Here is a 72089-nt window from a genome sequence, read left to right on the forward strand (position 1 = left end):
ACATTGATTGAAATTGAGAGCACCAATAATGAAATATTGTCACAAGGAGGACATGACTTGTATGATTCCATTAGATTGATTGAAATGGACAGCACCAAGAATGAAATATTGTCACAAGGAGATGACTTGAATGATTCCACTACATTGATTGAAATTGAGAGCACCAATAATGAAATATTGTCACAAGGAGGAGATGACTTGTATGATTCCATTAGATTGATTGAAATGGACAGCACCAATAATGAAATATTGTCACAAGGAGGAGATGACTTGAATGATTCCACTACATTGATTGAAATTGAGAGCACCAATAATGAAATATTGTCACGAGGAGATGACTTGAATGATTCCACTACATTGATTGAAATTGACAGCACCAATAATGAAATATTGTCACAAGGAGGAGATGACTTGAATGATTTTTTTGATCAATCTCTTGATGGCGAATTTATCGAGTGTTTGGAGACCATAGAGTTACAAGAATCATCATTGGAGACTTTTAATGAGGACATTGCTGATGAGGACATGTTACTAGTTCTTTCAAATTTAGAAAATTCTGAAGAATAAATTTATATTTAGAAATCAAAAATTGTTTGAGACATTATTCATTTTTATTTTTAATTTATGAGGTTGTAGCGAAGTGATTGTAGTATAAAATGAGACTTATAGTATAGAGTGCAACATTTTTATGTTACATGGTAAGTTTACTCATATTTACTTCCCTTCTGCCACTATATTATCTCCAATGTGTATTTGACATCTCTTCTTCATCTCCGGCCTCCTTTCTCTCACTGTGTGTCTCCGATGCATCTTATCGCTGCTATTTTGTGTAATTACAGAAGAGAGTAAAATAAAATAGTTCGGAACGTGAAAAGGGGGCAAAGTAGAGTACTCCTCACCCCCTAGGCCTTTTTAGGCGGTCCCAAAAGGATCAGTTTCTGCTTTCCTGAGAGATTATGGTATGAGTTCCATATACCACAATAACTTGCATTACAACATGCAAGATATCTATCTCCTATTACCAACTTTTGGAGATATTCGCGCTAAGCGCGAATATCTCCAAAAAGTAACACCTGCCCTGAGCAGTTCTTAGCCATGTTATCCAATGGGAGGTGGATAACATGGCTAAGAGCATTAGCTCGGTAATGCATGAATATCGCTGAGTTTTTAGCGATATTCATGCATTGCGGCCGTTTATTATCGCATTTGCGATAAACCTTGATAATAGCAAGGTTTATCTTCGATAATTTCTGACGATGCGTAGTGGTAAAAAATTGGTTGGTAAGCATCGTTAGCGATAAATATCGCTTAACTTTGGTAATATGCCCCAACGTCTGTTAACGTTCGATTCGAAGGAAATGAGGAAGTGTTGAAAAACATTGTCTGCGCCATCTTGCCTTTTTTGAAATGCCACACTTTTGTCGTGCACGGCAGCCATTTTAGATGTCTTGACCAGACCCACTCTCTGCACGCTGTCGATTCGTAGCATGGCTCCTCACCCACGCAAGCATCTTCCCTAGGCACTGGTCACCACCGCTCTCTGTCTTATGCATGGGCAATAAACCTCCCCCCATCTGCGCTGCTCTTCCCTGAGAATCACACTCTGTGCCCGCCCGACACCTCCCTTTCGCCCTATTCACTACCGCACCCTCTGACACTCCTCTTTCTCTGTGTCCGATTGTCCAGGCTATCAGCTAGCCCTGCAGATGTAGTTTATGGCCCCAGCTGTAAAGAATCACCCCTCTTCAAAGGAGTTATAGTAGATCAAGGCCCACACCCGATGAGATCCGTCACACCACACGTGTTCCTACTATCTGAAAACCATCCTGTATTGTGATTGGGGAGGGGACCGAGCCTGAAGCGGAAGATTCCAGGAATGACTCTTTGTACATCAAAGTTTTTACAATTATGTGTCACATTAAAAATATATAGCACTCCAACAAAGTAGTAGGAATATAAAACTTTAATAACATATAAATATATACAAGAAAACAAAAACAGTAAAAACATTTAAACAACGAAGAGACCGTGGCAATTTCTTTTGAATTATCCAATAGATTTATTGAAATTGACAGCACCAATAATGAAATATTCTTGTCAGTAGCGGTCTGTTGTGCGAATAGTTCCAAGGCAGCAGAACGAGCTGAAATCTAGATGGCACGAAAGTGATGTCTAGTAAGTTGCCGCCCAGCAAAAAACGGCGTGGGGCGCCGCGGGGGTGAGTGAGTCCAGTAGGCACCACAGCTATTCTTACCGGCATTGCAGAATTACTGCTGGGGACAATGCCTGTGCTGTAGCAGGGTCACAGCAGAAACAAAAAGGATTCTGTTGAAGATGTTGTTGGTTTTCAATTTGAAAACAGTTCTGGTGTCAACTGCTATGCTAATGTAGTGGTTAATGTTTTGTTTTCTCTAGAAAATGTAAAAGAGGGGGAGGCAGTCCAAAGTTCCGTTACAAGGGCAAAGGAAAGGATCGGTGGTTTGAACTATCAGTCAAAAAGGGGAGGGGGTGCAATAATTTTTCCTACCGGGTCACACTGTGCTTTCACCGGAAGTGAGGTCTGCAGGATTCTAGTAATTCAAAGTGAGGCTGGCGCCAGCATGGGAGCGCCGACGTCCCGCAGATACAGTTTCGTCACTCCACGGGCGATCATGGCAGTCATTCCCCATCGGGGGTCGGAGACTCCCGCGGCTCCTCTAGAATCTTCAAGGTCGTGGAGGACTACGGTGGTGGAGTCAACCAGTGACCGGGCCATTTCTTTATGCTGGGCCCGCTCTTGCCAGGTCGACCGCCATTTTGAGAGTTCGGCAGCTACCGGCGATCGCGGGGTCACATGAGCGGACGGGCTCCACCCTGCCGGGCGAGACGTTGCAGCATGGCCACAGTGGAAGAACCCTTTTCCGGGCGCCTGGAGCGCTGAGGGTGCAGCTGGGAAGCCTCCACCTGGGGAGGCGGGAGAGGCCTGTTCGCACCGTCTCTCCCTCCCAGTGCACCCCACGGCGTCTCGCTTGAGATTTGTTATGGCCGGACCAGGCGATGAGGACGAGGGGGGGGGGGGTCGGAGGCATGTGCAAGACATCCCCCCCAGTGTTGTCGCAGCCATTATAAAAGAAAGAAGTGTCCCGTCCGTCTTCGGGCCGGGCTTCCGGTGGATGTCGGCCGGACGCCCCTGGCTCTGGCCCCATGAACGGGTTTCTTGGTTTATCGGCTGCAGCCGGATCCCGTCGGCCTCGGCCCCCCGACCGTTGGTGGCCGGACCGGAAGAGCATGTGGCGGGACTACCTGCAACTCTCAAGGGCCACCGCGGCCAGACTGGGAGAGAGAGGGGAGGGTCGAGGAGACATTCCCCCCCCCTGCAACTGTTCAGCGTTGTAAAGGCAATCCCCTGGCCGGGTCCCGCTGGCCTCGGCCTCTCCTCCGGCTACACCCTACGTTAGGATCTCCTGGCCGAGGCGTGGCAGCAGGACCTGCCTTATATGGGCTGCTCCCGGCTGGGCGTAGCCGGAACCCTGCCCCACCTTGGAAGTTTCCAGAGTGGGGGCGGATGTTCTACTGACTTGCATTTTCCCTAGTCTATTGATTTTTTTGGCGTGGCAGGCGGTGGGACAGCGAGGGGTGATTTGGTTTCTCTTACTGTTTTTCTGGTCTCTCACCACTGGCATATTTTAACGTTTTCTTGTTTCTAGGACATTAATAGGTTTTATCATTACGTTATGTTATCGTTTCTTTGTTCGTTGTTTAATAAAAGTTCATGTTCATCAGTGGCCTACTGATTTTCGTTTTCCTATTTTTTTCTTTCCAGGTTGTTTCATGGTAAAGTTTCTGTTAACAGGATACAGTGATCACTTCGTTATTATTGCATATGTCCTTTTCACTAGGGGTGCTCTCTGGTCGGGCCAGATGACGTATCTCTAGTAAATGGTCCGGGTGAAAAAGGTGCATCAATCAGTGGGGAGTAGATAGGCATGACAGATTACAACGGGGGAGAAAGGTCCGCATTACGTACCCTTTCACTACTTGCAAAGATTTTCCTACGTTTATTTGCAAACAGGGAATACCTCCAAAAAGAACTAATTCCCAAACAGTCAATGTTCGGACAATCAATCAATCAATGAGGAATGAAATAGGTACGACGTGTTAAAGGCTTGCGTTACCTACCCTTCACTATCTGCAAAGGGAGAGAGAATATTCCTATTCTTCCTCGTTTGCAGGTAGAGAAGATCCTTAAGAGAATTAACTTCGAACAATTCAATGCTCGATTGAAACAATCAACAAGGGGTACTGTGAACACAAATGAACGCCGCTTATGTACATACGCATTGCTATTTTCAACAGGTTGTTCCTAATGTTTCTATTTTAGCGAGGTCAAAAAGAGATCCCATTAGTGGCCTACTGATTTTGTTCGATTCCTTTTGTTTTTTTACACGATTTTTCGCTATCTGCAAAGACTAAACAGAGTATTGCGACTCTGTGCTTGTTTGTAAATAGAGAATGAACCAAAGAGAACAATCAATCAAATGGAGAGAGAAGCAGGCACGACGGATTACAAAGGGGGCAAAGGGCTGCGTTAACTACCCTTCACTATCTGCAAAGAGAGAGTACTCCTAATAGAAATGAGGGGTGGGGGGCAGCATTCAAAGCAGATCAGTGTGCATAAACACGAAAATGTTTTTACTTACCACGTACTTGACATTCGACAGCTTATGATATTTGCTATTAAAAAACCATTGAAATTCACTGAAAAAACCATAGGTTATAGACCATATATAGTTAGGAATTAGCATTTACAAAACCTTGAAAATTCACTGAAAAAACCATAGGTTATACACCATATATAGTTAGGAATTAGCATTTAAAAAACCTTATTTTACTCACACAAAACCATTGAAATTCCATATATAGTTAGTTGCACTAACTATATATCGCGCACCCGCAATCCACTGCTGATCATGTCACATATTACATCATTCATGACATGGTCAGTGACATCACTGATGACATCACTGATGACATCTCAAATGACATCACTGATGAGATCACTGATGACATCATCCAGTGACTGTGTGTTTCTGTAAAGTTTAAATATGTTTTACATATTAAAGAATGAGTAGATGTATAAGTGTCTGGACGAAGGATTTAGTAGGTGCATGACTGAATGTATGAGTGAGTGATTAAATGTGTCTCACTGAGTGCATGGGTTAGTGACTAAACTGTCTTAATTTGTGCATCATTATGTCTGTTGTTCTGTAAACTGCTGCATGTGTTGATCAGTAGCTATATGATTAACTATATGGGTTATTGATTGATTGTCCAAGTATTTGTATAGGAGACTGAGTGTGTGTGTGGCTGGCTGGGAGGTGTGTGACTCTGTGCAGATCAATGTGTACTTGTATCAATGATTGTATAAGAAAGTAAGTATGTGTTAGTATATGTTTGAAAATGTAAGGTGCTCTATGTTTAACTGTATAGACAAGAAAATGGAAGTGTGATTGATTCTTTACAGGACTGACTAGGTGTGTGAGTAACTCCATGGATGAGTGGCAGAGTGTAAGTGTCTGTATAGGTGTATGAGTGCATATGATAGTGTTGTAAAGATGAGTGATTGTATGTATGAATGATTGTATGGGTGAATGAGTGAATGTGTGTGTAGACGTAGGAATCAGTGAGTACGTATGTAGTAACTAGTATTGGTGTGTCAATGGTTTCAAAAATTATACTCTGTATTTAACACTGGGTGAAACAGAGGTTATATTAAAACGTGAGGAGATGCATTGTATTGTCACATGAATGATATCATCAGTGATGTGGTCATTGATGTCAAATGAGATGTCATCAGTGATCTCATCAGTGATGTCATTTGAGATGTCATCAGTGATGTCATCAGTGATGTCACTGACCATGTCATGAATGATGTAATATGTGACATGATCCGCAGTGGATTGCGGGTGCGCGATATATAGTTAGTGCAACTAACTATATATGGAATTTCAATGGTTTTGTGTGAGTAAAATAAGGTTTTTTAAATGCTAATTCCTAACTATATATGGTGTATAACCTATGGTTTTTTCAGTGAATTTTCAAGGTTTTGTAAATGCTAATTCCTAACTATATATGGTCTATAACCTATGGTTTTTTCAGTGAATATATATATATATATATATATATATATATATATTCACTGAAAAAACCATAGGTTATAGACCATATATAGTTAGGAATTAGCATTTAAAAAACCTTATTTTACTCACACAAAACCATTGAAATTCCATATATAGTTAGTTGCACTAACTATATATCGCGCACCTGCAATCCACTGCTGATGATGTCACATATTACATCATTCATGACATGGTCAGTGACATCACTGATGACATCACTGATGACATCTCAAATGACATCACTGATGACATCACTGATGACATCATCCATTGACTGTGTGTTTCTGTAAAGTTTAAATATGTTTTACATATTGAAGAATGAGTAGATGTATAAGTGTCTGGATGAAGGATTTAGTAGGTGCGTGACTGACTGTATGAGTGAGTGATTAAATGTGTCTCACTGAGTGCATGGGTTAGTGACTAAACTGTCTTAATTTGTGCATCATTACGTCTGTGGTTCTGTAAACTGCTGCATGTGTTGATCAGTAGCTATATGAGTAACTATATGGGTTATTGATTGATTGTCCAAGTATTTGTATGGGAGACTGAGTGTGTGTGTGGCTGGCTGGGAGATGTGTGACTCTGTGCAGATCAATGTGTACTTGTATCAATGATTGTATAAGAGAGTAAGTATGTGTTAGTATATGTTTGAAAATGTAAGGTACTCTATGTTTAACTGTATAGATTAGAAAATGGAAGTGTGATTGATTCTTTACAGGACTGACTAGGTGTGTGAGTAACTCCATGGATGAGTGGCAGAGTGTGAGTGTCTGTATAGGTGTATGAGTGCATATGATAGTGTTCTAATGATGAGTGATTGTATGTATAAATGATTGTATGGGTGAATGAGTGAATGTGTGTGTAGACATAGGAATCAGTGAGTGCGTATGTAGTAACTAGTATTGGTGTGTCAATGGTTTAAAAAATTATATTCTGTATTTAACACTGGGTGTAACAGAGGTTATATTAAAGTGTGAGGAGATGCATTGTATTGTCACATGAATGATATCATCAGTGATGTGACCATTGATGTCAAATGAGATGTCATCAGTGATGTCATTTGAGATGTCATCAGTGATGTCATCTGTGATGTCATTTGAGATGTTATCAGTGATGTCATTTGAGATGTCATCAGTGATGTCATCAGTGATGTCATTTGAGATGTCATCAGTGATGTCATCAGTGATGTCACTGACCATGTCATGAATGATGTAATATGTGACATCATCAGCAGTGGATTGCAGGTGCGCGATATATAGTTAGTGCAACTAACTATATATGGAATTTCAATGGTTTTGTGTGAGTAAAATAAGGTTTTTTAAATGCTAATTCCTAACTATATATGGTCTATAACCTATGGTTTTTTCAGTGAATTTTCAAGGTTTTGTAAATGCTAATTCCTAACTATATATGGTCTATAACCTATGGTTTTTTCAGTGAATTTCATTGGTTTTTTAAAAGCTAATATCTATAGCTGTAAAATGTATTCTTCTTTAAATCCAAAAATATATTTTATATGTTTATTAATAATTTTTTTTAATATTTTTTTTGTTTCGCTCCCGGTCCGCGAACCGGGAAGCTTCCCGTTAGCTCAATTCGATTCCGCGATCCGGTCCGCGAACCGGTAACAAATCAACATAGTTACGGTATCGCGTTGCCGCGTAATGCGTCTTATGACGTACGGCGTTAGCGCACCCGGAAGTGCCCCGGGGCGCGGACCGAGGCGCGAAACGCAACTCCCCGGAAGCGATCCGCGGCGCGAAAGCGCGACGTATCGCGTTGCCGCGAAATGCGTCTTGTGACGTACTGCGTTAGCGCACCCGGAAGTGTCCCCGGGCGCGGACCGAGGCGCGAAGCGCAGCGAACCGGAAGCTAACCGGGGAGCGTTCCGCAGCGCGTAACATGAAAGTTAGAGTCATGTGACTTGTTAATAAAGCTTTTCATTGGTTCATTTCACTTTTAGTTTCATAATTATGGAAGGCTAGGTCAGGTGACCTAAAAATAACACTTTTCATTGGTTGAGAAGTATTGTTTTTTCCAAATGATGAAAACCCCTCCTTCTTTCCTCACTCTGACTTTCATCATTGTGAGAGGAAGACCTTTATTAATACTTGAGAAATGACTTCAGTACTTGCTTCAGCTGGTGCACCCCCACCACCACCTCCACCTCCTCATGGGAAGAGAGGACCACCTCCCCAGGTGATCACCAACACAGAGGAGGAAGAGGAAGACCTAGAGGAAGAGGAGAGAGAAGAACCACAGTTCTTGGAAGAGGTGCCCCGGGTTTCCCATAGGAAAGCCAGTTTCATCTGGCAGTTTTATTCAATCCCTCCAGGGCAAAAGAAAGTGAATGCGAGGTATGTGACCTGCCTCATCTGCAAAGAGAAATTATCAAGAGGGACTGATAAAAAGTATAGCTATGGGAACTATACCATGCATCGGCACATGACCAGGAAGCATCCACTTAATTACAGCCGGGCGGAAATACGGGATATGGAACAAAACCCAACAGCAACTCCTGTGGCCAGGTCAACATCGTCAATATCATTGACACCAGCAGAGGCACGGGAAACTGTGCCAAACATCCAAGAGAATTTTGGGCACATGAAACATACTTGTATGCACTGTGGTGCGTTGATATCATGTGGTAACATGAGTATTAATGCCATCAACCTGGCTTATGACAATCATAATTGCCCTAACCGCCCCCAGTAATTTTTTTTTGCTCCTGTTGAGCCCTTTTCAACGCCTGTTTTTTGTTGTTCCCCCCCCCCAAAAAAACCCAAAAAAAATATAAAATCGTTCAAAAAATACAAAAAAAAACAAAAAATGTTCAAAAAATACAAAAAAAATATAAAACAACAAAAATATAAAAAAAAAAGTTCTTTTCAGAACTACCTTCCCTTTCCAAAAAAATTGCTAGAATGTTTAGCACTCTGGCAAGCTCTATTTCTTTTGGTTCGCTTCCGGTTTAGCTTCCCGGTACGCGTACCGGGAGCTAACCAAAAAAAAAACTTTTTAAAAAAAAAGAGTAAGTATAAGGAAAGTAAACAGAGAGTGATGTTTCAAGAAAGACAGCTATAGGGAGTAAAGAAGAGATACTATTTAATAGATCTATTTACCAAAGAACAGACAGAAGATGGTATAATTGTGAAAAACAAAATAGATAACGAATTGAAAGAAAAACAAGCATTGGCATAGCCAATAGGTATCGACTTTTGGACCTTCTAAGTCTTTAGTTATGCAGCATAATATCCTTGGTGCAGCAACATCAACTGTTGCATGGCTAAACACGTATAAGGTCCCAAAGGCAAGACCTATTGTCTATGCCAATGCTTGTTTCTTAAGTAGAATTGCAATACGTATGGCTCTTCCATGTAAAAAAATCTTATCTTGTGCTCTAAAGATTGCTAAAGTCTCGACAGAGAACAGGCTAGATTGTAAGTAGGGTAAATTGCGCTTGGTGATCTGTTTGAGGGAGCGTCTGCTTTGCCTGGTGTCTTTGGAGAGCAATTTTGATTGTTATACTGGACAATATAGCCCTAATGTAAATAACATAGGGGCATATTATCAACATAGGCAATAAAAGTTTTGCAGCTTTTATAGGCAGAAATGTGTCGCTAAAGCTGCTTTTGCGGCAGAAAACTGCCGCTAAAGCCGCTTTTGCACCAGTTTTCTGCCAATAAAAAGAGCAATAATTTTATTGGCTGCATTCATAATATGACCCTTAGTGTGCTTCAACTACACAGAGAAAGCATTATGAACAAATAGTGATACAGTGATCAGTCTAAGACACTAAGAGTAATAGAGACGGAGTGAGTGAACAAGAGTGAGGAACTATGAGAAGAGAGGGACTGAGAAAAAAAGTGGAAGGAGTTGAGTAAGTAGGTAATAGAGAAAGGAATGAGGGAAGTAGCAAAGGCAGGAAACTGAGGATTAAAGAAATGAAGCAGTGGAACTAATAGTAGTTCAATGTGATAGAAATGTAACGAAAAGAGTACAAAATACTTACCTTATAATTGTCGTTAAATTCCTCACTTTTTATTTTTATACTTTCAATCTGTGAAAGAGAGAACAAACATTTGAAAAATATAAAAACATGTATTGAAAAATTACAAAAGACAAGGGCAAAGATTGAAGGACAAACAGTTTTTCAATAACTTTGACACTTACAGAAGCTACACAGTCCTAAAGATATACATTTTAAAGTAACACTATCTTGATGGAGATGAAGTGAGACCTATCTTAAAACATGGTGCATCTTTTGCATTGCTGTTGTCTCAGAAAAGTGTCGCAAGACACTAAAATTTAAAATAATTGCTTCAGGATGCCAATAAGATGTCTACTATCCAGAGTTTTGTTTCAGGTGAGGCCTACTCAGGGTTGCAGATGAAATTTCGAGTTGTTGAAGAGAATAGAAGACATAATACATGTGAAGGTCTACCAATGAAGTGAGTCATGTCCACTGCAATGTTCAACAAAGTCCAAACCTCCTATGTTTCCCTGGACAGACCTAAACTTGATCTGCACAATGTGATTCGTAATGATAGGAAACACAGGTGATGTAATTGAAATACATGCAATTTATTTTGCTCATTTCACAATCACATCACTTCTGTTTCCTTTGCTTAGGTATCTCATTGTGCAGATGTAGTCTAGCATATCAAAGAATACGCAGAAGTGCAGCACTGCATGCAACAACTTTGACACTTACAGAAGCCTCACCTTCTCCATGCCTTCTACACAGTTCTACATATACATCATAAATGGAAACATTACAGAATTAATTATACATGTTAAATGGTTTATTTTTGCTGTTCTCAGAATGTATCAAAATTCACTAAAAACAGTGACTTGAAGGTATTCATCATGTAACAGCGGGGAAAAAAAAACACAATCAAAATGATTGTGTTTAAAAAACCCATACAAGATCAGAAATCAAAAATCAGAACTCCTTAAAGTTAACTTACTTTCCATGACGTCCAAGGATGTCCTATGAATAGCTTATACTCTTTTGTGCTGTTATTACTTTCAGCCCACCAGTTTCTGAAAGAAAATCTCCATCGTTTTTAAAAACATGTTACATACAATAAATGACTTCTTGCTCTCTACCACAAGATTCCACAAGGCCAAATTTTGTCAGAGCCATGTATAACTCTTGGATTTCTTGTTAGCCAATCCCATCATTTGGTATTCCCGCAACTTTCAGAATTAAAATGTTGAAGATCATTTTCACAATCCTGGAATAGTAATATCTTCCCCTTCTTGCTCAGTCATGTTCTACATTTCGTATGACACTGATACTGCTTAATATGAAGCAGACTTACACTACCTCTATGAGTACTACAATTATTTAATTCTCTACATCACTTTTAATCACAAAGTAATGTAAAACAGTATACAGCATTGCAGACTTACATTCCCTCTACTCCATGTTTTGATTGGCTGCTTTAATTAGCTTATGAAAAGAAACAGTTTTTCTGAACTCATTTAAACTGCACATACATGTCCATGATGTCCAATCCTATGATTAGAAGTTATGTCTCTGAACTACACTTATCCTCAAGGCCAAATTGTGTAGGAGCCATTAGAACTTCTTGAAATTCCACAGATCATATCCCGAGAATATTTTCCTAAAATTTTGGTTTTAAAAACACCAGGTAAGAGTTTTTAAGGTCATACGGCAATTTTTTTTTGAAAATTACAACAGAATCATTACAGAATGACCAGCCATTTCTAGACTTTAAATAAGCTGTGTAATGTCCTGATGATATTGAAGGGCCGTCATGATATATAATTGCTGTAGTTACAAAAGTCCTTCCTGATATTGACAACTGCGAAGCTACAAAATTTTTTATTAAAGTTGTCAATTTTGTTCCATCAGGCCTACATCGTTGGAACATTAAAATGATGTACTGGCCATATGTTCGTATAAATAATGTGGACATCATTTCAGATTTACATTGGCTACACTCCATGTTGTGATTAGCTCCTTTTACTAGCTTATTAAAGGAGACTGATTTACTGTCTGGCAAAGTTAAATATACAAATCTTTCTGAGTCTACACTAGTAGTACTTGATACCATACAGTTCTCGCAGTCATGCTGCCATTGATAAGAAAGCCCAAACAGCTGATCTACATCTACACCTTCAGCATGTAATACATGAAGCATATACATTAAAAACTCCTGACAATCTTGCTGAATATTTTGAGAGAATTGTGTTTGGCCTGAACATCTATCTAACAGATTTCTAATTTCAGACACACTTTCTATGTTTCTTCTATCAGTGGTACATTTCTCTAACACAGAATTTAACAAACTGCAAAATCTTTGATCAGAATTGACCACAATCTCTTCTTTTACATTTTTTAGAGAAAACAAAACATTAATTACTACATTAGCATAGCAGTTGACACCAGAACTGTTTTCAAACTGAAAACCAACAACATCTTCAACAGAATCCTCTTTGTTTCTGCTTGTAATTTTAGGTTCATTCACTTTTTGTCTTTTTGCTACAACCTCTCCAGTATTGTTCTCATTTCTTCGTTTCCGGCCTACCAGACGTTTCTCAAACAAAGGAAACTGAGGCAAATGTGGCGCATACTCTCTTCTTAACCTATTGTATTCCTTAACACAATCTAGATCTGCACAAATGTTTCTGACATCACAGTCAATCAAGTACAATCCCGATAAAGTTCTAACTCGTGACAATGCCACATATGCCATACCCTCCTTGAACACAGAACTGCCAATATTCACCAATGCAGTGTCTACACTTAAACCTTGCGATTTATGAATTGTCACCGCATATGCCAAGCAAACAGGGAACTGCTTACGGCGAACATATAAGTCTTTTACAAGCAAAAATCTAGCAGAACAACGAGCAATTAGCTGTACTTCCTCAATGCCATCAAATTTAATTTTTAAAAATTCAATTCCATCTCTATTTCTGTATTTCACAAAATCAACAACATTACCCATTGATCCATTTACCAGACCTCTTTCAACATGTAAATTCCTTCTTAAAATTATACGGCAGTTCAAGCACACATTCAGAGTCTTTTCAAAACCTGCAGTTTTAGATATACTCTTCTCTAATGAATCCAATTTTGTTTTCAGATTCTCAGACAAAATAATTGTTGATCCCATATGCTCTACTCTATCAATAGCTTCCACTTTCACAATCTCTTGCTTTTCTAAATGCAACATTTTGTTGTTAAATTTTGCACATTCTGCAAGAGTTGGCATCAAACATATTCCAGATTTCTTATCAGTAATTTTCTGAAAAATATTCTCAGGCACAACATCTTGTTCTGGATATAAATTTGTCAGTAATCGTGCATGTAAAGCTTCTTTCCCATGCTCGGTCACTTTTCCAATTCTAACATCTTGTAGAATAGTCTTGTAAACTTCATCCTTTGCCTGACGCATATTTTCATGCAGTTCAGCATAATTGAAGTTTAACCATATATTGACGTTGCCAATGCTGCCTAGGCACTTCCTGGTATCTTCATGCGTGAGCATTTTGAACACAGGTTGCCCTTTCACTGGTGTCAGCTGCAGAAGATCTCCAAAAACAATGATGTGTTTGCCACCGAATAACACATCATACTCTGTTTTGAGAACTTCTTGCATCCTCAAATGCACAAAGGCAAGCATGACATTGGAAACCATGCTTACTTCGTCAATGATAAGAAGTTTCATTTTCCTCAAGATTCTTGAAACTTCAAAACAAGCATCTCCAGATAGCTTGTGATATTCTAATTTGTTGTCATGCTCCACTGGCAGCATCAGTAAACGATGTAAAGTAATCCCTTTAATATTATGTGCTGCCAGTCCAGTTGGAGCAGTGACAACACAAGACAGTGATGACTCTGTCCTTTCCTGCAAATAGCATGAAATTGCTTTAATGAGGAAACTTTTTCCAGTTCCCGCTTCTCCACTAACGTACAGTCGGACAGGCTTCAACGACGTACATGAGCACTCTTTCTTATCATGACTTAATCCATGATCAATTTGCATGGTAACTTCGTCATATATTTTCCTCTGCTCAACGTTGAGTTGCCTTTCCAACTCTTCTAAGTTAACCGCATCCTCTTGAGCATGTGCCATGGCTCTTTCCACCTCATTCATAGCAGTGGCAGCTTCATTTTCAATAAGAGGTCCTCCTAGTGGATCCTGACTCAATGAAGCAGAACTCTGACTGTCCTGAGAACTGTCTCTGGCAATCTCGGCTGCAATCGTTGCTTCCTGCTCAATTTCCGCATTCAACATTTCTACATATTTGGGAAAAGCAGGACATTCTATGGTCTCCTTGGCGGCATTGAAAGAGTCTTCGTAACAGAGGAAATCTCCAAGCAGTTCCTCTTCTGCACGCCAAGGCTTGAAAAGTTGCAAAAGTGCTAAATAGAAAAACTCCTTTTTTTCAGGAGATTCGCCACTCAATTTTCGATGGTTTATCAAGTGGCATTTTCTTTGCTTGACCAGACATCCCTCACTTCCTATTACAGCATACACTCCTTTCTCAGTATCTTCTTTGATGTTCCTCTTGAACATGTAATTTTGCAGAACCTCATACAGACAAACATTCTCTAGGTGACTGCTTCGATTTGGATAATATGTATCCAACATGTTTGTCTTCAAAATGTCGGTACTGTTTGGCTCCTTTTCCGCCAAATACTCAATTTCCCGCACAGGTTTGAGAACTCGATTACGCGTTGCAGCAAGACCAAGACTCGCCCAAACGATACTCCTGGACTTGGCATAGAGACTTGCTGAAGACAACCGGTCAGAACATTCGTACGCTCCGATTTCTCGATGCGACAACATCTTCAGACTGAAACTGTACAACTTCTTGCTGAGGCTCTTTTCATGGGAAATGTCCTCCCACATATCCTTCAATTCTGTCTTCTCTTTTTTGGTGATATACGACGTCACATACCGAGCCACAGCCATACAGTTATCAGCCACAAACTGTATATCCATGTTAGCATTCCACATGGACAAAATCACCGGGTTGTAGTCGTTGATATACTTGGACTCTTCGTTCCTCTTCAAATTGTAAGTGTTTTTAGGTGATTTCTTCATCACATTATGTCGCAGCGAAGACATCAAACTGTTTACTCTTCCTTTAGAAATCACCGGTCGTGGGAAGCCGAAACGACATTTGGTGTAGAACTTGTCTTTGTTTCGGAATTTACGACGGCAGTACTTTCCACATCGATGGCTTTGGAAACGCAGAACTTTTTCTCTTAGGCTTTTCTTCTCCTTTGCGTTTGGAACAGCACACGTAGAATACTGTTGGATGAAACTCATCACTGAGTCTTCTGGATCCGTTCCAAATTTAGGTGCATCCTTGATCCACAGCAACATATGTATATGAGGAGCTCCTCTTGCTTGGTACTCCTTTCTCCAGAAGAAATCCAACACCTCTCCAAGAGGTGGATTCTTCTTATTCATGATGAAAGACATCATAGCTTCAAATCTATGATTGAAGTACCTACATACATTGACTGGATCCAAAGAGCACAGTTCTCCGGGTGTCTTGAATTCGATGTTTTCTACGTTAGCATTTGCCTCTCGTAGAAATTGAAGTAAGTCTTCCCAGCCATACTCGGCACAACTCAGAGTGAGGAACCATGTGGGAGTACCTAAGTTCCTCAGCATACATTTTAAATCACCATGACGACGGTACCAGTACTCATTAGTACCACGCTGACACGCCATGAGATTAATCAGGTGAGATTCCAAAATACTATCTTGGACATTCACTTTATCCATAAAATCACTTGCTGAGATGTTTTGCATGTGTATACCACTTTTCAAGATGTGGTTCACTGCATATGACAGTCCAGACAGATCACTTTCAAACAGGAGATGAAACAAATAAGGAATGCATTGTCGAAACCTAGCATCTCCTGCATACAATCGCAAAGTCCGGTATTCAGAAGCAGGAATTTGATGAGGTCGCTCATCATATCTTCCTCCCTGACCTGTTGGAAAAAGCTGTGGGAAACACCGAGCTTCCAAACTTTCCTCCCAAACACTAATGGGACTCCCTTTGGCTTGTTTCATTTGAAACAACTCAATAGCATTCCCCATGACTTCCTTTGAATGCAAAGGATGAACACTATAATGTTCATATATTTCCTCACTAGTAGAGGGTTCTACTTTCTCAATTTGACCAGCACACAAATCGCTATCCTCTTCCTCACTTACTTCCTCTTCTGCAACATATACATTCTTATAGTATTTATTATTTTTTTTCAAATACAATGTTGCCTTTTTAACTTTCCTAACATCTACTAAATCTTGCCATATTTTCTTATTCTTTGTCGGAACCCCATTAACTAAGATAACCAGAGGTTCCTCTTCCACTTTTTCTACTCCAATTGTGTTAATGTTTTTCTTCAAATCTAGAGGCAAATAAACAACTCTTCCCTTTAATCCTCTCTGTAAATCTGATGGAGGCAATTTCCCTGTCTTTGGCTCCATTCTTACAATAGCCTGAAAGGGATGGATACTTTGAATCAAAATAGATTCATAAGTATTTAAATCCTTCAATTCAGAAGGAATCTCAACCAATTCCAGATTATTATGAACTGCTCTAGCAGGCATCTGGTTTTGTTTTAATTTGTTACAACAATAAGTACACACACGTTGATCCAATCCCAAATCAAAACAATTTTCTACCATCAAGTATGTTGCAAAATCCTTCCATTCACTATTATTTTCCCTTTCACTTTTTGCATATAAATCCACTAACTTAGTCTGATTCTTATAATAAGTGCGTCTACAACACACACAAGTGAAATTAGGCCTCTCACTTGATTTCATGTCAAACGTCGCAATTTCCCTCTGGAAATTATCTGTACTGGAAACCTGTACACTATCTTCCAAATGACCCTCTACTTCTTGCTCAATTTCAACATTCTCCTCTTTACTTCCAAAGTAACAAAACTCAATTTCTTCACATATATTCTTCACATCTATTTCAGAACCATGCAAAAGAGCAGCGCATAATTGTTTCAGCATAATTGCTGGACTCTTAGCATAATACAACAGTCTAACTAACTTCCTCACTTTGTTATGATGCACTGCTAGCATCCTGAAATGATGAAAAACACTCTGGCATACTCTCCTGGAAAGACAAGCCAGTGAATGACCATGCAAACCTGTCACTTCTCTCACTCTGCAAGGATCTAATTCTTGCAACAACCTTATTTTCTGCTTCAAACTTTTCTTGTTAAATGTCCGTACAAAATCACAAAGCAAATTGATGGAATCCTGTCGCACACTGCAAATACTACTACACTTCCAGGTGTACACAGGACCCTTAGCACGTCTTCCTAAAACCTCATTACCTAACAACTCTTCTGCCTCTGTTGTCACAAGTTTTTCTTTTTCAACTGGACAACCATCTTTCACTTCATAAGCACGACCACTGATGTCAACTGCATGCACCAAATCATTATCCTGGAAATAACTCTCTTCATTAAAAAATGCCTCACAGCTTGAACTATGTATCCATTCTCCAGAAAAAACTTCACAAAAATTACTACGATTAACTATTCTCTTCCATCTACTATTTCTTTTGAAATCAAAAATTGCCTTGTTTAGCTTCCTAATTCTATTGATTATCAAAATAAATAACTTACGTTTAATTTCAAAAGCCTGATCAATAACTTTCTCAACTTTTTTTTTTCTCCTATAAAAAACTAATTTCTGTTGACCTTTCTTAATATTTTTTAACAAATTGCCAATTATCCTGTTACGGAACATTCGTTTACGAATCTCCGTAAACTGTTGTTTCCTTCTACTATCATGCACAGATTTATCTCTTGCTCTAGCAGTAACATTTTCATTTGTCCTTTTCTTTCCATTTGATTTACTTGTCATTTTATGGATTGAAACATTTTCTGTACTAATATTTTTTTTATTACAAATATTTCTTATGAAATATTTAGAGCTCTTACCCGGTGCTTTCTTCATGGCTTGAGAAATCTTTTTGTTAGAGGACTGCTGCATTTTTTTTTTCTCCTGCTGTCTTTGACGTTTTGCAGCCTTCATCTCTCTTATTTTTGTAGGCATCTTGAAATGATCTGCAGTTGAATCTGAGGAAAAAGATACTAAAAAATGTTATTAAACATTATTATCAAACAGTAAATCATTAATAGTGATCAAAAATATAACAGAGTAATATTAATAATATTGCAGAGTAAGAGACAAATCTCACAGATTATAATAGTAAAATTATTTAACAAGAGTAACATTTTGCAGCTATTATTTAACCATGTCCAGCGATGCTGAGCAGGTGAAGCCTATGTCTAATTTTTCACTGAACAGGACTCATCTGTTCTTAACCTTGGATAAGCCTCAACGACTCTGTGTTCCCTGCACATACTCAAATGTTAAAGTGCAGATTTATATTAAATGGCAGATCCCCAGGCATGCACCAGTTAATGTGCACCACTGTTTTACCACCCATGGTGTGCCGCATTTACAATCAGATAGGAGAAAGCTGCTTCAAAACCCTGCGCCTGCTTGAAGCTTGCATAGGTCTTGACGCAGCATTGTATAGATGGGGCACCCCTGAGCCTTGCTGGAGCTGCATCGCACTTACGATACAACTCCAGCAATGCGCCACCTTTACAGCACAGATACGTCACGCATCTGTGCCATTTTTGCCCCATGCTGCGCCGCATTGTAAATACAGCACACCATGGGTGGCGGAACAGCGGCGCAAAATGACTGGCACATCCACTGCTGCATCGGTTTCATGTGGCACGTTTTTTTTACACCATGACACATCTGCCTAAATGCATCAATTTGTAATTTTCTCGCCTCATAGCAAATCTTTTGCACCGCCACTGCGTCACAAAAGTGACGCACAGTGGCGCAAAAGATGCATACACCTATCATAAATCTGTCCCTAGCATTTTAAATGATTAATTCAGGATGACGATAAGGTGTGGCCTATGCAGAGCTTTGTTTAAGGTGAGGCCTACTCAGGGTTGCAGATCAAAGTTACGCTTGATGAAGAATACAGAGGAGATAATACATGTAAAGGCCTACCAATGAAGTAAGTAATGTCCACTTTATTGCACCAGTCATCATAAATATATCCCTAAGCTTCTTATCTTGTTACAGATGAACCACCATATGTACATGACATTTTAAGTAATTTCCACATGTGCAGTGTTTTCAAAATATAATTTGAAAATCGTTTTTGGGGAAAAGTAATGGTTTGCAAAATTATGACAATTACATAATGGTGTATGCTTCTCTATAAAGCATTTCAGTATCTCTAATGTCATTTTTCCCATATTACATTATAAGACCTTTCCCCATGAAGCACATTCCTTGTAAATATGCTCCCACCTGTGCATTGCAAATTTAGATTTTCACTGTTTCAGACACATAGCCATGTTGAAAGTGACCCAAAAAAATTGCAAACGTTTCCCCATGAAGCACATTCCTTGTAAATATGCTCCCACCTGTACATTGCAAATTTAGATTTTGACTGTTGCAGACACATAGCCATGTTGAAAGTGACCCAAAAAATTTGCAAACGTTTAAAAAAAAAAAACATTCATGTGTCTTAATGACATTTTAAGTCATTTCCCCATGGAGAATGTTTTCTAAGTGGCACAAAAGAGGTATACACCTATCATAAATCTATCCCTAGCATTATAAATGATTAAATCAGGATGACAATAATATGTGGCCTATCCAGAGGTTTGTTTAAGGTGAGGCCTACTCAGGATTGCAGATTAAAGTTACGCTTGATGAACAAAACAGAGGAGAACATTTTATTGTAAATGCCTACCAATGAAGTAAGTGATTTCTACTTCATTGCACCAGTCATCATAAATGTATCCATAACCTTACTTAAATTGTCCTTAAGACACATAAAAGCGTTTTTTGATTGGCTTTCCTGCATGGTAGGGTCACTTTTAACATGGCTATGTAACATAAACATTCAAAATCAAAATTTTCCATGTACAGGTGGGAGCATATTTACAAGCAATTTGCGCCACAAAGAAAGGTCTGACATTAAAATGGCAAAAATAACATCAGGGACAGTCAATTGCCTTATAAAAAACCATACACCATTATGTCCTTCTCATGCATTTAAAAACAATTCCTTTTTCCCAAAAACGATTTTCAAATCATAATTTCAAAAAACTGCACATGAGAAAATGACTTAAAATGTCATTGAAACACATTAAAGCATTTTTTGATTGGTTTTCCTGCATTGTTGATTCATTTTTATCATGGCTATGTAACACAAACATTGATAATTAAAATTTTCATGCACATGTAAGAGCATATTTACAAGCAATTTGCGCCACAGAGAAAGGTCTTACACTAAAATGAGAAAAATAACATCAGGAACAGTCAATTGCCTTATAAAGAACCATACACCATTATGTCCTTGTCATGATTTTATAAAAAATTCCTTTTCCCCAAAAACGATTTTAAAATCATAATTTCTAAACACTGCACATCAGAAAATGACTTAAAATGTCATTAAAACACATGAAAGCGTTTTTTGATTGCCTTCCCAGCATGGTTTGGTCACTTTTAACATAGCTATTTAACACAAACATTCAAAATCTAAATTTTCCATGCACATGTGAGAGCATATTTACAAGCAATTTGCGCCACATAAATCATAATTTTCTCCTTAAAGCACACTATTCTCTATCTAAAGTAAAGAAATATTTTCTCACCTTAGCAAATACTTTGAGTTTGAAAACAGTCTCAGAAACACACCAATTTGTCTTCAGCAGAGCAAAAGGTATGCACTCCAGAGTCTGCAGCTATGAAAAGCACAGAAATGGTGTAATTCTTCACACATATTTCTCATGTCACCCAATCAAAACTCTTCCCTCACTTTTTTTCAAATGAAAACCCTTCCCCCTCTGCCCTTTCTGCCTATTTTCCATAGCAACCACCTCTTGGAGAAACTCTGGTGTTTGCAAATTCACACAACAATGTTGCAATTGAACTCTGAACTCTCAGTGCACCTGCATATCCAGTGCTTTCTTTCATTTAATGATTTTTTATTGACCACTCAAAATACATCTTTCAAAGAACACATCTCTACACCCTAACTTTCTGTTTTCATCAATCAAAATCCACCAATCACTGTTACTACTTCATGAACACAGAAACTCCACAGTTTTTTTCATTTCAAACTCACATTTTTTCAACTGCCATTTCATTGCCACACTTCATCTGACTGCAGGAGAACCTTCTCTCACCATGTTTTCTGTCTGGATTGTTGGTCATAGTTATATTCACTGGGCTCAAAGGTACGTTGAAAGCAGGAATTTACCTAACCTCAATTTACAAGATGTGGAAATTAAGTGGTTTGGCCACAGAGGATTAAAATGTCACCAATTGATACCATTGGTGAAAACCTTTATGCATTTGCCCAAACCTGACCTGTTAATTGTGCACTGTGGAGGTAATGACTTGGGCACTTTGACTGGTGTAGGTCTGGAAATGCTTTTAAAGGACACCTTTGAGCAATTAATGGCACTTTTTCCTCAGACTGCCTTGGTATATTCAAATATATGCCAAAGACAGAAATGGAGGTGGTCAAACCAATTTTGTCCACAAATTGAGAAGTCGAGGAAGCATGTAAACAAATCTGTTTCAGCTTACATGAGAGACCATGGAATGGGCTCCCTGTACAACAATAACTTGCGTTACTACATGCAAGATATCTACAGAGGAGATGGAGTTCACTTCTCAGATGAGGGCAACAGAGTTTTCACTCTGAATTTAAAAATGTGCATTGGTACCTACTTATAAGTACCAAAATGTACCATAAACCCAAAAGCTCTTCTCAGAGCTACCCTACATCTAATCACTCACAATTATTATTTTACTCTAACTTTTTTTACTAATTTTCAACAAAGTACGCTCCCTGGGGCGCTACCCGGTACGCGTACCGGGAGCTAACCTCGCGAAATTTTAAAAAAAAATGTTTTTTTTTCGCACATATGGGCCTCCTCAGCCACCCTCACAAAACCTAGGGGGTCAAGATAAGTCTACCATGCCCCCTTCTACCTATTCTGAACATTATTTGCCCTCCATCTTGTATCATAATTCGACCGAAACACAAAATGGTGGACTCCCGTTACGCTTAAGGTTCGCGTACCAGGGCGCTCACCGGTTCGCGTACCGGGTCGCTTCCTGGGAAGCGCACCATCAAAAAAGGTGGGAAAGTAGTTCACACAAAAGCCACTTGAGACAATTTCACCAAATATAGATTAGCTCATACTACATACCAATCCCTACCATTTTCACAAATTTGATTGGAATTCCATTTAGCCATTTAGCCTATAGAACTCACTAAATACCGTGAGGTAAATTACTTCACAAAACACATCTGAAGTGTTGGAATTGACAACCAATTAAAATGTTACTTTCATTTTCTACTTTTTTTACCTGACATTTAATTGGTTATGTACCCGAATATATATAAAGGAAGAGAAGGAAACACAGCCATTTTGACTACTACTTCCTGGTGTACATTTCTATTAGAATTTTCATTAATAACTTCAACTTCTTTTTAAAGGTAAGTTGTTATTTTTAAAACTGAAGTATATTGAGCACTTTAAGTTAATATGGCAAACTTTTTCTGTTAGTTATATACTATCCCTCTGTAGTACTTATAAATTTAGATACACTTTTTTATATTCCTACTTCCACTCTGATACTATACACTGCCCAAAGATAAATTCTCTGTTAAAAACTGCCTATCTAAAATTAATCCCAACTGTGCCCTACCTCTACTAATATATATTTTTTTATGCAAATTTCAGGAAAAATGGAAAGTGAACAAAACATTTCATTTGAAATTGTCCTTCCAGAGTCCAACACAGAAATCATTGATCCAAATGAGATTGAATTTATGGATGAATCTTGGGACCAAGAACTACTGCAATGTGTACAAGCAGTAGATAACCTCCTTGCAAATGAGGACATTTTACAACCTCAGAGACTACAATCTATATTCCATGATTATGAAATTTCTGACAATGAAATGTTAGAAAGTTTAATAAATTATGAAACACAATAAAAAAAACTTAAAAAAAAAAAAATAAATAATCAACAAAACCAACAATCAATTAACATACAGCATTTGAAAAGTCTATCATTCATTTTTCATTGTGATACGCTCCCCAGAACGCTTCCCGGTTCGCGTACCGGGCGCTAACCACGAAAAAAAATAAAAAAAAAATTTTTTTTTTTTGCTTAGCGGGGCCCCTTTAAAGCCTCCACATCAAACCTAGGGGGTCAGGGAGGAGCTAGTATGCCCCCTTATGGTTATTTCCCCCTTTGTTTTGGCCTCCTCTTGTCTCTCAATCCTACCGAGAGACAAGATGGAGGCCGCTCCGGACTGTTTAGAATGTTGACAGACACCGGAGAGCCAATCAGCTTAGCTACGCGAAGTTCCGGTACGCTTAAGGTCCGCGGACCGGAGCGCTGCCCAGAGCGCGCTTACAGATATATATCTTTTTTTAAACGTTAATTTCTCAAAATCCACTGGAGCACATATATTGAGACCTACAAAAGGCACATCGGGCTACCAGTCCCTACAATTTTGCCAAGTTTCGTGCAAATCCATTCAGCCGTTCGGGCTAAAAGTGAGGCTAACCGCCCTATGGAAAACTCAATGTTAAAAACACGTTTTGGGACCCCCCTTTTTTCTCGGCCCCCCCTGGACGAACCCCCCCAAAATTTTCAGGGGCTGCTCAGAAACAAAATGTTCCATTTTCCTGAAAATTTCAGCCAATTCCGTCCACAAACGCCAAAGTTATTAGACATAGAATTTTCAAAAATCCCATAGGGAAAAAATCCTAACTATATATACCTACTGGCGACCGCCAGTAGGTAATATATATATATATATGTATTTAAATTACGAAGCAAACCACATTCACTGGATGATGTCATCAGTGATGTCATCAGTGATGTCATTTGAGATGTCACTGACCATGTCATGAATGATGTAATATGTGACATCATCAGCAGTGGATTGCGGGTGCGCGAAATATAGTTAGTACAACAAACTATATAGGAGCAATTTCAATGGTTTTGAAAGAGTGAAATGTCCAGCTAACTATAACACACCTAAAACTTATAGTTTTTTGAGTGAATTTCAAAGGTTTTTTAAATGCTAATTCCTAACTATATAAGGCCTGAAACCTATGTTTTTTTAGTGAATTTCAAAGGTTTTTTAAATGCTAATTCCTATCTATATAACGCCTGAAACCTATGTTTTTTTCAGTGAATTTCAATGGTTTTTTAAATGCTAATTAGTAACTATATCAAGCCTGAAACCTATGTTTTTTTCAGTGAATTTCAAAGATTTTTAAATGCTAAATCTTAACTATGACTTGTGTGAAAGCTATGATTTTCTAGTGAATTTTCAATATTTTTGAAATGCTAATTTGTAAATCATTATTTTTTTTATTTTTTTTCAAGTTTATTTAAAAAAAAAATTAAATGTTTTTATTTGAACTTTGCAATAGTGACATACCTCAGACTTTGATACAATCATTTCACATTACCAATCATAATGTCTCTTACATTGACCAATATAAACAATAAGCGTATTCATTACAATTCTTGTTCTCTGTCTCTACCCCTTCGCATATCTAGGTCCACCGAGGGGGACACACATATTTCACCTCTGTACATATTCCATTTGGCCCATTTCTTATCTCATTTGTTTGGACATCCACGTGAGATAAAGACTTCTCTCTCAGCCACCATACATTTATCCATTTCCCTACTCCATGTTGCAACCCCCGGCGGTCTGGCACTACCCCACCCCCTAGCTAATTCTCTCTTAAATAAGGTGAATCCTAATGTAACTGTTGTTCCGTCTCCGTAAGGTCCGTAGCGTCCCATATGTTTAACAAACCGAGCCGTGGTGTCAGTGTGACTGTCTTACCCAGAGCAGATCGCAGGTGCGTGACCACCCTGTCCCATCTGTCATGTAGCATGGGACATTCCCAGACCATATGATAGAAGCTAGCTGACTGTCTACATCCCTTGAAACATAAGTCATCCGTTTTGGACCCAATTTTCGCCAAAGTGATCCCTATCAAGTAGGAGCGGTGTAGTATATGGAGCTGTATAAGGTGATACCTAAGTGTTATGGCAGCCTCCCTCGGGGACATCAATGCCTGCCTCCAGTCCTCCCCCTCAATTGGCCCTAGTTCTCGTTCCCATTGCTCCTTGAGCCGCCCAAAGGTATCTGGCATGTTGTTACTAAGCTTCCTATATGTGAGGGAAATCCCCTTGGCATGTAGTTGTCCATCCAATAAACAATCTTCCAACGGGGAGTATTCTGGTATATCTTCGCAACTAGGAAACGCCGCCATTAAGGCATGTCTGATTTGTAAATATCGAAAGACTTCACTTGGAGCCAACTGGTACGTTTTCTGCAGCTCCTCGAATGGAAGGATCTTACCCTTCTTGATCAAATCTCCTACTCTCGAAATACCAATCATGTCCCATTTGTCAAACCCTGAATAGCGGCAGAGCATGCCCAGCTTTTGTGCCGACCACAACGGTGTCATCTGAGTGAGTCTATTTGTCCAACCAAGGCGGCAATGTATGTTAGGTGAGACCTACAAACTTCTTACTCCGTGGGGATGAATAAAGCGCCTCGAGATAGATTGCTCCGGTCTTTTCATACCTGTCCAAGGCTAACGTGGAGCATCTGGTAGGGTATACTTCCATTTGTTGTCCGTAGCTAGTTGCGAAGCCCAATAGTACAGCCGCACATCGGGCAGCGCAATTCCCCCATCATACCACCCCTTTGTCAATTTTTGAAGTGCTATTCTGGGAGCCCGTCCATCCCACAATAATGTACGTGTCTCCCCCTCCACAGCCGTAAAAAAGGTATCGGGAACCTTAGTCGGACTGTTCTGTAAGATATACAGAAAGCGAGGAAGGGCAAGCATCTGAAAGAGTGCAGCCCGGCCAATCAGTGACATGGGGAGGGTCCTCTAATGCTGGACGTCCGCTCGCAGCCACGCTAGTAAGGACGCCAAATTGCTCTTGTAGAAAAGAGCCGGGTCTGGTGTAACAAAGATTCCTAGGTACTTAAAACTGTTCGTCGCCACTACCAAGGCACAATCTTTAGGAAGACGAGGAACCTGTCCATGAAGCATATACAGTATCGACTTGTCCCAGTTAATAGCGTATCCGGAATACTTTCCAAAATTGATAGGAATGTCTAAGACCACCCGGATGGATCGGTAGGGATATACCAGGTACAATATTATGTCGTCCTGTGGTAAATAAATAATTAATTACCGATACTATTTTTCTATACATTAACTATAACAGATAGCTCAATAAATAAGAGGCAGGATCCGTGATATCTGAGTCAGAATGGCTTTAATCGGATGGCTCGAGCCTAAAGACCATGATGTGGCATGCAATGGAATGGAATGGCAGCTGCGACGTCTCATTAACATTACATAGTATATATAGGAAAGCAGTACAATTGCATTGAATACAGTAGGCGTAACAAGTGACAAACGTAAGATAAGAACATATGGGCGTGAAAAGAAGGCGTGCACAGGGCGTGCACGAAGACATGTGATGTAAACGTCACAGAAGTGTCATAAATGGGTGGGTACATGGAGGGGGCTACCTGGGCAGCTGGAACCTTTAACCTACTGGTGCGCGCAAACGGGCCATGACGTGTAACTGGGGAGAGCTGGGGGCTCTGACTTCTGCGCCAGAAGAGGAGACTAAAGTCTGGGATGTCAGGACGACATGTACCTATAGCATATCTGATATCTTGTGTTTGGAGTACATGTTGATAGAATCTAAAAGTCATCAGGGCAAAGGCTATTTGACACTAAGGCTGGTGCATGCATATATTTCCTTATGTATTGCGTGTGCTATGAATCTTCTATGGATACTAATTCAGTAATTCTCTTGCATGGAGACAGAAAGACTAGACTATAGCTGAAAATGTTTATGCGGTTCGTTAGCTTAGGAATGTGAAGCCGGGGAGCTGAACTGATAACTAGAGGCATAACATATTCTTGGCAGACAGGCAGGCAGGCCAGGCCGGGCACCGCGCTGCTTGGCAGAAAGTAAGTGAAGGGTCAGGGATACGGGAGGGGCTGCATCGCTCCTCGGAGTGGTTTCAGGAGACTTGAGCTTGAATCTGGTGTCCGGGCCCTATGATGCCTAGAAACGGGGACAACTCGATGAATTAACGTGCACAATGTAAGGACGTTGGCAACATAGGCCTAATACTTGTTGCTTTCAGGGAGACTGGATAACTGGCATATTAACGTTGGACACAACTATAATTGCGTCTTTAATCTGGAGAGGGGGAACATATGCATAGCGATCATGCACATATAACATATAATGGGGAACACGTAGGGACACATGACAGGGCAAAATTCAATTTTCCTCATTCCCTCCTTGTTCCCTACGTTTCCTTCAGGAAACATCAATATTCATGATACCATCTATCTGTTCATATAGCATCATTTGCTCGTCTGGAATCTTTTTGGAATGGGACTTAGGACTTGGAATACAAGAGGTAGCGCACAAGCCGCAAATCGCAGGGCCACATTGTAAACATAGGCAACAACTGAATATGATCATTACTACTATTCCTAGGAATGACAGTACTTTCCATCCCCAGGCAGATATTATACTCCAGAGCCAACCGGACCATGTCCAGGTGCCTGGATTCTGGTGCAACTGATGGGCTATCTTATGAAGTCTTGTTATAGCTGAATAAACAGACGGGGCGTTATTAGGAATGAAAATGCAACAACTAGATCCGATGACTCTACAAGCTCCGCCCCTATCGGCCAGTATGACGTCAAGAACAAGGCGGTTCTGAAGAACAACAAATCTCATAGCAGATTGCTCTTCAGTTAAGTTACCTAGAGCGGAAGTAGTCTCATTCACTACTGCTTCAAGGGTTCTGGTTAACCTACGTATTAGCTTACTATTCTGGATAGGTCCTATGAGGAAAAAGAAACCTTTATTGAAGTCTGTATACTGTTCTAATGCAGTTTCAGTTTGATCGACAATTGGGGACTCGATCTCCCTTCTATGTCTGACGTGTACTAGATGTGTATTTCTGTGATAATCGGATGGGGCTAGAAAAACTGGTGGCAGTAGGAAGGCAATGTAACATGTTCCATCCCAATCTAGGGGCAGACATACATATGCGGTCTGACCACATACAAAATATGAATGACGTGAGGCTTTGAAATTAGATTTCCCACTGTCACTGTACTCGACCACAGTATTACAATCACTGTGTCCTAAATGTACTGAACCATTCTTTCTAACACATAATTCGCCTTTCACTGGTAAAACTGTAATAGCAGGCAAGTCTGGAGTAGTCTCGGACTGAACATTCAAAACCATGAAATTCGAGGAATAATTACCTAGATCATATACTTCATTTTCCAGATCTAACCCTGTCCTATGGGAAAGACCTTCCTTGTCTGGGAAACATGTTCTATTCAAAAGGGACTTATCGGCTGAGGATGATGTTATCGTAAACCATGCTCCACACGACCCATTGTGTGAAAACGGATAGGGAAAGAGTGGCAGAACTCCCTTCGGTGTCTGGAAAGGGGGGAGTCGACCACACACCCAACAGTTAGTGGCATTGCTAGTCTGGTGTGAATAGTGTAACATTCGTATGAAAGTATTGTTGCGCATGGCAAGTCTGTAAGATAACTCGTGAGGAGGTAGTTCACTAAAAGTGTGTTCTACTGTATCATTAGAAGAAAAATGTACATGTGAATCGATAGGAGGAAAATATACATGTAAAACATAACTTATGCATGTGATCGTAAGACTCAGAAATAACATAAACAACAACGTAATAACGCATCTGCTGTGCAAATTCTTACAATTACGTAGTTTCTTGGGAGTTTCGTCTAACTCTCTCACTAGGGGGGTCTATCTCATACATGTCAGGAACCTGTCTAACCGCTTCACCCGAGAGGGACTTAAACAATTAAACTGTCTGACTTGCTAGACCGGAGCTTTAATTTATACTCCTGCTGCGGAGTTTTCTCTAACAGGGGGAGTTTAGAGTCCGTATCTGGGCAGTCCTTGAAAAAAGTCTTTGGACGGAGTCCATGAAAACGTTTAACGTGACTGGAGTGGAGCCATCCCTTGCGGCCTTCCACTTTGACGGCGGTCCTTGTGGTCATCAGTACGAGTTTCGGCTCTTTCCAGCGGGGCTCCAGCGGACTTGAACGATCGAAATTCCTCACTAGAACGAGGTCGCCTGGAATGACCTCGTGCGGTTTCACTTGGGTGTTGTCTGGAAAAGCAGCCGCGACCTGTGAACGACAAGAGAGTAGTGCAGACATCAAGGAAGCTAGGTAATCTGTCAGCATATTACTGTCAACATCAGTAATTTTACGTGGCATAGGTGTACCCCACATGTTCGGGGGACGACCGAATACAACCTCGAAAGGTGACAAACCTGAACGGGAGTGAGCGACCATTCTCATGTAAAAAAGGGCGACTGGCAGGGCTACCATCCAATCTACGCCTTTCTCTGCGCAAACTTTTGCAATGCGGATTTTCAGAGTCTGATTATGTCTCTCGACGAGGCCGGCTGCCTCGGGGTGTCGTACGCAGTGGAACTTCCACTGGTACCCTAACAGAAGAGATACTTGTTTCATGAGTTCGGATGAGAATGGCTGGCCGTTGTCTGAATACACGACCCTGGGCAAACCATAGCGGGGGAAATACTCACGAACCAACTGCCTGGCAGTGGTCGCGGCAGTGTAATCTGGGACTGGATATGCTTCTGTCCATCTGGACAAAGCGCATACAACTACGAGGACATACTTGAAACCTCGACATCGATCCATCTGAATATAATCCATCTGGAGGACTTCAAAAGGGTGGTCAGGAGGATGGAATCCACCTTGTTCCACCGGAACACCTTTACCTGGATTGAACTGACAACAGATCATGCAGGTACGCACTTTCTGCTTGGCTGCTGCTCGTAAATGCTTGTTAAACCAAAGGTTCTGGATGCTGTCTAACATGGCTTTTTCTCCTAAGTGTGCTGGACTGTGTGCTGTATTAATAATGACTTGAACCATAGAGTCGGGGAGAAACCATGTGGCTTTTCCCTTCGTCAACCATCCCTGATCTGTCTGGACCCCTCCTTGTTCAGACCATTTCTTGATTTCGTCTGGGGTAGCATGTGACTGTATGTCTAGTACGTCTTGTGTAGGATCCTTGACTGTCATGCAAGTTGTCTGGACTGGAACGTCTGTCTTTGTCTTGTCAGCTGGAATGTCTGGAGTCAGAGCTGTAAGCTTGGCTGTTCGATCTGCTAGATCGTTACCTTGAGAAATGGTGTCAGTGGCTTTCGTATGTGCTTTGCACTTCATGATGGCAATGGCTTTCGGTAAATGTATTGCTTCTAACAGAGCTTGAATGAGGGGGCCATGCTGAATCTTGGCTCCATGAGAGGTCATGAAACCTCTTTCTTGCCAGAGTACTCCAAAGTCGTGAACGACTCCGAATGCATAACGTGAATCTGTATATATGTTTACTTTCAGGTTCTTGGCTTGTATGCAGGCTTGGGTCAGAGCGATAAGCTCTGCTGCTTGAGCAGACAGGGTATCAATACGATGGGTTTCTATAACTTCAGTTTCAGTAGTCACCGCATACGCGGCTACTAGTTCTCCTGTACTTGTTCTCATACATGAACCATCCACATAAAGTGTCAGGTCAGGATCAGGTAATGCAATGTCTGTCAAGTCTTGTCTTGGCTTCGTCATGATGTTAATAACTTCCACGCAGTCATGTGTGGCAGGATTCGATGTAATCGAGGGTAACAGTGTAGCAGGATTTAATACGTTGCAGCGTCTGATTTCTATGTGTGGCTGAAACAGTGTCAGTTCATAACCTGTTAATCGTGCAATTGTCAAGTGCTGAGTCTGTGTTCGGTTTAAAAGAACTTCCACAGAGTGTGGAACTTGTACTGTCAAGGATGTCCTAACACTATGGAATCACTTTGTCTGATAGCTAGAGCTGTGGCTGCAACTGACTTGAGGCACGCAGGCAGAGCCTGGGCTACTGGATCTAATGTGCTAGAAAAATAAGCACAAGGCTTGTGTTGTCCTGCTTGATCTTGCGTGAGAACAGATAATGCTGTACCATCACGTTCAGTAACAAAAAGTGTAAAAGGCTTACTGTAGGTTGGTGTCGCTAACACAGGCGCATTACATAAAGCTTTCTTTAACTCATTAAAAACAAGTGTATGTTCCTGGGTCCAAGGGAGGACAGTCGATGTGGCTGCCTCCTGCGTCGTTAACTGTATCAGTGGTTTGGCTAGATATGCATACTGAGGAATCCATTGTCTGCAGTAAGAAGTGAGGCCGATAAAAGCTCGTACCTCCTTCTGTGTCTTGGGCTGTGGAAGATGTGCTATTAACTGGATACGGTCTGGTGTCAACTGTCTACCCCTCTTGGACAGTAAGTGTCCAAGGTATACCACTTGCTGGACACAGAATTGCAGTTTGGAAGGGGACACCTTGTGCCCCATGTCTGCCAGGAAATACAAGACTGTCAGTGACGCACGTTCGCAGTCACGTTCTGTACGGGCTGTGATCAATAGATCATCGACATACTGGAGCAGGGCAGTGTCAGTTGGCATGTGAATACTGTCTAGTTGTCTTTTAAGTGCTTGACTGTAAATACTAGGACTTTCTGTGAAACCTTGAGGTGCTCTTGTGAATTTATAGCTTCTTCCATTTAAACAGAATCCGAAAAGAAACTGGCTGTCTGGATGAATGGGGACACTAAAGAATGCGTTCTTGAGATCAATAACAGTAAAGAACGTAGCTTCAGAATCAATGGCAGTCAATAGGGAGGAGATATCTGGAACCACTGGGTACTGGGGTATGATACATTTATTAAGTTCTCGAAGGTCAATCACTAATCGATAAACTGGAGGTGCATTTGGATCAGTACGTTTAAGAATCGGAATGATAGGAGAATTACATACATTGGAGTCAGTTTCTACAACTACTCCTTGAGCAATGAGCTCGTCAATAATTTTCGATAAGGCTGCTACAGCCTCAGGTGGTAATTTGTACTGTCGGATTCGTGGCAATACAACACCTTGTTTCAGAGTGACACGATATGGTGTAATGTGCATACAACCTACATCAGTTGGACCTTGCGCCCATAAATGCTGTGGTACATTCAATAATCTTGGATCAAAATCACGTAACACATAATGACCTTTAAAATCACGTAAAAACAATCTCACTCCTTCCGGAGAACAGCATATTACCGCTCCTAATTCTTTCAATGTTTTAATACCCAGTAAATTTTCGGGACAGGATTTCGTAAGTAACAAGTCTGTAGTTCGGGACAATGGACCAACTTCTAGGGAAACTGGTTTCGATATTTCATTAACAATAGGCTTTCCTGAAAATCCCAGGGAAACATTTCTTGAGCCTGAGAGTGGAGCCCCTGGAACCTCGTCATGACTGATGGTAGTCCTACTTGCCCCTGTATCAATCAGAAACTTTCTGTCTTTCCCAAATACTTGGCTGTGTACATAGGGACCCTCTTGATCTACAGGAATCTCGATGAGAGGCAAGCCAACCTCCCTCTCTAGGCTGTTTCATGAATACTGCTGATATTCTGGATAATCTGACTGTGCGTACTGGTACATCTGTTGTCTAACGTGTTGTGTGGCAGCTATAGGCTGCGGTACTGTAACTGTCTGTTGTGCGTTCTGCGGTGGCTGGGCATTTTGCGGAACATGTTCTTGTCTAGGAGGACGCGGTCTCTCTTTCGTCTTACCTGTAGCTATGTTATGTTTCAGAACTGCACATTCGTTTATATAATGACCTGGCTGTTTACAGTAATTGCATGTCCCTTTAACGGGAGCTGCAGAATGACTAGTTTGATTCGTACCCTTCTTCTGACTATCTGGTTGAACAGACTGTGCAACTAGTACTTTCATTTTCGTGTCTTTCATACGTCTCCTTTCGTGTTCTTGCTCTTCCCTGATTCGGTTCTGGTGATACTGTAACATCTGGAGCATTTGGGACGGGGTATTAGCTTGCCATGTACTCTCGACTTTCAATACTCTATTTTTAACTTGTGGCAAAGAATTCTCAACTAGTTTAGTAACAAAAAGATGTGGATACGATTCACTACTTGTTTTCAGACCGCTATTAATAATGAAACATTTCTCAAATCTGGAATAAAAATCACTAGTGTCTTCGTCCTGTTTCTGTTTACAGGCTGAGATGGCGTCCCAGTCTTCCTTTTTCGTGGCTAGTAATCTTGGCAAGACTTGTATTAACAGTTCGGGCAATTCTTTGGCTTTATCCCCAAGACCAGTACCTGGGACTCGTGTGTTATCTTCGTTCTCTAACGCGGCCCAGTCTATCTTTTTCTCTCCCACCTCCCATTCTTTTTCTTTAAGTTTTTCATATATGCCCGCAGGCAACAGGACTTTTAACATTTTGATGATATCGGGATACGTGTATTCTCCCATACGGAGCATGTCTTTTAATTCACGGTGGAACCCTGCTGGATCTTTATCGTGACAGGGCACTAACTTTTTCATTTCCAGTAGTTCTATTTTCGTTATAGGGGTGTAAACAAATACTCGTTCGTTCGAGGATGTACTTCTCGCAACGGATTCTGTCTATCTATGTAGAATGGGGGTGAAACAGAAACAAAATGCGGAGTCAGGAACGTTCTGTATTTGTGGCGCTGTTCTAGAATAACGTTAATTAAATCGGTACCTAGACCTCTCCATCTGTTTAGTAGTAACTCGTTCCGTACATTATATAAGGGACCTGGATCAGAATGCTGACTCTCGTACAGTGTAATGAGGTGCTGGATCATGTACATACCCACCAGTCGCTGCTCGGCTGGCGGTAGTTTCAGAAACATTTGAGCCACTACTTCATCTGAAAACGTGGTAGAATCACTAGTCCATCGGACTGCTGATCGGGCTAGTTCTTGTTCATGCATGGTACTAAGTTTACTGTAACCAATTCGTAATTTCAGAACTTTATCGGTAGCCTGGAATACTTGTACAAGAGAACATTGATCTGGTACGGGAGGAGGAAAAGCTTTCTTGTAGTCTAGACGTGTGTGTCTATCAGAAGGTCTCGTCCTACCTACATACGCTATTCTAGTGGGATTCTCGTTGTCTACCTCTTTGTCTGAAGAGTCATTCTCTTTCTCGGCTACTATTCTTGCTTTCTCCCTCTCGTGTATGCCTATAATTTCTTTATGAATCTTTCTGTACATAGTTTCTATACTACTTTGTGTCTTGTGTTTTCCTTCTGCTATATTGTCACTCCATCTGGTCAGGACTCTCATCTCTTCTGGATTTTTATCAGGATGATCCTGTTCTCTTATTAAACAATTTATTAGAAATTGCAAAATCATGCCTTGAATCTCGACTTTTCTGTGTACCATAGCTTCGTGAATACTTTCTGGTTTCTCCCCTGTTCGGATAAAGTGATATATTCTGTCTAGATGTTCTTTCATATTTGATATGGTAACCAAGAAGCTTGCAACTCGTCGTAAGCGTATGGAATATATTATCATACTATCTTCACCTGGTACTGGATCATATCTACAATCAGATCCGCACTCATTGAAATACTTTCTGAGAGCTTTGTACGTAGTCACTTTCGGGGTACGTTGTAACGCTGCATCTCTCAGCGTCAGTCGCTTTGTTTGAGGCGGGGTGATAGGAATACCTCCCCCTGCCCCTCCTGAACTGGAATCGTCAATTAATACTGAATGTGCGGCCACTGGTAACGTGACTGGCAAAGTAGGGGTACGTAATGTGGGTTGGTCCTGGGATACTGGCACATTAACAGGACCAACGACTGGAGGCACAGTAATTACATTATTAACAGGGTGCTGGACTTGAACTGGTGGAATTGGATTCGTATTAGCATATTCTGGGACAATGTCATCTAAATAGGAAGAAAGGAAAATTTCAGCCGCAGTCAGTTTATGACGCAGCTTAGTCGGGACCAATGGTGGCGGTAAATTACAGGATGTTTCCGGGGTCGCCTTAGGCAAACCCTCGGCGAGAAGAGGATACATACCTTTAATAAGGGCATTTCTCTGTCTGTCTGACTGTTCTGCTCTAACTCGTTCACCTTCTTCGAGTAATTCCCTTTCTTGAGCTTTTTCGGAAGATTCCCTACTTAATTCGGCTATTCTGAATTCTTTCTCTGTTCTTTTATGCGATTCTTTACGCCACAATTCTATGGCATCTTTCTGGGACTGTCTGGCTTTCTTTTTCCATAATGCTTCTTCTACTCTCATGATGCACTCGGCATCCCATGTTCCTGAAACAGGCCATCTATATTTCTCTTCAAGATGTTTGGTGTAGTCCACCCATAAATCTAGATACAGTATGGCATCTAAGCCATGCTTATGATACATGAAATGTCCAGGACTGTCCCTGGGAGGGACAGGAACTGATTCTTCGAGTAACCCTTTTCTGGTTTTTATCTGACGTAACTTCGAAAACAAAGGCATATTTGAACCGTACTTGGACTTGAACGCAATACACAATGAACACAGTAATAAATAGCAAAACAATCACTCATACCACGACATCAATAACACATTAATAACAGTTCGAACAGATACTACCTAATACATTGAAAACATGATACTTGAATTTCTCGAGAACAGACTTACTAGAATTACTGGATGCACTGCTAAAACAGTACAGAACATACCGGTCTCCTAAAGAGACACGTCATACCGTATCCACCTAGGTGAACACGTCGGACCGGATCTGTGTACCCAAACCCGTCGGACCGGGCACAAATTAATGAACCCGTCTAGATACCCCCAGCAACGGTACTCACTGGGAAGCAAACTGAAGGCCTCGGACTGGACTGGACTGCTACGATGTCTGGTAACTGCTACGCACTACGCATGCGCTTCGGGCTTCGGTTACAGGTGGGCCTCCGGATACCTCGGACCTTGCTCTCTCGGCTTGGGCTCTGGTCGGAACGACCCGCCTTCCTCACCGCCTCGTCTGGATGCCGGACCGCAGTCTCCGTCTCCTCCGTGGGCCTGAGGGAGACTTGAAGCAGAAATATCTGCAGGTGCACAGTAGGGTTCCGTCACGGCTGTAGAAGGGTCAGGGGGCCTGCGTTACATCGCCGGCGCGTGGGGAAGGGGCTCGTCCCTGTTCGGGCGCCATTTTATGTGGTAAATAAATAATTAATTACCAATACTATTTTTCTATACATTAACTATAACAGATAGCTCAATAAATAAAAGGCAGGATCCGTGATATCTGAGTCAGAATGGCTTTAATCGGATGGCTCGAGCCTAAAGACCATGATGTGGCATGCAATGCAATTGAATGGCAGCTGCGACGTCTCATTAACATTACATAGTATATATAGGAAAACAGTACAATTGCATTGAATACAGTAGGCGTAACAAGTGACAAACGTAAGATAAGAACATATGGGCGTGAAAAGAAGGCGTGCACAGGGCGTGCACGAAGACATGTGATGTAAACGTCACAGAAGTGTCATAAATGGGTGGGTACATGGAGGGGCTACCTGGGCAGCTGGAACCTTTAACCTACTGGTGCGCGCAAACGGGCCATGACGTGTAACTGGGGAGAGCTGGGGGCTCTGACTTCTGCACCAGAAGAGGAGACTAAAGTCTGGGATGTCAGGACGACATGTACCTATAGCATATCTGATATCTTGTGTTTGGAGTACATGTTGATAGAATCTAAAAGTCATCAGGGCAAAGGCTACTTGACACTAAGGCTGGTGCATGCATATATTTCCTTATGTATTGCGTGTGCTATGAATCTTCTATGGATACTAATTCAGTAATTCTCTTGCATGGAGACAGAAAGACTAGACTATAGCTGAAAATGTTTATGCGGTTCGCTAGCTTAGGAATGTGAAGCCGGGGAGCTGAACTGATAACTAGAGGCATAACATATTCTTGGCAGACAGGCAGGCAGGCCAGGCCGGGCACCGCGCTGCTTGGCAGAAAGTAAGTGAAGGGTCAGGGATACGGGAGGGGCTGCATCGCTCCTCGGAGTGGTTTCAGGAGACTTGAGCTTGAATCTGGTGGCCGGGCCCTATGAGGCCTAGAAACGGGGACAACTCGAGGAATTAACATGCACAATGTAAGGACGTTGGCAACATAGGCCTAATACTTGTTGCTTTCAGGGAGACTGGATAACTGGCATATTAACGTTGGACACAACTATAATTGCGTCTTTAATCTGGAGAGGGGGAACATATGCATAGCGATCATGCACATATAACATATAATGGGGAACACGTAGGGACACATGACAGGGCAAAATTCAATTTTCCTCAGTCCGCATATAATGATATTCTGTCCTCACAGTCCGGGGATCATCGCAGCCCTCTGGTCATAACATTTTTACGCACCCAGGTCGCCAGGGGTTCCAACGTCAATGCAAATAATAGCGGAGACAGAGGGCAGCCCTGTCTAGTGCCTCTGCGAAGGGAAAATTGTCTAGACGTGAAATTGTTCACTCTCACCTGTCCAGCTATGTCCGTATATAGCAGGCGTACCCACCTCAGGAACTTCGGGCCTAAACCTGTTCTGGTTAGTACCTCAAACATATAGGACCATTCGATGGAGTCGAAGGCCATAGAGGCATCCAGGGACAATATAGCAGCGTCTTCTTCTAAAGACACCTGTCGAGCCAACACATTATGTAAACGGTGGATATTTAGAGCTGTATTTCTCCCTGGCATAAAACCGGACTGATTGGGATGTACGAGGGAGGATATCACCATTCCCAAACGTGGGGCTAGCACTTTTGCAAGAACCTTTGCTTCCACATTAATTAACAAGATCGGTCTGTATGAACGGCAGTCTTCCACTGGCTTGCCCGTTTTATGGATGACAACTATGCTCCCCAACCTCTGGTCAGGCGGAAGGGCACCCTTTTCCCAACTCTCATGGTACATGGCTTTCAGATGTGGAACCATTTGAGTGGCTGTCACTTTAAGGAATTCCACCGGGGTACCATTAGGCCCCATCGCCTTTGCAGACTTTATCCGACTTATGGCCGCTCTAATTTCATCCTCCGATAGGTCTGCCTCCAAGGATTCCCTGTCTTCGGCCGAGACCGTAGGCAGCTCACATTCCTCTAAGAGTTGACGCGGCTCCTCAGCCATATAAACCGCTGAGGGCGAATATAATTTCTCAAAGTAATCCGCGAACGTCTCCGCTATAACCACCGGGGAGGATACCATGTCCCCCTGGGGTTTTTGCAATCTCGGCACCCTTCGTGATCCTTGCTCCTTTTTTTCTAGCCAGGCCAGCGTCGTTCCCACCCTTTCGCCTAATTCGTATAGTCTATGATGGGCAGCCGTCTGCGTCGCCATCGTTTGTTCCCGAGCTTTTAGCTTATATTCCTCCTTTTTAAGCGTCAGAGCATGTAGCGACTCCTCCGAGGGGTGGAGCGCATACTCCGATTCCAGGTCTTTAAGTTCAGTTTCCAACTGTCTCACTATCTCCTGTCGCTTTGATACATAATGTGGTTTCAGTGAGAGAGCATGACCTTTTATAACTACATTATATGCCTCCCAAATCGTCTGCGCTGAATCTACGGATCCTAAGTTATCCTCCAAAAAATAGCCAGTTTGCTTAACGAGCTCTTCTCGTATGTCAGGGATCTTAAGTTTCCAGGGATTAATGACGATTGTATGGTTCTGCTGCCTGGCCCCTTGTGTGAAGTCTATCCCCACAGGGGAGTGATCTGATAGGCCTCTAGGGAACGTCCTGGGCCTCCTGAAGTTACCCACCAAGGCTGCATACGTTAGGAAATATTCGTTCCGGGAGAGGCTGCCATGCAAATTGGAGAAGTACGTGAAATCTATCGGGACTCCCTGTAGCTCCTGCCCCACGTCCATGAGCCCCAGCGCCGTGGTGAAGTCAGCCATTAGTTTGTTTGGTCGCATAGTCTGTCGTGCTGGGCGTCTGTCTGTTAAATCATTCATCGTCATGTTATAGTCTCCCCCCATTATCAAGACTCCATCCCTAAAATCTGTGAGCACTCGACCCAGATCCGCAAGGGCATCTTTACCTAGTGCTGGCGGCAGATAGACTGATATGATATTCAAAGCCCTTCCCTCCCACTGAGCCTCAACCACAGCAAACCGTCCTGCGGCATCTGACCGCGTTTTAAGGACTATCAATGGAACTATTTTCTTAACGAGGATGCACGTACCCCTGGAGCCAGTAGTGTAGTCCGCATGCACAAGAAGCCTATATCCCCACCTGTTGAGGGCTCTACTTTTATGGCCAACCAAATGAGTTTCCTGCAGGAGGACCAGATCGGGGGATTGCCTTTTCAGGTATTGTTGCACTATTCCCCTCTTAATCCTATCCCCCAGACCATTAACATTCCAGGTGAGTACAGAGAGCACTGATTCGCGATCACGTACCATTGGTCAAGAGTACAGACATCACAGTGCAGGTCAAATAGAAGGTCCATATTAAGGTAAGGTAAGGTAATATTTATTTGTATATGATTAATTAAAATCTTTACAAAATATAAAAACGCCATATGACAGTACAAATGATTTAAAATACAACAATTGCTATTTGTCAATTCAAGGTTGTTATTAAGTCCCAATGAGTCTTTCAAGTATGCTTGAGTCTTTCCTTCAGTAAGTCAAAGAATTTCACAACCTGGCAATTCAGTTTAATGTTGGTGGAGGAGAAATACAGTTTAACTGCCTGCCTACAGGTCCGAACGGCATGTGATCTAAAGGAAGGTAGCAACAGCTTATGCCTCAGGTCCATTAATCTCGGGCAAATGCATATCACATGGATAATGTCCTCCTTTCCAGATTTACACAGGCGACATAAGGCCGAGGTGTGAGTTCTCCCCCATGGTGGCAAATGCGGTAATATCGGGATAGCTCCAAGGCGCAGTTTCAGGAACTTTTCTTTAATTTTTATTTTCATCCCGATATTAAGATATGCTTGTGGCCGTATTTTGCCATAATCTCCCACCGTTATCCATCCATGCTAGGTCTTTCTTATCTTCTATTGCCGAGATTATTCGAGCAGATTTTTTAGCCAACTTTTTAAAGGACTGGAGGTCTATGGCTGTTTCCCAAATATCAGATAAGCCTAGCACTTCAAGAGATCCAAATAGGTAGTCTCTAGGCAGTGAAGTGCGACATCTAAGTAGCTCTTCCCAGACGCTAGCATTTAAGGAGTCAGGGTCTCCGTCTTTCTAGTGCTTGTTTGACCACCCCAAATTCTAAACGAATTTGGGCCGGAGAAGCATATTTGGGGAGATTGAAGATAGCCCTGTAGCAATTGGCTATGACTATATCCAACAGTGTAGAGTCCTTCCCATGCAGCGATTCACTCCCATAGGTGAGCGTTGGTTGAAGTTTTGCTCGGAGGATTTCCAGGAAGGGTTTAAGAGTGAGGTCAGGGAGTTTAGTCTTTAGTGATTTCAGTGCGAGGTGGGTCATTGTTGCCTTCCCTCGAATGGACTGGAGCTGGGACCTAGACGTGTTCTTAGAATCCAACACGACGCCAAGGTACTTGTATGTAGCTACTCGTTCGAGCTTTACTCCGTTCAGTTACCAACAAGGGATCCTTTTCTTCCTGTAGTTCACCGTCATGAACTTAGATTTGTTAAGGTTTATTTCTAGGGCATTCTTTACCGAGAAGGCATGGGTACAATTCAAAAGATGCTGAAGGCCTATTGGCGACCGGCTTATCAGCACTAAGTCGTCCGCATATAACAGGCTAGGGAGTGTGGCTTTACCCAGCTTGGGCGGTTGATTGCGGCATTTGTCAAGTTCTTCAGGTAAGTCCGAAATAAACAGATTGAATAGAATTGGCGCTAATAAGCACCCCTGCTTTACTCCTTCAGTTGTCCTAATCTGCTTTGAGAGGTGCTGGCCAGTTCCAAGTTTGATTTTAACCCAGGTGTTAGAGTGAAGCAGTATTAGGACATCCAGAAGATATTTCGGAATGCCCCAATTGAATAGTTTTTCCCAAAGTTTGTTTCGGTCCACATGGTCGAAGGCCGCAGTGTAGTCAATAAATGAGAGAAACAGCGGTAGCTCGGTGGTTTTTGCTTCACCCATCAATATGGACAGGGCCATGATGTTGGTTGTTGTCCCTTGGCCTTTACGGAAACCTGTTTGATTGGGAGGGATAATGGCTTTTTCGGACGCCCACGCCGATAGTTCTTCCAGAATGAGACCTCTAAATTATTTTGCTTCTATATCAAGCAAAGCAATGAGGCGGTAGCTGTTTGGATTGTTCTTACTCCCATGTTTATATATCGGACTTATGACGGACCCATGCCAAGAGTCCGGAAGGGATAAGGTAAGTCTGGCCTCGTTAAAAATCAGAGCCAAGGATGCACTCCAGAAGGCTATGTCCGATTTATACAACATAGGGGGGATTCCATTCGGTCCCGGGGCCCCATTCGGACATCCCTTGATGATTCGCCGCCCGATGTCTGCTGGGGTGTATCTCATGGGTCCTGTCTCCGTAACCTTTATAGGTCTTCCTTCCCATTCTAAATGTTCAGGTTGCGGTAAGGCCATATCCTTAACCTCTTGTGATCCATGCTTGTATACCCCCTTTAGATTATTGGGGTTACCATCATGACCCTGCTTTGTGATTTCCATAGAGGGAAGCTCCGTTGTCGTATCTCCTATGTTGTTATTATTGAAGTGTGACAATAAGTGTTTGGTCCATACTTCCTCTGCTATGTGCGAATTTTGCCCCAGATGGTCAGGGTTCTGGATCCTTTTCACGCTTTGCCAGAACCTAGAACTATTTTTCTGCTTTCCTTCGTGGACAAGTTTCCCCCAAAGTTCTTTGTTCCTTTGTTTTTGACTTTCCCATTTCAGCCGTTAGAGTTGCTTTTTTGCTTCCCTCAGCACTACTTGCAAACTAGGGTTTCCCTGGTCCTTTCGTATCCGCCTCAGAGTTTGGTTAATCAAACGTTTTTGTATTTTCATGTCCAACCGCATCTGTCTCGTGCTTGTGGGTCCCCTCACAAGGCAAGAGTTGGTTGACCTGGTGCTACTCAATTGTTCCTCGATGGTGATAATAAAGACATCCCAGACGTTCGCCAACTTAGATGAGCAATGAACTTGGCGAAAGAGGGTTTTCGCAGTTGAGCCAATAAGGTCGATGCTGTCAAGATTGCACCGTATCCGTTTTAAGTTTGCACTGACTTCTGTTTCTGGGCCAGTGTAGCGTTCTTTTTCCTCTGCCAAGTTGGATCTTATCTCAGCCAGCAAGGGCAGGTGATCGCTGAAATCATTCACATCTATTTTGATCAAGTTATCCAACTGAACATGTCTAGGGACATGAACATATAATCCAAATGTGAGGATTGTGTACTAGAGTGGAAAGAGGCTGCAGGTGGGTCGTCTTCAGCATAACGTCCATTTAGGGCCCTTAAGTTATGGGTGTTCAGTTGCCAAAGAAGGTTTTTTGAATATTTCATTAAATTGTTGTTTTTTATTCGACCTTGTGGCGGCACGCCCCATGCTAGGTCTAATTTGGGGGTGAGGTCAGTGCCTTGCTCGTTGCTGATGAGAAGCATGTTAAAAATCACCAGCCAGGATGAAAGAATCCGACACCCCGGAGTCCCTTATTTTTTGTAGAACATGCGCCAATTCTTCCACCGATTTTGTAGAAGGTCCATATTACTATGAGCATCTTATAGAGAACAAAATCAATATTAGCTAGAAGTCCGTCACTAAAACATGAACAATAGCAAAAAAAAACCTGCGCAAACAATCCGTGCCACAGCGCCTGGCTGTCAATGTGATTACAACAAGCGATTTCAGTAAGGCAATTGCAGGGTAAAAACAACGATTTCTGTCCCAAGTCCTCCCCATCCGCCCCACCCCACTAACTCCCCCACACCCTGCTACCCTGCCCGTGGATTCAAACCTACCCACCCCCAAACTCAGCAGAGTGCTTCTCGCCCCATTAAACATGCTAAAAATGCAGGGGGTTTAACCCTCTCCCAACCACGGTAACTACAGGTCAGCTAAATATAATCATACCACCGTCCTTAAAAACGAAGGTCAACTAATATCACATCACATCAGTATATTCAGCACAGAATTCTCATCATTCACCCCAAACATCCCCATACCTAGTTGCCACAATAACACCTGCCAAATACAACCCCCCCCCTCCCCCCCGACCCTCTACTTGCGCATCTTATGCAGAGTGAGACTTTGCAATCCAGTCTTTGGAGAAATCAGTCTTGTTCCTCTAGCCCGCCAATCTCCGAGGCCTCTTCTGTAGTCGGCTTGCCCAGTCGAGTGTCCGCCAGCGTCTCCTGCTTGCCGGGGCGATTTCTACTCCGGCGTTCCACCGTCGTCCATCCTTCTATCCAGTCCCAGACTGCCTCAAGTGAGTCGAAGAACCAAAACTTGCCATCCGATTCCACCCGGAGCCGCGCCGGGAAAAACAAGGAGTATTTCACTTCACGGTCTCTTAATTCCCGCTTCACTGCCTGGAAACTTCGCCTTTGGGCCTGGATAGGGGAACATCCCTGGATGCCTGCAGTATTAAGTCTCTATCACAATAGTTAAACACCCTTGCAATTAGCGGCCTCGGAGGCGCACCCACCTTTGGCCTGCCTCCTGGCACTCTATGGCACGTTCAATGGAAAAGTAGTTAGATAGCGATTTCAGCTCCCCTCTGTTTTTTCCTGAACCCCTAGTATCCGAATGTTGTTGCGCCTGGCCCGTCCTTCATAATCATCCAGCTGCTGTTCCATCCTGTCCTGTTTTTTTGCATCTCGGGCATCTGACCCTGTAGTTCTGAGGTGTCTGTTTGTAGAGCCTTCGTCACAATTTTCAGCTCCTGGACCTTCTCATCCATTTTCCTGAAGTCCGCAGGAAGTAGTGATACTTCTACTGTAGCGGAGTCCACCAAGGCGCGCATTCCTCCTATAGCCGCCATAACATCATGTAGAGTCGGCTCCTTGGCGTGCGGCTGTCCCATACCGAGGCCCTCCTTCTCCTTGCTAGGTGAGTCACTTTTTTCTCCACTCTTGGCCCAGGCGTATTTCGCAAGCTGTTTCTGGGCATTGGCCCTCGATCCCTTACCACCCGCCACCATCTCGGACAATCCCTAGGACTGGTATCATGTGTCGGACGGCCCGGGGTGCTGAGGCTGCGGGATTGCCGGCAGGTTGGTGGTACATGACTGTGCAGCCCAGGAACTCTCGGCCACCACCTTCAGCCCCCTCGACTGTCCACTATGGCCTCTCTGAGTCCTGGACGTTGTGTGGTTCACTCTCGGGCCAGAGTGGTGGGCACGACCACAAGCAGGGGCCCCTATGGCTTCCTCTTGCCAGGCGGAGCAGTCACCACTTATCCGTTCCCTCACAAGTGGTTCAGCGCAATTCCAGTCGCAGTCAATCGGTAGGAGTAGGGGTGGGGCAAGTCAGTCACAGGTCGTGTGATCAGGCATTTCTCAGTCCTCAGGCCTCACAGCTCTTCACCCCCAGGCCTAGATGGCAAAACCTTCAATGACTCCTCTTGTGGTGCCCTTCCCACCTCTGCTCGAGCGAGGGGGGGGAACACCGTCCAGACGTCAATTGTGCCCCTGTCTCTCCTAGGCCTATCCTCGACGATGTGCTTCACCCCGTTCCTCAGATTATCAAAGGCATCTCCCACAGGCCTCTCAAGGGCCTGCACGCATGGAAGTTTACCAAGGTGCTCCCGTGGTGGTAGCCCCCTTCACACCCGGGCCGTCCGAACACTGCAATCCCCGCTCTCCTCTGTCCCACCACCAGGAGAGCGGCCACGTTGTTTCCGGGTCTTTTGTCAAGGCGGGTGGGGAGGGGGGAGGGAAAACACCCGCGTCTCTCCTCGGCCCACTTTCACCACCGCGGGCAGGCCGCAAAGCCGGGGACTCGAGTGGTTACGTCCCCGGCTCCGCCCCCAGTAGAGAGTCACTTCACAGGCCGTCAGGGTTACACGGCACTCACTGCTTCACCCGCCGGGCCCCACCACCGCAATCGTGCCTCACCGCAGATGTTCGCCGCTGTGGTCCGAGATCTCCCAGAGGGTTAGCCCATGTACAGCAGGCTCCGTCCTCCGGGCAGCGCCGCCATATTGCCGTCTTCACTCCAGCTCTCCAGGCCTGTGCTCCGTCCTCGACCCCCACAAGCGCTTCCAGGCTGTCGGTTCGCAATTTCGGGGGAGGGGGGTCAACGGGACTCCGACCCCAACTTCTGCTTCTGGAATGTGGCTCAGGACGGTGGGAAAGCAGCAATTATCCCGTGGTCAGGCGAGAGCTCCTCTAGGCAGCAGCCATCGCACATGGCTGCTAGCCACGCCCCCCTGTAAATCATTATTTAATTTAACATTTATTTTTCAACAAACTGCCTTTGTATATTGTAATACATTGACTGTATTAAGTAATATGCAACAGCACTTATATTTTTTATGATTTGCATAAAGTTTATCAGTACACTCTACATCTTCAATCCACATGTAAACAGTCAAATTTTTTTTGTATGTTTCTCAAACTTGCGCGCACCGTGTGCGCAATTCGCGATTTTTTTTTTACAAAAAACACTTTTTTTTTGCCTATCGGGGTTCTTCAGGGACCTCCTGAGAAGGCCTAGGGGGTCAGGGAGTCTCTTCCTTGCCTCCTTTTCACGTTTAGAAACTTTTATAAAAATCGGGTAAAACGCCATTTTGATGCGACGTGCGCGCACCGTGTGCGCACGTCAAGTCATGTGACTCGAAAACAACACTTTTCATTGGTTAATAGTAGTTTTCTGATCTAGAATCTTCAAAAACCCCACCCATTTCCCTTACTATCTGTTTCACTCTCTTGGGAGAAGGAGCAGGGGAGTCAAAGAGTGACGGAAAGAAGGGGCCTAAGGGTAGGGGAGTGAGTTAATGGGAGTGAAAAAGTAAGGGAAGGCCAGTAAGGAAAAGAGAGTGAGGGAGGCGGAGTGAGAGAAGTGGAGCGGGGAGGAGACAGGGAAGGGGAGTAAGGGCCGGAGAGGGGGAAATAGAGTAGGGTAAGGTGAGTGAAGGTAAGAGAAGTGGAGTGATAAAAGGGAGGTAAGTGAAAGTGAGTAGTGGGGAGTGGGGAGTAAGGGAGAGAGAAATTGAGTGAGGGAATGGAGGGACTTAGGAAAACATAGTGAGAGAAGGGGACTGAGGATTTAAATGAGTGAAGGAGAGTGAGGGAGAGTGAGGGAAAGAGAGTGGAAAAGACAAGAGGGGTGAGATAGAGACAGGAGGAAATGTAGTGGGGGAAGGGGAGTGATGGTGAGTAAAGGGCAATGACAGTTAGAGAAAGGGTATGAGGGTGAGGGAAGGAGAATGAGGGAGAAAAAATAAAATTAAGAGATAAGGAAAGTGAGTGAGAGAGAGTAAGAGAATGGTATAAAACAGAAGAAAGGACATTAAGAGTAAAGAAGAGAGCGGGAAAGAGAAACAGAGAGCGAGACCAAGGTACTGAGAAGGAGACTAAGGGTAGGGGGTGAGTTAAGGGGAATAAAAAAGTAGAGGAAGGTCACTAGGAAAAAGAGAGTGAGGGAGGGGGAGTGAGAAAAGGGGAGCAGTGGCGGAGACAGGGAAGGGGAGTAAGGGACGGAGAGAGGGAAATAGAGTAGGGTAAGGGGAGTGAACGTAAGAGAAGTGGAGTGATGGTGAGGGAAGGGATATGAGGATGATAAAAGGGAGGTATGTGAAAGTGAGAATTCCTAATGTTTTTTAAATGCTAATTCCTAACTATATCAGGCCTGAAACCTATGGTTTTTTCAGTAAATTTCAAAGGTTTTTTAAATGCGAATTCCTAACTATATAAGGCCTGAAACCTACTTTTTTTCAGTGAATTTGCAAGGTTTTTTAAATGCTAATTCGTTAACACAAGGTCATTAATAAAAAACTGTGACGAATTTAAAGACCTCATTGACCGATACAATATTGACCTAGCGTTTGTAACATAGACATGGTCAAATGCTTCAGCAGGACCTGACTTAGCCATAGCCACTCCACCTGGCTATACAATTCATGGACATGATCGCATTAGTCACAGAGGCGGAGGAATTTCTCTTCCTCACAACTCTGAATGCAAAGTGTTTGCTTTCAAGATAAAGGTAGACAATAGTTGTTATTTACTTTTTTTTTTTCAGGGTGACCGCACCGTGCGCGCACCCGCAATTTCTTGTTTTAAAACAAACATTTTATGTGGCCTTCAGGAGTCCTTCAGGGACTCCCTGAGAAGGCCTAGGGCGTCAGGGAGTGTCTTCACTGCCTCTTTTACTATGTTCTCAACTATTGTTTTTTACTCACTTTTTCCTTGGGGTGCTTGCACCTCGCGTTTTAAAAAAAAAACCACACTTTTTTTGGCCTTTAGGGCTCCTTCAGGGACCCTCTGAGAAGGCCTAGGGGGTCAGGGAGTCTCTTCACTGCCTCCTTTACCACGTTCTCCACTATTGTTTTTAACACACTTTTGCTGTGGGGTGCGTGCACCGTGCGCGCACCTCACGATTTTTTAATTAAAAAAAAATTGGGGTTTTTGCCCATTGGAGTCTTTCAGGGACCCCCTGAGACATCCTAGGGGGTCAGGGAGTCTCTGCCCTGCCTATTTTTTGTGTTTTGAAACTTTTTGGGAAATCGGGCAAAACGCCATTTTGAAGCAGCATGCGTGCACCGTGCACGCATGCATGTGCACTCGTTGCGCGCACGTAAAGTCATGTGACTTGAAAACACCACTTTTGATTGGGTCATAGCACTTACTGTACTAGAATCTTCAAACACCCCACCCACTTCCCTCACTATCTCTTTCACTTTGTTAGGAGAATGACCTCTTCAGATATCCTGTTGATTTCAACTCTTAACATGGCAGAAGACTCTTCATCGGACAGTGATGTGCAAACCTTAGTTGTGAAGCCACCAAAAGACAAAAAAAAAATTGCTTTTATTTGGCAATTCTTCACAATTCCAGAGGGGCAAAAAAAGGTGAATGCCCCCAAAGTCACCTGTGTGCTCTGTGGGACTGTTTTGTTGAGAGGAGACCCGAAAAAAAATACAGCTTCAGCATCTACACATTGATTAGGCATATCAAGAACGTGCATCCCATCAACTATGTTCGTGCAGCAACCAGAGCTAAAGCTATGGAGCTTCGACCTGCTCTGCCGAGCACATCTTCGGGAGTTCAATATCCTACTTCTAGACAACTGGACATAAATCCCAATTTTAAAAAAGTGCACATTTTGTGCAATGAGTGCAATGAGATCATTTGTTATGGAGAACAAAGTGTCAACCTAATTGACATTAGGATTGCAGAACATAAATGCAGCTAAACCTTTTTTTATTTTCATTTTTGTTGCAGTTATACCATTTTTTGTTACCTGTTTACTGTTTTTGTTTCAAAAAATCCCCCAAAAAATAAAATTGTTTAAAAACTAAAACATAATACAAAACAAAAAAGCCAAAAAAAACAGCTATTTGCAGAACTAACCTCACTTCTCAAAGAAGAGCTGTATCTTTTTTATACTGTGTCACACCTTTTTTGAATGAAAGTGTAGAGTATAAATGAATGACTGAAATGACTGAGTGAAAAGGAGGAAAGGACTAATGGAATGAGTGAGGGAAGGGTAGTATGGTGAGTGAGAAAATGAGAGTGAAAGAGTGACTAAAACAAGGAGACTAAGGGTAGGGGAGTGAGATAAGTGGAAAGAAAGACTAAGGGAAGGGCAGTAAGAAAAACAAAAGTGAGAGATGAGGTGTGAGAAAAGGGGAGCATGGAATAGAGACAGAGAAGGTAAGTAAGGGATAGAAAGGGAGAAGTAGAGCAGAGTGAAGGGAGTAAAAGTAAGAGAAGTAGAGTGACGGAGAGAAAGGGGTATTAGAGTGAGGGAAGGGGGGTAATGGAAAGTGAGAGATGGGGAGAGAGGAAGAGAGAAGTGCAGTGAGGGGATGGAGGAACTTAGAAAAGGGGACTGAGAGAAGGAGAGTAAATAATGGAGTGACAGAACGAGAGAGCGGGGGTGTGAGGAAAAGGGAACAGGAAAGTGAAAGGGTGAAAAATACAGACAGGAGGAAGGGGAGTGGAGAAGGGTAGTGACGGTGAGTGAAGGACAGTGACACTTAGGGAAGGTGTATGAGGGTGAGGAAAGGGGGAAAAAGAGAGAAGGAAGGAGATTAAGAGAGAGAAAAAGGGACTGAGGGATAAAGTAGGAGTGAAGGAAAAAGAAAGAGAGAGACAGGAAGAGTGAAGGAGAGAAAGAGAGAGAGAGAGTGAGAAAAAAGAGAGGGAAAGTGAGTGACTGAGAGGGAGTAAGGCGGTTAGACTGAGTAAGATAGAGGGAGAGAGGGAGAGACAAATAGAGTGAAAAAGAGTGGAAGAGTAAAGAAACTTAATCAACTGACTCAGATGTGCAGTTTATTGAAGAGCAGCCACGTAGTAAGAATACCAAGAGTGAGTGAGACAGAGGGAGATAGGTAGAGAAAAATGAATGAAAAAAGTGAGTGAGGTAGTTAACAAAGGGGAGTAAGTAAGATGGAGAGATGGTGTGATGAAAGAGGAGTAAAAGAAGGAAAGTGAGAGAACGGGAGTGACAGTAGCAGAGTGAGGGGGAGTAAGGAAAGAGGAGTGGGAAAGTAAAGTGGTGAAAAACACAGGTAGGATGAAGTACAGAGAGAGAAAGTGAATGATGGTGAGTAAACAACAGTGATAGTTAGAGAAGTAGTAAGTGGAAAGATGAGTGAGGGAGAAGGAACAAAATTAAGAGACAGGGAAAGTGACTGAGGAATAGAACAGGAGTGATAGAAAGAGAGAGGATAGGACTTTAAGGGTAAAAGAAAGAGAAGGATAGAGTGAGAAACAGGAAGAGGGAGAGCAAAGAACTGAGAAGGAGTGAGCCAGTGAGACTGAGTGACACAGAGAGAAACAGGGAAAGAAAAATTGATGGGGAAAAAATGACGGAAGTTATAAGTGAAGGGGAGTAAGGGTAAGGGAGTGAGTTAAGGGGAGTGAAAAAGTAAGGGAAGGGCAGTAAGGGAAGGAGAGTGAGGGAGGCGGAGTGAGAGAAGTGCAGCGGGGGCGGAGACATGCAGGGGAGTAAAGGATGGAGAGGGGGAAATAGAGTAGGGGAAGGTGAGTGAAGGTAAGAGAAGTGGAGTGATGGTAAGTGAAGGGGTATGAGGATGATAAAAGGGAGGTAAGTGAAAGTGAGAAGTGGGGAGTGAAGGAGAGAGAAATTGAATGAGGGAATGGAGGGATGAGGTTCCGTGACGATTTTACTCGTGTTTGTAACATTGTCGTAAATACATAATTTTGGTATCAGTGAACCGCAAATGATCCATTTAGTATATCCTGGTGTTTTCGCTATGCTACGAACAAGAGCACTCCGGTTACCAACACATTTCTGTTCTACCCGTGGCATCCATCTTAGAACACGGAAGCCATTTTGTATTCCTTGCCCTCACATAGTCAATGGACACGCAATGACCTCTTTTCATTAAAGGACACGTAGGCTTTAACCGGCGATTCACCTTGCGAGTGACACGTGCACCTTAGGCCAGCAACGCTGTAGCAGCATGACTCGGCAAGAACTGCCTCCCCAGCCTGAGGCCAGTCCTGCTATACTGGTTCTTGTGTTCGTTGGCCTGATCATGATTAGGCGGCCGAAGCTGGTAACCGTGCCCATTTACAACCCACAAACATTTCTTATCCTGTCTTTCTATCTTCTGCACCTGGCTCTGCTCCTTTCCTTCTGGGCCTTTATTAGGGGGAGGTAACGAAATTTACGATGAGGCGGTCCGGGTCTTGAATGAAGAATTGACATGGGATTATGATGGACTAGTGGGAACCCCTCATTTGTAATGTTTTGACATCAGATACTGTTGACGATTCCTGTGCAACGCCAAATATTTATTGTTTAAGACACGAATGTTTAGAACTGTGGTAACATGTAAAGAATTCGCCTGAAGCCCAATATTTAGTATATAAGGAGCAACCCTCTTTGTACAAATCGAACAGGCTCCTAGACACTGCCCATGTGTAGTTTCTGTGACTTCTGTGTCCCTGCAGTAATAAACCTTTGGTCTTTGACGCCACCATCGAGAAGCCCGTGTTTCTGTTTGTTTGTGCACCGAGACAGGTGGAACTCCGGGGTCTTCGGGTGTTATCCCTGACACCTCTGGACGGAACCAAAAAGTCCAGAACTCCAATTGGCGCCCAACGTGGGGCGACGTCATTCGGTACCGGTCCAAAAGCCTGAAGAGTTCGAGGAGCTTCGTGTGAAGATTTCAGAGGGAGGCGCCCCACTTCATCGATCCCGGCATATCGCAAAAGTGGCCCCGACGTTCTCTTCCACGAGGGTTCCCGTTCAGACGGCTGCAGTGGTCCGTTGCCTTGACCGTCGCCCTGTCTTGGACCCGAGGTGCAGTCCTCAGTACGGCGAAACGTGACGGGTTTCTCCTTGGTGACGTCTTCAGTACCTCAGTTAAGTATTTTGTAAGGGTTGCTCCTATTTGGATAATCCTTTTAGTTCTCAGTTCAGTTCAGTTCTGTAAGGTTATCACTGGTTATTCTGGTTACGATAATCATTCTGTTCAGTTCAGGTATCGATACATTTGTCAGTTCTGGTAGGCCTAAGTTCTTGGTTCGAGTGCGCATCTTTTCTGTTTGTGTCTTGTTTGTTTTGTGTTCCGGATTATAAAATGGTAAGTCGGAAAAATTGTATGTTGTCTTGTTTTAGTTGCAACAGTGATTCCCAGTTGGAGGACTCGTGTTTGGTTCCTCCGATTGGAACTCCCCTTTATGATCTATATTGCAAGTTTGGTGTGGGCCCTATCTCTTATAACGAGGTATGGATCCGCTACACAGAGAAAGATGGTGTCCTTAGTTGGCCACTACATGGTAGTTTTGAACCTGAAGTTCTCGATAATCTAGAAAGAAGGTTGTTTAAGAAGAAAGCCCGGCCGGCAATGTTTGATTCTTTCCGTTATTGGCGAAAAGAATCTAAACAGAGAGAAATTAAAAAGTTGAAGAAAGAACAGAAAGAGCAAGAGTTGACTTTAGAACAGTCTGCTAGACAGCTGCAACTCAACGAGTCTGAGAAAGCGATGGAGGTGGCCGATAGAGAGCGTAATTTAGCGATAGACAAATGCTATCCTGTTTTGCCATCGAGTACGGCTAAGATAGTAGAGGACCCTGAAAAGGATCCCCTGTTGTCTTACTTGTTACGATCACCCCCACCGTATGCACAGGGTGCTACGGCTCCACCTATACCGAATGTTCAATTACCGGTTGCTGGACAACCTGGTGTCCCTGTTCCCGCTCCCCTGAATCAAGTTCCTGTACCTCCTGTGGTCAATATTAATGTTCCTTCGACAACCCCTCTTCTAGGGTTGCCGGCTTCTTTACCTATGCCTGTGTCGCTCACACCTGCTACTCCGGGGCAAGCTATTTTTCCTGCTACTCCTACTGTTCCTGATCTATCTGTTCCAACTGCTACTCTATTCACTGCCTCTGTTAATATTATGACTCCGCTTTCTGTTCGTCGAAGAATCACTGATTCTGTCTCTAATATTCTATCTCCCTTCTATAAAACTCTGATTAAGACTCCTACCTCTGACTCTGTGCAGAGACGTAGTCAGCTTCCCAGTACTGAAGAAAAAAGGAATATTAGATTCCACTGCTCTTAGATGGGTTTCGAAAGTTGGAAGATATAATGTACATAATGTATTAGATACATTTATGCAATGGAACGAACCGACACAACGATATGTGTTCGATGAAATGTGTTTCCTTCTACGTGAGGAATTGGAAGAGGATGACCCTGAATCAAATCTAGGAGAATTAATTAATGTTCAAAAAGAGTTTGCTGCAGGTATGATAGTTGGACAAAATATAAAAGAAGCGATGGAACTGATTTTAAGTTATAGGAATGACTCATCCCTTCGTTCACCGAGGGAATTAGAGAAACGTAGTACGAAACGAAATCGTCAATATCCAATGAGAGAGGTACCACCAATTTGGCGTGAAGCTGTGCAAGCTAATGCAAACCTTGGTATTGCAGCCGCTCCGGCCCAATTCCAGAGAGTCTGGATACATATTCCATGGAAGCGAGCTGAAGTATTAGCAGTGAAACAGGCCTTGCCAGATCCGCGTAAAAATCCTGCAGGGTACTACAAAGAGTTGGCTCAAACAGTTGACGCTTGTGTATTGAATCTTGCTGACATAGATCTGCTATTTGGTAATGTAGTACCGCAACCAATTTGGGCTAAAATTCGTAAAGAGAATCATCCAGTTGCCCTAGGTGGTGACTGGGCAGCTATAATTGCAGCGGATGGTCAACAAATAGGTGGTTCCAAACCTGAACCTTTAATTGCTAATTTGCCTGGTAGAATAATCGATTTAATGAAAACCTTGATGCCAGCATTACGCGTTAACTGGGACAAATTGTCCGCGTGCCAGCAAAAGAAAGACGAAAGCGTCTCCGACTTTTTCACAAGATTCGAGGAGACTTTCGTGGATCATAGTGGTCAGGATATGAGCACAGAAGGAGGCCAGAGATTATTTGTTGATAAATTTGTGCACAATCTGTTGCCAGAACTTAGTGGTAAATTAAAGAATTCTGAAAGTGCGTGGGCTGTCTCTACGACTGCGCAAATACTTGCGACTGCTCAGTACTATGAAAATAGGGATAAAGAAGAGAAGGAAAAATCAGATAAAAAGACGAAAGATTTAAAAACTAAAGTACTTTTACAGCAAGCTTATCCGCCTCGCATGAATCAGACGAATATGCAGCAAGGGTCATATCAAAGAACGGATTATAATTTTCAAAGGCCACAATACCAATGGAATCAATGTGCTTATTGCAAAAAGGAAGGTCATTACAAAAGTGAGTGTCCAGTTCGAACGCAAAATAATGCTGCGGCAGCTCAGAGAGGTCATGGTAGTTCTATGCAAAACTCTAGAGGTCGAGGACGAGGTGCTATGCCTCCGCAGACGAGTGATCGCCCCTCTAATTATTTCGACCAGCGAAATGGACAATCTGCCCAACAGAATAGGTCTCCACAGTATCATGTCGAAGACTATTATGAAGCTAGTGAGGAAATTCAGCAAAGTGAGTACTAGGACAGCCATGGACAAAGAGAGGGAGTAGTATCAGTTCCAGTAGATCAGAGTGGGCCTTATGTCGCAGTAGCAACATCAGGTATAGTCGAACCGTTTCTGTTGGATACTGGTGCAGCAAAAAGTTCTATCATACATGCGAAACTCCCTGGCGCACCTTTGTCTGGCTCAACAAACGTTTCAGTAGGTTTTTCGGGCGCCCCTGTTCACAACCCTGTTTCTGGTCCTTTGTCTATTTCTGTTGGACCCCGTCAATTGAAAGCACCCCTGATTTTGACGACAGGTTGTAACGAAAATCTGCTTGGTTTAGACTTGTTAAAACGCCTGTACGCGACATTGTACTGTTCTCCAGCAGGAGTACAGCTTACATTGGGTAAAAGAATAATATCCCCGATGTACCTGTCGATGGATGCGCTCCCACCAGAGCTGCGTTCACTCCCTGATACTCTTTGGGCGACTGGTCCTAATGATGTAGGTCTATTGGAAATTCCACCCTATGTAGTAACTTTGAAAGCAAATGTCAAACTTCCACGAATTCCACAATACAGAATCTCTAATGAAGGCGAGCGTGCGCTCCTACTGATAGTACAAGACCTGATCAAGAAAGATGTTGTAGAAGAGACTAGAGGAAATGTCTGTAATAGTCCTGTACTGCCTATTTTGAAACGAACTGACCCTACAAAGCCTCCAGTATATAGGTTCGTAATTGATCTCAGAGAGGTTAATAAAATTGTGATCCCACAGTTTCCTGTGGTTCCAGACATTACTGCATTGTTAACGTTGATTCCTGCTACAGCAGCATGGTTTTCAGTTGTCGACTTGAAAAATGCCTTTTTCAGCATTCCGATAGCCGAGGAAAGCAGAGATATCTTCGGTTTCTCTCTAGGAGGACGAAGTTTTAGATTTAAACGCGCTCCACAAGGTTATTGTGAAAGCCCATCCATTTACAGTCAAGCATTAAAAAGCCAGTTAGATTCCTTCGTACTTCCTCGTGGTTCTGCTTTAGTACAGTATGTCGATGATCTTCTAGTGGCTGCCGATGACAAGGAAACTTGCAAAACAGCTACAATTTCTTTATTGCATCACTTGTCAGATTTGAATCACAAGGTGTCACCTTCAAAAATGCAATACTGCTGCCAAGAAGTGACCTACCTAGGTCATCTCTTGTCAAAGGAGGGAAGGAAGTTGACCCCAGAGAGAATAAAAGCAATTACACAGATGAACGTTCCTAGCACGCAGAGAGAAGTACGTGCCTTCTTGGGTATTACCTCATATTGTAGGCAATGGATCCCAAATTTTTCTCTTCTAGCAAAACCATTGGTAGCCTTGACTGGGAAAGGTGTTCCGAGTCCGGTACCATGGTCTGCTGAATGTCAGCAGAGTTTTTCTGAGTTACGAAATGCACTGTGTTCAGCACCTGTATTGGGTACACCCGACTACAGTAAACCATTCACACTCTATGTCCACGAGAGAGAAGGTTGTGCATTGAGTGTTTTGACGCAGAAATTTGGTGATAAACAACGCCCTTGTGCGTATTTTTCATCAACATTAGATCCAGTAGCTAGAGCATTGCCTAGTTGCTTGAGAGCTACAGCCGCAGCTGCAGTTTCCATTCGACAATCTGCTGGTTTAGTAATGAACAACATGCTAGTAGTCATGGTTCCTCATGCTGTGGATACACTCATGAACCGAACCAAGACGCAACACCTTACCAGTGCTAGATTATCAGGTTATGAACTGACACTGTTAGCTAGTCATATTCAGATCAAAAGATGCAATGTATTGAATCCAGCAACATTGTTGCCGACTAGCGAAGAGTCGAGTGATTCCGAACCACACGACTGTTGTTTCAAAACTGAGGAAGAAACAAAAGGACGAATCGACCTAAAAGACACTCCGTTGTCAGAACCAGATGGCACGTTGTATGTTGACGGGTCTTGCTTCAAATTGGAGAATGGTGATGTGACTGCTGCTTATGCAGTAACAACTTTGAATACGATTGTGGAGACTGCAAGAGTGAGTCAGAATTCTGCCCAGGCTGCAGAATTGATCGCGCTAACAAGAGCGTGCGTTTTAGCTAAGGGAAAGAGAGTGAATGTGTTCACAGATAGTCAGTACGCGTTCGGCGTGGCCCATAGTTTTGGCCGTTTGTGGAAAGAAAGAGGTTTCATTACGTCCCATGGGACTAAGATTCAACATGGTCAGCTAGTTAATGACTTGTTGGAATCTCTAACCTTGCCGACTGAAGTTGCGATTGTGAAATGCAGTGCTCATAAAGCAATCACGGATGATGTTGGTCGTGGGAATGCTTTTGCTGATGAGATCGCAAAACAGACAGCTAGAAATATGATGAGTAGAATGTATGTTGCAACGTCTGCAAGATGGATTTCTGAGTCTGGAATGTGTGAGGACACAGTGGAAAGCGTGAAGGAAATTCAGAAAGAGGCGACTGAGGAGGAAAAACTTGCATGGAGAGAGAGCACGGGTAAATTGGACTCGAGTGGGTGTTGGATTGACTTGTCGGAACAACAGCGTTGGATGTTGCCTGATGCGTATGTGCTTGCAGTAGTAACGATGGCACATGGAACAGCGCACATCAGTTCAAAAGGGATTTGTAAGATGTTGGCCCCGGTCTGGAAGAATGACGGGATTAGTAAGTGTGCAGAGAGAGTGGTGAGAAATTGTATGGTATGCTTGATGCATAATCCTGGCAAGGGAATCCCCACACCTGCAGGTCACTTCGCTCCTCCTTCCTGCCCCTTTGAGGTGATCCAGCTAGACTTCATTCACATGGATCGTTGCAATAATCTGAAATACGTCCTAGTGGTAGTTTGTGCTTTCTCCAGATGGATCGAAGCATACCCGCTAAAGGACAATACTGCCTTATCCACCGCCAAAATTCTTCTTAAAGAATACTTCCCCAGATACGGAATGCCACGGATTGTATGGTCAGACAACGGAAGTGAGTTCGTAGGGAAAGTTATGCAGAGTGTGTGTGCCGGTCTAGGGATTAGACAGAAATTTCATAGTGCGAATCATCCCCAGTCCGCGGGTTTAGTCGAGGGTTACAATGGCACCCTTAAACTGAAACTCGCTAAGATACAAGCATCCACGGGTTTGTCCTGGCCAGACGCATTGCCTCTGGCTTTGCTATCAACAAGAGCAACTGTACATTCTAGAGTAGGGCTTAGTCCTTACGAAATAGTTTTTGGCCGTCCTGCAAATGTTTGGGGGGTACCTAGACCGAAAGAATTTAAGCAGCTGGAATACCCAATGTTAATTGATTACCTTTTCGACTTGACTGCTAAATTGAGTCTTATTCACCAACAGGTTTTCGATGCATTACCAAAGCCACCGGAGAGTCCAGGCCATCAGCTGAAACCGGGTGATCAGGTGGTCATCAGAAATTTTGCAAGAACAAAAAATCTTCAGCCCAGATTCATTGGCCCATTCCAAGTCCTGCTAGCAACGAGAACTGCTATTCGTGTGGCCGGAAGGAGAAATTGGATCCATACGACACATGCTAAACGTGTGCCTCTGCCACTTCCTTACGACAACTGGGTAAAGAAAGGAATCGGTGCCTCTGAAACGGAACAAGTCCCCAGGTTCATACCTTTCAGCGATGCAGAACTGATCACGGATTCACCAAATTCTGACTCTCCTCCTGAAACTGCTCTTTTGAACCCTGAACATTTGTCATCCACACCCAATGAACGTTTGCCATCTGCACCAAAAGAACATTTGCCATCTGCGAACGTGAACATTGCAACGTCAGCTGAAAATACATTGTTTCCAGATCAGACAGCTCCTGCAAAACTGAGATACAACTTACGTTCTCGCAATATGGACAAATAAAGCAGGAAACTGCCTATTTTCAGATTTGAATTTGCTATACATTGCCTCCGGCCAGGAAGTTTGCTAATACTTTGTATTGTTTTTTTTGTTTTAAAATTGCCTTGCCGTCTGGGTAGCCGTAGGGTCGTGGCTGTGTGCCTAGTTGAATCTGCGGGGGTCAGACACAAGGTCGATCTTTCTGTTAGTTCTGGGAACTCCCAGGGCTGATAGAGGCATTTTCATCTACGTACACATCATCAGTGGTCGCGAACGGTCGTAGAAGATGGAGCTTCCTGAGCTACAACGAGAAAATGTAATTTATGTTCGCAGAAATAGACTGTACAGAATACTACACAGCAAATGCTTTCTAATGCAATGTGCAGTTACATTTTTAATTGTTTTGATAACGTTGGTGGGTGGAATCGTCTTTGGTGTACATTTGATTTTTATGCCAGTAACTACAGTACCTTCCCTTGATCCTACTACTTCTACGGTTTCTTCTATGCATTCTTTTTACTCATTTCCTGAACACGAACAAGCTCGACGCTCAGAATTTATTAACAATACATTTGTACAGCTCTTGCATCAACACCAACTGATAGTTAATACTACAGACTGCTGGGTGTGTGGCTTGATACCTCACACTATGGATAAAGGCATTCCCTATCTAGTCTTGCCTTTCAGCTATAATGGATCATTTCAGGCCTTTCAGACCATTTTCTCATATGCCCTTGAGACCTATCCTTCGCGTCCACCACGGTCCACTAAATACAACTCAGCCAACAAAGCTTTAGTCCAGGGAATTATTGATATGATTAAAGACGTCAATAATACTCCATCTTATCCTAGAGATGAATTACTGGTGTATTTGAGTTGGAACTCTACAGAGTATCGCCTTAGTTTGGGAGAAAGCAAGCGTAAAAGCTCCACTTCAGTTTGGGTCGTGCCTCACCGAGGTCAGGTCTGTTTGCAAGGAAATGGGAGAAATCCGAGAGCTCAGCTAGAGAGGAGTGAGTGTGTTGAGACTTACGTATTTCCGTCTAACTCCTCCCCTGCCTTTCTGACTGCTAGGGGTACCTACTTCATTTGTCAGGACAGAGCATATACATGGCTGCCTGCTGACTTTTCAGGTTCATGTTATATTGCTCGATTGTTACCCCCGACATACACTGCTTCTTCAGATTATCACAAACCCAGAGTAGCAAGAGGTGTCTTCAGCAAGGAAGATACCGCTGGTCAAGAAGCTGGAGACTTCTTCAAAGGTTTTCTTCCGTTTTGGGGGCCTATGGCCAATAGTAGAAACCTTCGTCAACTAACACGGGTAGTTGAATCTACAATTACAGAAACTGCTGGTGCCCTTAGTAACTTAACAGCTGAGCTTCAGGCGGATCGTCTCATGACGTTGCAGAACCGTATGGTTCTAGACGTAATACTTGCAGATCGAGGTGGGGTATGCAGAATGATCCAATCGAGCTGTTGTGTCTTTATTCCAAATAATGCTCCAACAGTCTATGAAGCAATCTCTAAGCTACATAAGATTTCCGACTCTATACACGTAGATAAGGGAAACTGGTCCTTCATGGAGTGGTTTTGGACTCTGGTATCAGCGTGGGGATGGAAGGTTCTGATGGTCATTGGTGTCATCCTAGTATTTCTGTTCTCGTGCTGTCTTATTATCCAATGTGGTCCCGCTCTGTGTAGCCTCTGTGCTGCAACCTGTTTCAGAAAACCACCTGCATTAGGAGAAAAGGCACGAGACAGGATGATGATACAACAACATGTCACTAACCTAATGAGCATAGAATTAGACTCTGACTCTGATATAGACTGAGTAATTGCCTATGTAAGGGCAAAAGGAGGGTCTGAGGTTCCGTGACGATTTTACTCGTGTTTGTAACATTGTCGTAAATACATAATTTTGGTATCAGTGAACCGCAAATGATCCATTTAGTATATCCTGGTGTTTTCGCTATGCTACGAACAAGAGCACTCCGGTTACCAACACATTTCTGTTCTACCCGTGGCATCCATCTTAGAACACGGAAGCCATTTTGTATTCCTTGCCCTCACATAGTCAATGGACACGCAATGACCTCTTTTCATTAAAGGACACGTAGGCTTTAACCGGCGATTCACCTTGCGAGTGACACGTGCACCTTAGGCCAGCAACGCTGTAGCAGCATGACTCGGCAAGAACTGCCTCCCCAGCCTGAGGCCAGTCCTGCTATACTGGTTCTTGTGTTCGTTGGCCTGATCATGATTAGGCGGCCGAAGCTGGTAACCGTGCCCATTTACGACCCACAAACATTTCTTATCCTGTCTTTCTATCTTCTGCACCTGGCTCTGCTCCTTTCCTTCTGGGCCTTTATTAGGGGGAGGTAACGAAATTTACGATGAGGCGGTCCGGGTCTTGAATGAAGAATTGACATGGGATTATGATGGACTAGTGGGAACCCCTCATTTGTAATGTTTTGACATCAGATACTGTTGACGATTCCTGTGCAACGCCAAATATTTATTGTTTAAGACACGAATGTTTAGAACTGTGGTAACATGTAAAGAATTCGCCTGAAGCCCAATATTTAGTATATAAGGAGCAACCCTCTTTGTACAAATCGAACAGGCTCCTAGACACTGCCCATGTGTAGTTTCTGTGACTTCTGTGTCCCTGCAGTAATAAACCTTTGGTCTTTGACGCCACCATCGAGAAGCCCGTGTTTCTGTTTGTTTGTGCACCGAGACAGGTGGAACTCCGGGGTCTTCGGGTGTTATCCCTGACACCTCTGGACGGAACCAAAAAGTCCAGAACTCCAGGGACTTAGGAAAGCGTAGTGAGGGAAAGGGACTGAGGATTTAAATGAGTGAAGAAGAGTGAGGGAGAATGAGGGAAAGAGAGTGGAAAAGACAAGAGGGGTGAGATAGAGACAGGAGGAAATGTAGTGGGGGAAGGGGAGTGACGGTGAGTAAACAGCAATGACAGTTAGAGAAAGGGTAAAAGGGTGAGGGAAATAGAATGAGGGAGAAAGAGAAGGAGAGCAAGTGAGTTAGAGGGAGTGAGGCGGTTAGACTGAGTGACACAGAAGAAGAGAGGGAGAGAAAAATGGAGTGAAGGGGAGGGGAACTAAACGAATGGGAGTTAGCAAAAGTGAATGAGGAAAGTGAAGTAAGGGAAGATTGACGGATGGAGTGAGGGAAAGAGAGTAAGGGGGAGTGAGAGAATAGAAGCAGGTGAAAGAGAATAGGAGTGATGCACAGAGATGAGAATATGAAGTAGGAGAAGATGAGTGAGAGTTAGTGAAGGGCAGTGACAGGGAGGGAAAAGGAAGCATATTAAGAGAGAGGAAACAGTAGTGAGTCAGAGAGAAGGATTTATGGAAAGAGAGAGGAAAGAAAAGAAAGAGTGGTGGAGAGATAGGGAGACAGTGAGAGGGACAAACAGAGGGAGAGTGAAGAAGTGTGAAGGAGTAAATCAGTTATACTGACTGAGACAGAGGAAGAGACTTAAAGACGGATGAAGGAAAGGAGAATGAGGGAGAGAATAAAGGAAGGGGAGTGAGCAAAAGGGAGTGAAAGAGTGAGAGAAGTTGAGTGAGTGAAGGTCAGTGACGGATGATGTAATAGAAAGAGAGTAAGGGGGAGTGACAACAGATTGAGCGATAAAGCAACACAAGGTAGTGATTGAGGAAGATAGGAAAGAGAAGTGAGAGACAGACAGTAGAAAGAGAGAGTTATACAAGGTCAGTTATGGTGAGGGAAGAGTACTTTTGGTGTGAAAAGGAGTGTAGAGGTGAATGAAGGGCTGTAATCACAACGAGAAAAGGTGAGTAAGATGAGTAAAGGAAGGTTAGTAAGAGAGAGAGATTAAAGAATGTGAAAGAGAGAAAGAAAAGTAAGAGAGTGATGAAAAAGGATTTTTTGTTTGTCAACTTACCTTATAAATAATGACAACTTTATAGTATATTTTTTTCCAAAAATATACTATCTGTGGAAGAAAAGAAAAATTTAGTTATAATATATATTTCCTAATACAAAAGAAAATAGGAGTGAAGGAAACAGAAAGAAAAAGAGAGGAAGGATGAGGGAGTGAGAAAGAGAGAGAGAGAGTGAGAAAGAAAGAGAGGGAGAGCAAGTGACTTACAGGAAATTAAGTGATTAGACTGAGTGAGACAAAGGGAGAGACGGAGAGAGAAATGAACTGAAAGAAGTGAGAGACTAAAACAATAAAAATTAACAAAAGAGGTTGAGGAAAGGGGAATAAGGTAAGGGGATTGACAGATGGAATGAGCGAAAGAAAATGAGGGAAAGCTAAGAAATGGGAGGGAGAAGGAGAATGGGAATGGGAGAACACAACTCAGATTGAGTGAAGAGCAGTGACAGTGAGAAGGGATATGAGTGTGAGGTGAGAGATTGAAAAATAAACATTTTAAGAGAAGCGAAAAAAAAATAAGTGAAAGATAAGTATTTATGTAAAGAAAGAAAAGAAAAGAAAAAACATGAAGAGAGAGGGAGGAAGTGAAAGAGACAAACAGAAGGAGACTGAGGGATTGTGAAAGAATAAAACAGTTATAGTGACTAAGACAGACAAAGAGATTTAGACATGGATGGAGGAAAGGGGAGTGAGCAAGAGGGAGTGAAGGAGTGAAACAAGTGGAGTGACTGAAGGTCAGTGAGGGATGATGTATTTGAAAGAGAGTAAGGGGATTGAGAAAAGATTGAGCAATACAGCAAGACAAGGGTAGTGACACAGGAAGATTGAAAAGAGAAGTGAGGGACAGACAGAGTAAAGAGGTAATAAGGAGAATGAGAGAAGAGGAGTACGTTGAGGAAAGGTAAAGGAGTAAAAGAGAGAGTAAAAAAAGAAAGAGAGAAAGAGAAGAGAGTGATGAAAAAGTATGTTTCCTTTGTCGTACTTACCTTATAAATATAATATCTGTGAAAGACAAGAAAGAATCGAGTTATAATCTATATTTCATAATACATAATAATTTGTACAATATGTTATATATTTTATTTTGCTGTTCTCAGAATATATTGAATTTCACTAAAAACAGTGAGTCCAATACAAAAACATATCTTAAATGTTTTCTTTCAATCAGCAATTTCTTTCATAATTATCCAATATCAACAACAACATTATTACTTCTTATTTATACTCTCTAAAAAAAGTTATGTACAAACATATGCTAACAACATTTACCTGAGATAGTAACTTTTTCTTTCAAATACCTTTCCTCATGGCCAAATAGTATGTGTGACATCCTTAGTTTGGAAGTTACTTAATAGTACTCTTTTCCGTCCATTTCCCAACCTTCGGAATCAAAAGCACCAACATCTTTTGTACCATCCAACAATGGTTAACAACATTTACCTGCGATAGTCATTTTTTGTTTCAAATACCTTTCCTCATGGCCAAATAGAATATGTGAAATCCTTAGTTTGGAAGATACTTAATAGTACTCCTATCCGTCCGTTTCCCAACTATCTGAATAAAAAACACCAACATCTTTTGTACCATCCAACAATGGTTATCCCTTTTTTTTCATCTTAATCACCCTCACTCACAAAGTTATTCTCAACAGCAGATTAACCTTTCTTAACAGGACTAAACTGCCTACATCAATTATTTCCTCTAAAATGTGGGTTTTAAAAACACTAGGTAAGAATTTGGTAAGTCAAAAGGCAAACATTGTTTAAAAGTCAAATGAGTATCATTACATTGTGTCCAGCCTTTTGGAGATTTTAAATAAGCTGTGTAATGTCCTGATGTTGTAGCAGGACCATCATGGAAAATAATAGCTACAGTTACAAAAGTTCTTCCTGAAATTGATAGTTGAGAAGCCACAACATTTTTAATAAAAGTTGTCAATTTTGTTCCATCAGGTCTACAGCGTTGGAGCATTAAAATTACATACTGTCCATATCTTCGTATAAATAATGTTGATAACATTTGTGAGTTACATTGGGTACAGACCATGTTTTGATTTGCTTCTCTAACTAGATTATTAAAAGACACTGATTTGCAGTCTGGTAACATTAAATATATAAATCTTTCAGTGTCTATTTCTGTACTGCTTGAAAATGGACAATTGTCACAGTCATTTTGCCATTTATAAGAAAGACCAAAAAGATTTTCAATGTCTACACCTTCATCTTGCAATATAACAAGTATATACATTAAAAATTCCTGACAATCTTGCTGAATATTCTGTGAAAATTGATTTACACCAGAACATATGTCTAAAACATTTCGAAAATCAGAGACCCTTTCTATTTTACTTTTATCACTGCTACATTTCTCAAAGACAGAATTCAACAAACAACAAAATCTTTGGTCCTGATTTTCAACAATCTGTTCTTGTAAACTTTCAAGAAAAAAAAACAACATTAACAACTACATTAGCATAGCAGTTGACACCAGAACTGTTTTCAAACTGAAATGCAACAATCTCTTCAATAGTATCCTTTTTCTTTTTGCTTACAATTACAGGTTCATCTAGTTTTCTTCTTTTCTCTACAACCTCACAACATATTGTCTCATATCTTCTTTTTCGACGTACCACAGGCTTTTCAAATAAAGGATATTGAGGTAAATTTGGAGCATATTCTCTTCTTAACCTATTATACTTTTTCACACAATTTTTATCTGCACTAATCTTTTTTTCATCAAAATCAATCAAGTATAGTCCAGATAAAGTTCTGACTTGAGATAAAGCAAAATATGCCATATCCTCTTTGAACACAGTGCTTCCAATATTCACCAAAGCACTATCTACACTCAAACCTTGCGATTTATGAATAGTCACCGCATATGCCAAACAAACAGGAAACTGTTTTCGGCGGACATATAAATCTTTTACTAGCAAAAATCGAGTCGAACAACGACTCAATTGTTGTACTTCTTCAATATCATCAAATTTGATTTTCAAAAATTCAATGTCATCTCTATTTGGGTAATTCACAAAACCAACAACATGTCCCATTGCTCCATTTACTAAACCTCTTTCCACATGTAAATTACTTCGTAAAATTATCCGACAATTTAAACATACATATAGATTCTTTTCTAAATAGCTGTTTTAGATATTGATTTGTCTAAAGAATCCAATTTTGACTTTATCTTTTCTGACAAAATAATAGTAGCTCCTTCATGCTCTATTCTATCAATAGCTTCCAATTTTATAATTTCTTCATTTTCTAACTTCAACATTTTTTCATTGAAGATTGCACATTCTTGCAGAGTTGGCATTAAGCATATCACTGATTTATTTTCAGCAATTTTTCTATATATTCTCTGCACAAACATTTTCCTTTGGAAACAAATTTGAAAGTAATCGTGCCTGTAAAGCTTCTTTGCCATGTTCACTCACTTTTCCAATTCTTATATCTTCAAGAATACTTTTATAATCAGCATCCTTTGCCTGTCGCATATTTTGAGTTAGTTCTGTATATTTGAAATATAACCATATATTAACATTTCCAATGCTTCCCAGGCACTTTCTGGTATCTTCATGTGTAACGGTTTTAAACACTGGTTGTCCTTTCACAGGAGTTAGCTGTAGTAGATCTCCAAAAACGAAGATATGTTTGCCTCCAAATAACACATCATACCTTGTTTTAAGAATTTGTTGCATTCTTAAATGCACAAAGGCAAGCATTAAATTTGATACCATGCTTACCTCATCAATAATGAGAAGTTTCAATTTTTTTCAGGACTCTGGAAACTTCACAACAAGCTTCTCTAGATAGCTTGTGGTATTCTAATTTATTTTCATGCTCTACTGGCAGCATCAATAAACGATGTAAAGTAATCCCTTTAATGTTATGTGCTGCCAACCCAGTTGGAGCGGTAACAACACAAGAGAGTGACGATTCAGTTCTTTTCTGTAGATAAGTTGTAATTACTTTAATTAGAAAACTTTTTCCAGTTCCTGCTTCTCCACTCATGTACAGTCGGACAGGTTTAAATGACGTACATGAGCACTCTTTTTTCTCATGACATAAACCATGCTCAATCTGCTCTGTCACTTCATCGTATATTTGTTTTTGCTCAACATTTAGTTGTTTTTCCAATTCTTCTACGTTTATTACATCCTCCTGAGCTTGTTCTATTGCTCTTTTCACCTCATCCATGGCAGTGGCTGCTTCATTTTGGATAATTGGTCCTCCGAGTGGATCCCGACTCAACGAAGCAGAACTTTGACTGTCTTGAGAACTGTCTCTAGCAATCTCTGCTGCAATTGTAGCTTCTTGCTGTATTTCATCGTTCAACATTTGGAGATAATTAATAAAAACAGGACATTCTATAGTATTTTTGATTGCGTTGAATCAGTCTTCATAACTGAGAAAATCTCCAAGTAGTTCCTCTTCTGTACGCCATGGATTAACAAGTTGCAAAAGAGCTAAATAGTAAAATTCCCTTTTGTCAGGAGTTTCGCAACTCAGTTTTCGATGATTAATCAAATGTCCTATTCTTTGTTTCACCAGACATCCTTCAGATCCAATCACAGCATATACTCCTTTATTGATATCTTCTGTAATATTCCTCTTAAAAGTATAGCTTTGCAGTACTTCATAGAGACAAACATTCTCAAGATGATTACTTCTATTTGGATAGTATGTATCCAACATATTTGTCTTCAAAATATCTGTACTGTTTGGTTCTCTCTTTGCTGAATACTCAATTTCTTGTATAGATTTCAAAACTCGGTTTCGTGTTCTTGCAAGACCTAAACTCACCCAAATGATTGTTCTAGATTTGGCATATAGACGATCTGAACATTCATATGCTCCGATTTCTCGATGAGACAACATCTTCAAACTGTAGCTGTACAATTTCTTGCTTAGGCTCTTTTCATGAGAAATTTCTTCCCACATTTCCTTTAGTTCTGTCTTTTCAGATTTTGTAATGTAAGAAGTTACATATCGAGCCACAGCAATGGAGTTGTCTGCAACATATTGAATATCCATGTTTGCTTTCCACATGGACAAAATGACTGGGTTATAGTCATTTATATACTTTGACTCTCCATTTCTTTTTAAGTTATAGGTATTTTTCGGTGATTTTCGTGTCACAGTATGTCGCAAAGATGACATAAAGTTGTTCACTCTTCCTTTTGATGTTACTGGTCGTGGAAATCCAAAACGACATTTTGTGTAGAACTTGTCCTTTGATTTGTACTTTCGACGACAGTATTTTCCACAACGATGGGTTTGAAACCGCAAGACTTGATGTTTTAAATTCTTTTGTTCTGTGTTTTTAGGAACTGCACATGTAGAATACTGTTCAATAAAACTCATCACTGTGTCATCCGAATCTGTTCCAAATGTGGGGGCATCTTTGATCCATAGCAGCAAATGTATGTGAAGAGCACCTCTAGCTTGATACTCCTTCCTGCAAAAGAAATCCAGAACCTTTCCAAGAGGAGGATTTTTTTTGTTTGTGATAAAAGACATCATAGCTTCAAATCTATGATTAAAATACCTGCATACATTAACTGGATCCAAAGAGCACAATTCTCCAGGTGTCTTGTATTCTATATTTTCTATGTTTGCATTTGCCTCTCGAAGAAATTGAAGTAAATCTTCCCAAGCATACTCAGCACAGCTTAGAGTAAGGAACCATGAAGGAGTTCCTAAGTTTCTTAGCATACATTTCAATTCCCCATGACGATGGTACCAATACTGATTAGTACCACGCTGACATGCCATGAGATTAATTAGCTGAGATTCCAAAACAGTGTCTTTCTGTTGGACTTTAATCATAAAGTCCCTTGCCGAAACATTCTGCAGATGTACTCCACTTTTTAGTATGTGGTTCACTGCATAAGAAAGTCCAGACAAGTCACTCTCAAAAAGAAGATGAAACAAATATGGAATACATTGACGAAACCTTGGATCTTCTGCATATAATCTTGATGTCCGGTATTCAGATGCTGGTATCTGCACAGGTCGGTCATCATATCGTCCACCTTGACCTGTTGGAAATAACTGAGGAAAACTACGAGCTTCCAAGCTTTCTTCCCATTCACTAATGGGACTTCGTTTTGGTTCTTTCATTTGGAATAACTCAATAGCATTCCCTATTACTTCTTTGGAATGCAATGGATGATCACTGTAATGTTCGTATATTTGTTCACTTCTGGACACATCCACTTTTTCAATTTGTCCAGCTGACAAATCACTGACCTCTTCTACAGTTGTTTCCTCTTCTCCTACATATACATTTTTGTAGTATTGATTGTTTTTTACCAAATACAACGTTGCCTTTTTCACTTTCCTAACATCCACTAATTCTTGCCAGATTTTCTTGCTCTACGTAGGTACGCCATTAACTAAAATAACTAGAGGTTCCTCTTCCACATTTTCAACACCAATTGTTTTAATATTTGTCTTTAAATCTAGAGGCAAATATACAACTCTTCCCTTTAATCCTCTCTGTAAATCAGAAGGAGGCAATTTCCCTGTCTTAGGCTCCATACGAACAATAGCCTGAAATGGATGCACACATTGAATCAGAATAGACTCATAAATATTTCAATCCATCAGTTCAGAAGGAATATTTATCAACTCAAGATTATTATGTACAGCTCTAGCTGGCATTTTGTTTTCATTTAATTTATTATAACAATATTTACAAATACGTTGATCAGAACCCAAATCAAAACAATTCTTTACCAACAAATAAGTTGCAAATTCCTTCCACTCATTATTATTCTCCTTTTCACTTTTTAAATATAGATCAACTAATCTGGTCTGATTTTTATAATGAATTCTTCTACAAGAAATACAAGAAAAAGTGGGCCTTTCTCCTGAAATGACCTTAAACCTTGTAATTTCTTGGTCAAAATTTTCTGTACTAAAACTTTGTAAATTTTCTTCCACATTTCCTTCTATTACTGTATCAGTTTCTGCACTGTCTTCTTTTTCACAAAAGTAACTAACCTCAATTTCTTAACAAATGCTCTTTACATCTAATACAGATCCATGTATAAGAGCACTGTTTAACTGTTTTAGCTTAAGTGCTGGACTTTTTGCATACTACATCCTTCTCACTAATTTCCTCACTTCAGTATGAGGCACTGCTAACATCCTAAAATGGTGAAAAACACTCTGGCATACTTTTTTAGAAAGACAAGCCAGAGAATGACCTTGCAAACCCATTTTTTCTCTCACTTGGCAGGGGTCTAATTCTTCCAACATCTTAATCTTCTGTGTAATACTTTTCTTAGAATACTTACGTAAGAAATTGCGGAAAAAATCAATTGAATCCTGTCGTACACTACAAATACTACTACAATTCCAAGTGTACACTGGCGCCTTAGAACGTCTCCCTAAAACTTCATCAGATAACACCTCTTCTGCCTTTCTTGGGACAATTTTCTCTTTTTCAATCGCACAACTGTCCTTCACCTCATATGCTCGACCACTGGTGTCAACTGCATGCAACAAATAATTAGTCTGAAAGTAAGTCTCTTCATTAAAAAATGGCTCAGAACTTGAACTATGCTTCCATTCTCCAGAAAAAAACATTAAGAAAAATTAGTTCTATTAATTAATCTTTTTCACTTACTTTTCGCTTTCAAAAGATTAATTGCCTTGTCTAGTGTACGAAGTCTATTGATTACTAAAATAAATAATTTCTTTTTTAATTCAAACACTTCATCCACAATACCTTCAATTCTTTGTTTTTGCTTATAAAAAGCTGTTTTCCTTTTAGAAGTCTTTCCACTTTCCAACAAATTTAATACAATTCTGTTATAAATCATTCTCTTGCGAATTTCAACAAACATATTTTTTCGTCTATTACTGTAGATAATTTGATCGCCACACACTTTTCCATTTTTTTAACTCTTTTTTTTATTCTTCTAGATGATTTTTTGATCTTCTCCACATTATCCACATTTTTCTTTCTTTCAGTTAATTTCCTTATAAAATCCTTTGTTGTCTTACCAGAAGCATTCTTCTTTTTCTCTGTAGAATGTTGTTTAGAGACATCTTGTAATTGTGTTGTCTTGGCAAAGTAAGCCTGTTTATATTTTCTTCTTTTAGAATCATTAGTAGGCATCTTGATTTTCTTTCTGTAGATAATAACAATCTATTGTGAAGAAAAAAAAACATGTTAAACACCACTACTAACATACTACATAGCAATTACAACAACTACATGATGTAAAGACTGATTCACTTCATAATTAAGTTGAAGGTACAGCAACAGTGTCTGAGCAGAGTAGGAAATCGTACAGTCGCTGCTGTTTCTCAGTTTACGGCAGTGCAGTGGTGTTTAAACATTATAGGGGAATTTCCTTAGAATGGTGTTTTAAGGTTCTGAACAGTGCAATGATGTTTAGACAGTGTAGGAAGTCATGGTGAGATTCATATTTCTGACTTTAGAGCAATACAGTTGTGCTTGGGTAGTGTATAGTATCATGCAAGGGCTAGGAGTATAAAGCACTGCATGTCCTAAACTCTAACTCACTCCATGAGTACATGAATTCCCATGTATTAAAACACATATACCGAGGAAGAGAAATGATTACTACATGCAACAGAGAGACTTGCTATGGCATTTCTACAGCATGGCCAGGATCTTCATAACACAGCATGGAGGCTATTCCCAAATTAAGAGGCCTGACAGACATACTGCATAGCAGTTTCTAGTACTACATACCCTAAACCCTAACACACTTCATCAGAACATGTATACCCATATTTTTTAAACACATCAACCAACCAAATTATTACAATACTACAAAAAGACTCACTCGAATGATTTTTAATTATACATTTTAAATTTATTCATCAAACATTTCGTATTCCAATAAAACCTCCAACATCACTGTGTCCGGTATTTCATTTTGATTTTCCTTAAATTCAAAATTTTGATCTTCAAATTCAAAATCTTCCACCGCTTCCAGTAATTCACTGTCCAAAGTTTCATCAAAGAAATCTGCATTTTCTTTATTAATTTCCTCTGCAAAAGGTCCATCTATTAGGTCCTCTATTAGTTCGTCTGACATGTCAAAATTGAAAGCAAAGTTCTCCTGATGCTCTTCCATTGCACCAATATGATAATGTTGTTGCACCTTGCCAAAAAATATAAACACTTAATTATATCATTTTCTCTAATAGATAACAAAAAACTACCTTTATCAATTTTATAAGTACATATATTCCCATATTTTTAAACACACTAACTACGCAAATTATTCTGCCACCTTCCTCTTAAATGAAAACAGACTCACACTGTGATCTTACACACATAACACTATCCCTTCCAATTCAGTAAAATGATTACTACAATCAAAGGGAGTCTTGCTGGGAATAGTCTCTCAGGCTTTAAAACACTGCAGTTGTGTTGCAAAAGTTTTGAATATTTTTCTAGGAATGGAGTTTCAGGGTTTAGGACAATGAAGTCAAATTAAAGCAGTGTATTGTCTCTCTGCCTACAGCCCTCCACCATCTATCCTCTGTGTGTACCATGTCTGTGTCTGTTTGCACTATCTGTGTCTCCGCTTGAACCATCTCACCCTCTCTCTGCACCATCTTTTCTGTGACTGCACCATCTGTCCCTCTGCCTGCAGCCCTACACCATCTATCCTCTGTATGTACCATGTCTGTGTCTGCTTGGACCATCTGTCCCTCTGCCTACAGCCCTCCACCATCTATCCTCTGTGGGTACCATATCTGTGTCTGCTTGCACTGTCTGTGTCTCTGCTTACAGCCTTCTACCATCTATCCTCTGTGTGTACCATGTCTGTGTCTGCGAGCACTATCTATGTCTCTGCTTGAACCATCTCACCCTCTCTCTGCACCATATTTTCTGTGACTGCACCATCTGTCCCTCTGCCTGCAGCCCTAC

The sequence above is a fragment of the Lissotriton helveticus genome, chromosome 8, assembly GCF_964261635.1.
Source record: "Lissotriton helveticus chromosome 8, aLisHel1.1, whole genome shotgun sequence".
Lineage (NCBI taxonomy): Eukaryota > Metazoa > Chordata > Amphibia > Caudata > Salamandridae > Lissotriton > Lissotriton helveticus.